The sequence below is a fragment of the Gymnoscopelus braueri genome, assembly GCF_963280865.1.
Source record: "Gymnoscopelus braueri genome assembly, chromosome: 3".
NCBI lineage: Eukaryota > Metazoa > Chordata > Actinopteri > Myctophiformes > Myctophidae > Gymnoscopelus > Gymnoscopelus braueri.
Genome location: NC_137612.1, coordinates 30,987,739 through 31,059,827, shown reverse-complemented (window position 1 = coordinate 31,059,827; position 72,089 = coordinate 30,987,739). Strand labels below are relative to the sequence as shown.

General features: G+C 40.9%; 1 protein-coding gene across 1 annotated transcript; it reads left to right on the top strand.

Annotated features, from left to right (window-relative positions):
• Positions 1-20,781: 20,781 nt before the first annotated feature.
• Positions 20,782-30,659, top strand: LOC308082878 (uncharacterized protein). Its single transcript, XM_080424946.1, has 12 exons — positions 20,782-20,815; positions 22,256-22,350; positions 22,595-22,642; positions 23,263-23,373; positions 25,821-25,954; positions 26,724-26,923; positions 27,048-27,153; positions 27,581-27,942; positions 28,108-28,298; positions 28,502-28,661; positions 29,643-29,810; positions 30,150-30,659. The coding sequence occupies exons 6-11, from the start codon at positions 26,737-26,739 to the stop codon at positions 29,804-29,806; spliced, it is 1,170 nt and encodes a 389-aa protein (XP_080281072.1). The 5' UTR covers positions 20,782-20,815; positions 22,256-22,350; positions 22,595-22,642; positions 23,263-23,373; positions 25,821-25,954; positions 26,724-26,736; the 3' UTR covers positions 29,807-29,810; positions 30,150-30,659.
• Positions 30,660-72,089: the final 41,430 nt, after the last annotated feature.

The following is a 72,089-nucleotide window of genomic DNA, read 5'->3' as shown; positions in this document are numbered from 1 at the left end:
AACCTAAGTAAAACGATGTCTAAACCAACCTTATTCCTAAACGTAACCTCAGTAAAACTATGCCTAAACCTAACCTTATTCCTAAACTTAACCTAAGTAAAACTATGTCTAAACTAAGGCTGAACGATTAATCGTTTTCAAACCGAAATCGCGATTTGAAACCACGCGATTAGCTAATCGCAAAGGCCGCGATTTTTTTATTTTTTATTTTATAATAAATCATTTTAATATTCATATTAATCCCAGAGCACCCGCGGGACTTGTCTCATTCTCTCCAGAGTGGCTGCCTGCATCTCTCAACAGGGAGCGAGAGGGCAGCGAATCCCCCCCCCTCTCTCTCTCTCTCTCTCTCGCTCTGTCCCTCTCATAGAGTTAGGTCTCCGTCGGCTACGAGTATTTAAAGTTTGTCGAACGGGCCGTGTTGCGCAAATCCCTGATGCCGCGCGTAGCGGTAAAACATTATTTTCGGTGCGACACAAGTAGTGTAGTAGTAGTGTTGCTCCGATCTATGTTTGTTATTGTAAGTGTAACTTATATTTTTCCCATCATTATTAAACGATTACTGTTGGATGCAATGTAAACAATACGATGGAAAGCACTTCCTGGTCAGTGACAGTGTTGCCAGGTTTTGTGAGAGAAATAAGCAACCCTGTCTATGAAAACAAGCCCAAAAGAAGCGACTATGAACTGTATCTTTGTCACTTCTGTTATGTACAGTGGTGGAAAAAGTACTCAAATGTTGTACTTAAGTAAAAGTATCAGTACTGCAATGTAGAAGTACTCTGTTACAAGTAAAAATTCAAAATGTACTTGAATAAAAGTACAAAAGTATCGGTATCAAAATGTACTTAAAGTACCAAAAGTAAAAGTACTAATGTTTGAAAATAGCAGATCTACAAGCTCACAACGCGTTGCATCACGGCGCGTTGTGAGCTTGTAGATCTGCTATTTTCAAATAACCTAGGTATAAAATAGGGCCAAAGTGGTTAATGTAGGTTTTACAATATTATAATTTATTATAATTATCTGAAAAGTAACTAGTCACTAAAGTTTTCAAATAATTGTAGTGGAGTAAAAGTACAATATTTGCCTCTGAGATGTAGTGGAGTAGAAGTTAAAGTATTGGAAATTAGAAATACTCAAGTAAAGTACAAATACAGTACTTAAGTAAATGTACTTAGTTACTTTCCACCACTGCGTTATGTATTCTGAGTTTTTCACTTCCAAGGAGTAGTAGTAATACAATGTACAGTAGGAGAGGACTTTGCCTTGTGAGACAAAAAAGTGTTACATTTTAGTTGAATGTTAATCTACATAAGCTAAATACTGGATATCAGTAAATATGCTTCTTTAGCCATAAGTGAAATACCTACTTATTTCACTGCTGTGAATTGTTTACACAAAAAGGTCATTATTTGTTTAATTTTAATTTTATTTATTGAACTTCATTTCAGAAAAAGCTTCTCTTCTTGAGCCATAAGTTAATGACTTAACAAGTTCAATGTTGGGTTGTTTACAAAAATAAGCTATTTCTATTCCAGCTAAATGTTTAAATATATACATGGGAAAAAAAGTACTTGGAAGATACATGTTGGAAGCAATGAAGCAATTCATATCTTTTAGTTCTCATCCTTATTTATTAGAATCTAGAACAGTAAATAAATGGTATGCCATTTGGTAATGTTCCATTACTTCCAATTACTTTTTAAATGTAGCCTACACAGTGAATACTAAACTGAAGCTTGACTTAAAAAAAAATGTTAAAGATTTTTTTTTTTTTAATTAAAAAATCGCAATCAAATCGCAATCGCAATATCAGTCAGAAAAATCGCAATTAGATTTTTTCCCAAAATCGTTCAGCCCTAGTCTAAACCTAAACTTATTCCTAACCTTAACCTCATTAAAACAAATACAAGATTACAAGAACCGCTGGGGGGGAGCGGTCTGTGCAAAAAATGGGAGCGAGTGTGTTTTGGGGCGAGCGTTCCGGTTACCTTCAAAGCCTGATCCCAACCCTACAACCCCTCCCGCTCACTCAGATCAGCTAACACAGGGAAGCTGTCAGAACTTTCCCTAAAACTTCCGGGACAATGCTCCATACGTCCTCTCCCTTCTGGCTTCTAAACTGTGGAACGAACTTCCCATATCCCACTCACTCCCAATCTTCTGCCGTAATCTGAAGACTCACTTCTTCAGACTCCACCTTAGCCTGTAGCACTTGCCCTAGCCTTGATGACCTTGCAGGCTTATGCAAATGTTAAAATGTAATTTAGATAGCATGTTATTTAGACAGATGCCAGGTTCATTTGTTGACCTGTCATCCTATAGTTTGGATAGCTTCAATGTACAGATTATAATTCTTTTGATATTATACTGTTTAGACTGATTGGTTTACCTATGATCCTAGATTACTATCTCTATGCATTTTATGTATTACCTTGTGTTTACCTTGCTTACTGTAAATCGCTATGGATTAAGAGTGTCTGCTAAATGCCTGAATTGTAAAGGAGTGGTGTTGGGTTTTTTATTTTTTTTATTTATTTTTTTTTGGGGGGGGGGGACTGTAATTATCAATGCATTTATTTAAGCACAGAGGGAGCAGTTTTGCCACAAATGTTGTGGTGGAAGGAAAGGCAACATCAGAATGGATGGAGAGGGACGCACTCTCCTCCCCTCCCCCTACTTACCAAGGATGTTTGTACTGCAAAAGGAGCAGTCACTTATTAGACAAGTGCACAAGGTTCAAAGGAAAATTGCACAAGGAGAATATTAACTTTCATAAAGGAGAAGGGACTCTGTTTCGGCTGCCTAAAGGAGGGACACAATAGAAACAACTGTGAGGAGCGGTTAAGTTGCAATTTGTGTAGCCAAAAGCACCCAGGAATTCTCCACATGGAACATCAGGATAAAGGAAAATCCTCAGAACAAATGGAACAGTCCAAGGAACCAGCAGAACTCCTGCACCTCAGACATGTGGTCATATTGGGTCCGATTGTGAGGACGATTGTATCTTTTCTATTGTACCAGTCCAGGTTAAGTCCAAAAAAGGTGATAAAATATGACGTAAACCTATGCATTTTTGGATCCTGGTACTTCTGGTACATTTTGCACAGATAGACTAGCACAACCGTTGACCGTGAAGAAACATAGAACTAACATTCTGTTGCGCACCATGGGGCAGTTCAAGACAATTGCTAGCCATCAAGTGTCTGGACTGGAAGTGTCTGGAGTGGACAATGATGATTTTATTGACTTGCCTGGTGTTTTTACCCACAGCAGCATGCCTGTATCCAAGGGAAACATTTCCAGGCAAGAGGATGTGGATCAATGGCCATATTTGCGTGGTATCAAACTACAACAAATTGAGTCTTACATAGATCTTCTCATTGGAACTAATGCTCCTCATAAAACCATGGCAAGTCATTAATAGTCAGGGAGATGGGCCCTATGCGGTAACAAGTAGAGCGGGTGGGTTCTTAGTGGTCCTCGTCAAGGTGGAACTGACAACAGGAGCAAGTATGTCTGCTCCACCATTACCACCAACATAATCTCTATCATGCATACAGAGGAAATCATTGTTCAGCACCAGCATGACTTTATCGAGGTGACTTCAGAGGAGCAAGCTGAAATGTCAAAACGACGTACGCCTCAACCTGAAGAGAAAGCTTCAAGAAGAATGCACATCTTTTCTCACTGACTTCTCAGGAAGCAATCAAGGCTTTGCTGCAGTTGTGCCAGAGAAAAGGGACATACACATAGACTTTAATTGAATTGAAAAGACCTGTCATCAAGCTCTGTTGGCTATTCGAGGCCACAGACTAAAGGTCCTTACACACCGGGGCGAATTCTTCATGCGAATAAATACGTTTTTTTTAAAAACCTTATAAAGTCAATGCAAGCGTCCACATCAGTTTCGCGAAGCGAAAAAGCGTCTTTTAATTATTCGGAACGAGTCCGAATTTTGCGTATATTCGCATATTCGCCGGTGTGTAAGGACCTTAAGACTGTTAGAAAGAATACTTTGACTTTTCTTTTTCTCCATCTTTCTTTCTTCTTTCTCTTTTCTGACACATACCACATACCATTGATTAATGTTTTTCTTGTGCTTATGGCTTCATTAGAAATGTATTTTTATTCATTGTGTTTATATTTTTGCACAATTAGGGGCCGGAGTGTAGAAGCCATTTCACTGTTTTTGTTTATTTAATTATCATTATTATTATTATTATTATTATTATTATTATAATTATTATCATTATTATTGTTGTTATTATTTGGTATTATTATTTGTATTCGTTTTGATGGATTATTGGTTCATTAGATTATTTGTGGGCACCAAGGGCATGCATCTTAAGGGCATATCTAGGCGTGGTTGATTGGATAATGCATGCACCTGGGTAGACAGATGGTTTTTATCAGCGCCAGAGAACAATGCCATAATGCTGTTTGTACATACTTGCTCACTTGGATCAGTAAATATGCAAAAATGAAATTCAACGTGTGGACAATGTTTGCTTTTGCCTGCGTACAACTTAAGCCTTTAGGTGCGTCAGTGGGTTTTATTGATTTGTTTGGAGGAATTGAGTCGAGCTGACGAAACACCACCTTTTTGGCGATGCTGAAAAAGTCAGTAGGAGACCACTGTATGTATTGAGTAACACTAAAACAATATACTTTATATATTTTACTTTAACAATATACAAAGAAAACCTTGCTCTTCTACAGTAAGTGTATTTTTTCAGAGTAGTTAGTAGTAGTAATAGCCTGCCCTAGATTGCATTGTCCCCCGTTGGCTCGATGTCCCCACTGAATATCCCCTTGCTTCATGGAGAGTAATTCCAATGAATAGGGAATCTCTCACACTCCGTAAATTTGTGATGTTATTTCTGACTGCGCTCCCTTAAGTTGCTTTGGCAGCTTTGCTGTGAAATCCCATGAGAGTTGTTTCTTCTAGGGTCGCAGGCTCTTAATTATGTCGGGTGTAAATGAGAGGACGGAGTAGGGAGCTGGCATGGCGAGCTCGCAATGTGAGGGTGACAAAGCTTGCTGCAGCACAACTTGCACTTACAGCCTCGGGACGTGCACAAGATGAAAAAGAGGACGAGGGAAAAGGGGAGAACAGAAGGCCCTATGCTAATTTGTCAACTCAGTAAGCTGGCACGAGGATGAAGAGAGCAACTACATCTCTGGCATTGCGACACAAAGCTGGGATAGGATATACTGCATGTTTTTTTCTTTATACTGATATGAACTCTTCCCTCTGATTTAAAAATGTTTTAACTCTGAGTTACCAATACTTTAACCACTTAAACCCCAGGATCCGTATTCTGCGGAAAACATTAGCAGAAAACAGCAGGTCTACAAGCTCACAACGCATTGCAATGCGACACGTTGCGAGCTTGTAGATACTGTAGGCTATTTTCAGCTAAGATATTTAATCTAGAGCGAAAACACTGGGCACTGGCACAAAATACGAATACTTTTTGGGGCCAGTGCCCCTATCCAATATCCAGGTCCCTTACCGCCCCCCCCCCCCCCCCCCCACACCCAATTCAAATGTAAGCTCTATTTATTGTGTGTTGTGTTGCTGTTATTTAGAAAACATCTCAGATCAGATTTTACATTTAACTGGACTGTTAGTACAGCATGTAATTATGTAATTATTAGCCTACTTCCCAGGGAGAAAAAAAAAGTTACAATTATAAATAATTGTATATGGATATCAGGCCCTGTCACATCAGGCCGCTCTCACAGCACTGAATGGCAGGGCTGTCTTGGCCCTGTCACAAGCCCTGGCATGTTATCATGGTACCATTTTACCAAGGTAACATTAGCAGTTACCAGCCCAGTCACAGGGATCTCTGGCCCTGTCACAAAGTGCTGCGAGAGGGGCCTGATGTGACGGGGCCTGTGACATCCCTGTGACAGGGCTTTGACATGGCCTGCCATTTATGAATAATACAATTAAGGAAGGCTCCCTAATATAAATTATTGTATTGATTAATCCTACGGTATATAGTATGCCATATAAGTGGCCATATTGCCCTTGTGGCACAGCATAACAATGATGTTTCTCTGTGAGTATAGATTATCCTTTATGTTGTATGAGGTTGCCATGCTGAGTTCTTTCCACAGTGGTCGCTCGTGACAGACAGTTCAGAGCGCGGTTCCACAGCACTGATTGGTCAGATTGGTCAGCTACTGCTTATACACCATATCAGCCTCTCTGTCCAACACTCCGCTCACTCGGCAAGTAAAAGATGGGTTGGTATGTGAAACATATTTACCATAGAAGGCATTTTTTGTCATCAATGGCATGTGTTAAATGAATATTTCCTGTTGCTTTAAGTACATCTCATGATCATAAAGGGTTAGGCTAAAGGAATACTGTATGAGTACACACCCATATAAAAACATAATTCCATTCTGGTTTGTAATAACTGTCATTATTAGATCTCAGAGGAAATAACAGAACACACACACTCATATGCTTCAATGATACATTTATTGACCATATTTCGAGCTTTGGATCTTCATCAGGTGAAACTGTTTTGTTTGATTTGCTGACAGCCACCAATTCAATTCAGTTTAATTCAAACTCTGGTTTTACCTGACGAAGGGCCTAGGCTTTAAACAATAAATGTATCACTAGAGCGTATGAGCGTGTGGGTTCTTTTCGTTCCATTATGATCATACCCTAACCCAGCATGGCAGCAAGTGATGTGTATTACTTCAGCTTTTCATTAATCTCAGAGGGAAACTGTTATACTACACAACTGTGTGCCTCAAAAGTATTTTGAATTAGGCGCACCAGTGAGTGATTGCCCTTTTCTCTTTCTAGCTCAGCTTCCTGTCTCTCTACACTGTCATAATCTAAAGAAATATAAAGAACAAAAACACATTTCTATTTTGAGTAGTCCCCCACCCCCCATGTACTGTGTTACTGTGATACAGTTACTACTTTATGAATAAAACCAAATCCTTCCTTGTAAACAACATCAAATATTTTAAAAGTCTACTAGGCGTTGTCTTCATTTGGTGCCTGTTCATTGGCTGGTGCACCAGGGCACTCGCCCAATATCTTCTATGGATAATCTGGCCCTGTATGTGACTCAGCAGATGAAATAAAGTACCAAACATGTTAGCATTGGCGGAGGAATTCCAGCACTAGAACATTCTAAAGACATGACATGTGTGAGATGTAATATATGCTGAGTGTGTTTTTCACCCCCTCAGTTTACTTCTGTAGGTGAAGCTTCAGATCTCTCAAGGGCCTTCTACAGGAACAACACAGAGACTGTACAAACCAGAGCTGTCAATCCACAGCTTGTTAATTTCTTCAGATCAGTGTAGGACTCGAGGTTTTATTTTCAGAGAGAGAGAGAGAGAGAGAGAGAGAGAGAGAGAGAGAGAGAGAGAGAGAGAGAGAGAGAGAGAGAGAGAGAGAGAGAGAGAGAGAGAGAGAGAGAGAGAGAGAGAGAGAGAGAGAGAGAGAGAGAGAGAGAGAGAGAGAGAGAGAGAGAGAGAGAGAGAGAGAGAGAATTGGTGTGGTTGAGCAATTTAATAGAAGGAGATAAAGTACATGTGTGGAAGCGAGAGAGGAAGATATAGACATAGTTAGACATGGGGGAAGAGAAAAGGAGCGAAAGAGAGAGAGAGACCAAGTGGGAGAGAGCTGGGGAGAGTGAAACAGATAGAGGAGAGAGAAAAATGGAGAAAGAGAAGTTGAGAGAAAATGTGATTTGGTCTGGCTGTTTTGAGCTCCATGCTCGATTTGCCCCCTCTGACAGAGAGGCAGAGTGACAGCCATTGGCAGGAATTGAATCAGTAGATTAAACACCCCCTTCCCCTCTCTCCACTCTTCCCATCTCCTTTCCTCTCACCTCCTCCCTCCTTCCTCCCCCAACCCTCTCTCCTCTCCACTTCTCCTGCACAGCTGTATTGAGGAGGGAGATGTGAGTGAGATTGCAGGGAGAGGAGATGTTAAGGAGCCTTTGTCACAGGTAAGATTGATAGGGTGATTAAATACCGGGCAGCAGAGCATTAGTGGCTATAGTCCTCACCATTACTGCCAGGCAGAAGCAGAGATGCATTAACAAACTAACTGTCTGTCTGTCTGTCTGTCTGTCTGTCTGTCTGTCTGTCTGTCTGTCTGTCTGTGGAATGCAAGGTTCAGGTTAACACTTATTAACACAGTTATTCAGGTGTCCTACTCTGTAATGACGTAACTTAATATCACTCTCTGTAATAGTAATGATTGTAAGGAAATGAGATGGAAACAGAAATTAAATAAGAATTGCACTTAACTTGACATAGCCAGTGCAGGACATACATAGGCTACAGTAAATCAATGTAACATCTAGGATGTATGTTATGCATGCATGTCTGGTGTATCGTATACAATGATAATGTATTTGAATAATAGACTGTATAATAGCAAGAATGTTCACGGTCATGACCAAGTAGTGTTTATTGTAATTTCGGTAACACTTTCATTATAAACATTTATAACAAGTGTTATAATGCCTTATACGTGCATTATAATGCATTATAAATGTGGTTATAACTATCGTAAATGTATCTTATACATAGGTTGATAACCATGTGGATAGCCACTGTATCTAGACTAGAGCTATACCATGGCCATGGACAATTGTTGTTTCCATTAGGCTGTCAGCCAGGTGTCCATAATGTCAGATGATCAAAAATAACTGAATGAAATGATGAGTTTGGTTGTTTTGAATTAGACCAGAAATGGAGTTAGCAACCCATATTTAGTTATCTCTGAATTGAAACCTAACAGTTCCAGCTGGCTTTGAACTCCTTCTCCCCTACTGCCTCTTTCTGTAACCAGACAGATGTTTCCATTGGTTGCCATGACAACAACTCTGAGATGTTGTGAAACAACAGCAACTTTGGTGACGTGCCACGATTCTACAAACTACAAGAACTGACTTACCAAGATTCCCATCTCTTGGTGTAGACTCCACTGTTACCAGAAAGTAAAGCTTCTGGTGAACTTTTTGATAGTTTGTTTTTGGATTGAATGCAAAGAGGTAGAAACAATAAAATGACTAGTTTTCTTGTTTCCTTGTTTCTGCCACTGTCTAAACATAAAATGGAAATATTGTAGATTTTTTTTTCTTTTCTGCCTCAACAAACTATCAAAACGTACCTGACATTGGTGGTACAGTACCTGTCACACCAGCACCAAGGTTATTATAGTTTTGCATTTTACATTTTTCAATTTCAGTTTAGTTTTTACAAGGAGTATTCGTCTAGTCGTCACTTTCTCGTCACTTTTTCCTCATTGGCTGGCCTTGGTAAAGGCCCAGCCAATGAGGGCTTAATGTCCTCTCAGAATATGGCATCTAAACCCCTACGCAGCATGATGCGATACTGTGTTCGGCCACTGTATATATTTCTATGGTAAATTTGTGGCACTGTTCCTTACTCGGCCAGCGAAAACCTCTGTGGATTTCTTTCCGTCTAAATGTGTTAAAGCCACAGTAGCAATCCGGTAATACCAGGCTACATTTCACTTAAATGTCAGAGCTTAAATCGGCATGTAAATATGACATAAATGCATGAATGTGTCAGTGAAATCAAACATCTGTCCTCTGTAGCCGACTTCACTTTCATAAAAGCTAAACTGTGAATTAATAGCAGCATATTTTATGCAAATGAAACCAAATGGACCCATTTGGGTCCATTTGGTTCCACTTGTAGAGTTACTCCAGTACTAAAGTACAGTTTTAGGTACTGTTACTTTATTTCTTGTAGATTAGCTATTTTTGAGTTTAACATTCTTACACATTTTAGTATGTTTTACTTTGGTACAGCAAGGTCAGTAATTTTGATGCCAATACATTTTGTACTCTTACTCAAGAAAAATGTAGATTTATGACATACTGTACATACTGTAGGAGTTAACCTATGTATGTAACCTACAGTATGTAACTTTTGAAACTCCCAGCCACCCGCCTCTGAACCCCAACCCCATTTGAGCCCATTGTAGGACAGCTGCCAGCGTTGCCAAGTCTCATAAGAGAAATAAGCCAACCGACCTCCAAAAACAAGCCAAAAACAAGCCAAATCTTGCTAGAGAAGTAAGCCACATCTCAACTGCACAACCAATATGTCAATTTGTAGCTATGATTCCCTGATTTCATATGACATAGAGTGAACACCTCCAAACAGGCCCATTGAGGGACAAGTGAACCCCTTTTGCGGGACATCGTGGGACACATGCGCGCGCGTGCATGTGACCCGCCCGTGCGCGAACATTTTCGGTTATTGGGCAGATTTTGTTATTTTTTTCCCGATTTTTGGTTTCTTTAGGTTTTAGGATTAGGGTTAGGTTAGGGTTGTTATTTAATTCTTATTTTTGCCTGATTTTACAGATTTATTATCAAAAATAAATAAATCAATAAAACATTTTTTTTCCCGCAAAAAGTGGGGGGTATGAAATCACACAGATCTGTGAGATTGAGGGTGTCGCGTCGTACGCACAGTGAATGGCCGTGATGCCAAGTTCTCACTATAAACCCCTTTATTTCAGAGGATAGACAATAGCAAATACAGTATACTGCAGCTGAGAAACTTTGGTCAACTTCATTATGTACTTGCATAATACATGGTCTTTTGGTCGCAAAAAAATACCTAGTTTGGATCTGATGGATAGGGTTCTGTGCAGACTGCAGTCCATTTGGAAACACTTGGTTGGACCCTACCTGGTCGTAGCGTCACTGTTGCCTGGTCCATTGCTCCATAACATTATCAGAATGGCAGCTGCTAAATCCTTTGATCTCTGATGACCGTAACATTCTACGTTGCATGTCCTCCTCTTCAATACCTTCGGTTTTGGTCAAACTACCCCCCAACTTGGAAGCACCAGGAGGTTGTTTGTTTATAATTATTCACAACGAATCTTTGGATTTGATGATAACAAACGCTAGTTTGAGTCGTGGTGGGGGTCTATCACTTTCTGTTTCTTTTTCCTCTGTAGCTTTCACTGTTTTAAAATACTTGCTTAAATATGCACACTTTGCAGCTAGCACAGATAGCTCTTGTATCCTCTCATTATGTTGTTGAGCTACTGATTATTTTCTTTCCCCAAATTCGACTTGTAAACAAGCCGGTGAATGAAATCACATGTTGCTGGTGGTGGCCAGGATGGAATTGAAGAACGGAGAACGCTCGTCCCAAAACACACTCGCCCCGGGTATATCCGGCGGCCTCGGTCGGCGGAAAAAATAGGGGCGAGTGTGTTTTGGGGCGAGTGTGTTTTGGGGCTGCGTTTCTCGTCAATGAGTATTGCGGAAATAATATGAATACTATTATGGAGATATGATATAATCCTATAGCCTACGCTAATATATTGGAAATTACAAAATAAATATAATAGTTTATAAAAAAAATGTTCTCTCTCGAATCTTTGATTCGCGGGACATTGTTCCGTTTGTGCGGGACAGGCGGTCCAATTTCGGGACTGTCCCGCGAGATTCGGGACGGGTGGTCACCCTAATATGCCATGAAAAAACAACAATGAAAAAAGCCTCAACAACTGGGTCCCGGCCATAACCATGGTTATGGGACGTTTTTTGGACGTCTGTGCCACAAGATCCACAGCTATCTTTGCGAACCAAGGCCTACCTTGACAGCCAAACCACTTCTAACTGGACCTCATTAAAAGGAAAATGACAAAATGACCCCAACCCCAGATCCATGTCAGTTCCAACAGTTCAGTTCCAACAGTTCAGCTCTGTAAATTCAGCTCATGTCCAAGGCATTAGATGATTTATTGAGTTAGGATTAGTGTATCAAAAGTATTTTCTTGCCCTTTCACCTCCTCCTTTTTCAATCCTCTCATCTCCTGTCGTTTCAGGTTCAATATTGGTCCGTTCCACCACACGTGCAGTGCTCCCCTCACTGCATTGACCGTGAAAGACTATACTTGGTTTATGATTACAAGCATTCGTCAATGGTTTATTGCATTGTCCTCCTCATTTAATTCATTCTTGAGTGTTAAACCTTTCATGCATTGATTATATTGCATCCCATTGTATATCCTATATTAAAATTGCCTAGAGGGTGGGCGGGCGGACGGATGGTGGGTGGGCGGACGGATGGTGGGTGGACGTCACAAACGTAACATGTGGACCTGCGAGGCGCACCGTTGCACCGATCCGCACCGATCCGCACCAAACTTGGCACCAACACTGGTGAGGGGTCTGCCATCGGAATAGCCTCACCAGGGACCACATGTGTCAGGGCAGGGGCCACCCAGTGGCCCCTGGGTGCCACAGGCGCACCATTGCTCCGCCCCCTCTGTGTTCCTATTGGCTGGGGTTTAAACAATCATAACTCCAGTTCCCAGCATGCTAACAGCCCCAAACGTTAAACAGCCACACTCTCTCTGAGGGGTGTGGAGTTTAATGGTGTAACCTGGAATTACTGGTATGACAGTGAACCTTGCTGCAAGTGCATCACTGCTCGGCAGCAGTGTTATACTGTAGCACTGTTTAACACTTCAAATGGCCATACTTCGGTTACCATTGCTCTTATCAGCGCAACATAGGACTAGGTCTGAAAATCTAGTTCATTACATGTTCATATTTTAGTGTGATCATTTAAATGGAATTGTTTGATAAATTAAATATTGAAATGTGTTGTGTATCTCTATTAATGTATCAGTCTGACAGCCCTGACTCAATAATGAATCTCACTTCCTACAGTAGGTTATGAGGGGTTTATTAATGACCAGAAATTTAAGTTAATAATAGCGCCATAACATTTTCATACTAGGCCTACAATGATCTGACTACAACCTATCTGTGTAGTTTGTTTTCTGGACAGATACATGGACTCCGACATTAAATATTTACTATATTACAAACGTGTTTAACCACTTCAGCTCTATATACTATAAAATAGCCTATCTACAAGGTTGCAACGCATAACATTGCTACGTGGTGAGTTTGTAGATCAGCTATTCTATTGGCTGTTTTCGCCAATATAGCGCCGTTATTTACAATAGTGTCTTTTTTGTTTGTTCTTTTGGCCGGGGGTTTGTTGCCCCCTGGAGCTTGGTACCCCGGGCTGCAGCCTGTGCGTTAAGTTGGGCCTGTTGATTGCAGCCCATTCTTTCTTTGATTTGGGCACAGTATGCTGTCATACTCATTATAATCTTTCAAACTCATTCAAACCATCATTCCAACTAGGCTTCCTCTCCACAAATTAAAGCGTTGCATTCAATCAGAGATGCAACAGACCATCCTTTCATCTGGGATTAAATGCCTTTTTTTTTTTTTCTCTTCTTTTTGCTCACATTCATCATTAACTGTATACAAGGCTATATTATAGTGTATGCTCTAATTCTGGACTAAGTGGAGGGGGATGGGGATAAATTGAACAACATTTTGGATGCTGGCCCATTGCTTCCACCCATTGGCCCTCTGATATCAGCACATGATCTCTGTCCCCGTGAGGTGGGGATGGAGAGTTCAGATAGCCCACAATGGCTGGAAATCGATGGAGTAAGGCTGGAGGGGATCATGGCACAAACTCCTCTTTTCTCCTGTCTCCATGCACCAGACCTGAAGGTTGTGTGTGTGTGTGTGTGTGTGTGTGTGTGTGTGTGTGTGTGTGTGTGTGTGTGTGTGTGTGTGTGTGTGTGTGTGTGTGTGTGTGTGTGTGTGTGTGTGTGTGTGTGTGTGTGTGTGTGTGTGTGTGTAACCTTGTTCCCAATTTTGAATGTTTTTTGAACATCTGTTAGATATGTTGAACAGTGACGACCATGTGAGAAAGCTTGCTCGATCTTCTCTATTCTTGGACCTAAAAAGACACAAGGTCCCCATGGCGTGTGGTTTGGACCCTAGCTTCTTAGGCTTCAAGAGGAAACCGAGTGGAAAGCTGCAGTCGATCCCCTGGCTTCTGTGTGTGGTCGGACTGGCCGGACTTAAATGATTTGTGCTGCTAGGCTGAAGTTACCTTGGAGTTAGTCTGGGAGACTTCGCCTCAGAGCCTGGATAGCAGGGGCGCGGCCACTGCGTTCTGACTCAAATCAACAGCCAATGAAGAAAAGGGGGCGGGATCCACATGCAGTGGGTGTTGCATGTAAATAGGAGCGACGGGAAGCAATTTCTCCTTGAGAAATTGCGGCCGCCATTGTTGTGTACTGCTGTTTGCCTCTCGTCGGACTGTTTAGACGAGTTGCACAGCTCTCAGACCGGTAAGAGGCGTGTCCGCTCAGATTCTGAGCGTAAGTTACATCCCGTCCACAAATACCAGGGCTATGGCCCAGAAGTTTCCTCGCCCCTCCCGTTTGTATGCGAGAGCTGGCGAAAACTACTGGGAACTCAGATTACCTTGGAGTGGGTAGGGTCTAACTCTGAGGCGGTGGGTGTTTCAGTCAGAGGATGCTATATCTGACCCCAGTATCTCTGTCAGAGCAACTATGACTGTCTGTGGAACAGAACATCAACTTCCACTGACTAATGCCCAAGGTCGCCTCCTGTGCGCACAACAACAAAGGCAGCGGCAACAATGGACTGAGTTGAGAGTATAAGGGAAGGCTGCATGCCTCCCTGCTGCGGACCATTCTGTCTCTTACTCTGTTTAAAGAAAAATTGCCATAGAAGAGCGCATTGTTGTCTTTACTTTGAAACCGAGATTACAGGTTTTACCATCTAAACTTAATCTCTCCATCTAGTTTCCAGGAAATCATGCTCCTCTCTAGCATGGTCATGAACAAATAGCTGAAACCCTGTCCCACATCTTAAATGGTTGCCATGTATACAGAGGCCTCTACATAAGTAGGCATGACAGAATAGTGGATTTGATATCAAAAGATATCTCTTCTATTTTCAGGTCCTCCATCATGATGTAAAAGCATTCTACTGTGAAGCCGAGAATGTTTAGCCTGTGTAATGATGATTCTGTGTTCTCTAACATCACAGCTAACACCCCTGATGTCGTTGTAAATAAAAACCATACAGAGGTGTTCATTCTCGAGGTCGGCTGTACTTTTGATTACAGCTTGGAGGAAGCCTTTCTAACCAAAGCGCTGAAATATCAACAGCTACAGCAGACCATCTCACAGCTAGGCTACAGATGAAAACTTTTAGTTTTTATCTTTGGTAGCCTATAGGGCACGTGCACAAGTTGGTTGTGAGGGGCTTACAAATGGCCGGCCTCTCCAAAAGGAGGGCCAAGCAAAGTATTGCTCAGTATCAGCTATTATAGGAAGCCGCTCGATTTGGAAGAGGCGTTGTTTCCTTTATCCATGATTTAAGTCTGCTGTGTCTGACAAGTATGTCAACTATATTGTATGTAACAATGTACTGCAGTCTATGCCCTTTGAAACTGGCTGTTTTCCTATTCTGTCTGACTGCACTTGCAGTGTTTATGTCCTTTGTACAAGGCATTCTTCTTCTGTTCATGTGGACATAAATAAACATTTCAAATGTCTGTGTGCAGCCACAAACTGTTCACACCCCTATTAAGACCCATCAGACTGTTATTATTATCGCTGCCAAGGCCGAAAAGCCTCATAAAGAGTGTTGCGTCATTAACGCTATGATATGGAAATATAGCAGAAGAGTTATTACAAATCCATGATGACCAATTGGCTGAATTATGAATTATGTCTCTCTAACGTTGTACAACTTATATGGAATAATTGATAACAACATGTACAAATAATATATTTTTTAGTTGTGCCATAGCATTTGAGTAATGGGTGGTAACAAAAAGTTAGTAATGTCTAATCTCAAGATTAGCCCTAATCTCACAAAACAGATTCTACTAACAGCATAATCTGTCAGCACCACTGCTCTAACTATGAAATGTTGTTGTTAGTAGGAATAAACGCAGAAGCACCCGGGAGGAAGTGGACTAAGAAAGGGGAGGAGCCAAACCGAGTTCCTGTTTCTACACAAAAAAGGAGGTGGTGCCCCCCGAGGCCAAATGAAAACGAATGAGTTTCCAGATTGGATTAGCCCAAATATAAATAATTCAGCTACATTAAGACCATGCCATGCCATGACATTATTTGCACCAAATTCACTGTTTTGGTTGATGATGCCAGACAACTATTCCACAATCTTCAAATGCTATATAGTCTGTAACTACGCCTCCTGGAAGTTGAGAACGGAAGGCGTCCTCGGAACGGAAAGCATACGTTTGACTAAAACCTTTTTATCGCAGCAGGATTTTGGGGTAGATGCATGGGGAGCAAGACTTAGCCACTACAACCAAAGACTTCTTCTATTGGACTGAGCAGCCATTTCCCTGGGGGGAAAGTTGGGTCAAGTGCCTTGCTCAAGAGTAGTTAGTCAGTAGTTACCAAGGGTGAGCAGAGCACTTCAACATTGATTTTTCCCCTCCTAGATTTTAGCAGCCAGGCCAGACATCTGATCCCATGAACCTTTGTTTACAAGGCTGGTTGATTAACCTTAAGGCTAACACCACCTTTAGCATTCCCAACACAAACAAGGGCATAATCTGCCTTTTCTTCTGTTCTCTCTTAATCCTCGACTCTCTCTGTCTCTCCTCTTCTTTCTCTCTCTCTCTGTGTGTGTGTGTGTGTGTGTGTGTGTGTGTGTGTGTGTGTGTGTGTGTGTGTGTGTGTGTGTGTGTGTGTGTGTGTGTGTGTGTGTGTGTGTGTGTGTGTGTGTGTGTGTGTGTGTGTGTGTGTGTGTGTGTGTGTGTGTGTGTGTGTGTGTGTGTGTGTGTGTGTGTGTGTGTGTGTGTGTGTGTGTGCACGCACATACTGTTTAAGTATTGCAATCTGCTGTTTGTGTGTTGTTTGACCAAAATAACAATGGAAGGAACTTGGTGGGAATGATTACCTTCTTACCTTCCTGTCATATCTCGGGAAATTAGAGATGTAGAAAGATGCGTCGGATCTTTTGTGGAAATGTATATCAATTGATGTAATCCTTTGCCATCTGTCATCTCACTAAATACAAAGTCCCTCTGTGAACAGAATAATTCGAGCGGCTTGTATTTAAACATGGTGGGAATTATTAGCAGGCTTCCTGGTACAGATGTGTATCTTTAAAATCAAACGGTTCAAACGTCAAGGTCACAATTAATTATATCTCAGGAATGGAGAGACAGAACAAGAGATGTTGGTGCAGGCAGGGCATCGTATTTGCATCGTATCCGCTGTATCATTGCTGCTAAAAGGTTTGAAAAACTGTCTCTCCATATGATGCCAATATCTCTTTCCCTGTGTCTTGTTCTCCATGCAGTGAGTGCTACTGATGGCTTGCTTCGATTCTGTGCGGTATATCAGTAGGAAAACACCCACTGAGATGAAACGGTCAGTGAGAGTAAACACACAGGTCTGCAGTTTGAATACTACACACATTACACATCACATACTTTATTTGCCCTGACTGAAGGGGTGGCAAAAGTACAGATAGGATGATAAGCTTATGCTGATAGGTAAGCTGCAATATCTTCCCTGAGGATAATATAGTAGGTAACCAATCAGTGCAAGCTAAAGTGCCACCTTGTGCTGCGAGCGACCACGCTATTTAAGAAACTCACCGTGTCAACATGGACAAAACTTACTTCCAAACACGGTTCATAGTTTCACAGCCGAGGAGACATTGTTTAAGGCCAACTGCGAAAAGTCTTTGAACAGTACATTAACCTAAAATGATTTTAGTCAGTCATGCACTTCCCTGGACAATATGGCAAACGGTCATATTTAGAAGAATAGAGCTCTATTGTTACACAACTTAGTCAATCACGGCATTCTGCGGTCTATTCTGCTATGAATAACTGACCATTGCTATGGATCGATTTCTAATCAATAGACTGAGCATCTGGATCCATCAATCTACAGAAAAAAGTCAGTTAAATTTGTTGCTTTAATAATCGGTTCCTTCACTCTACCTGTGCCAACTTAGAATCACAGACTATTTTCTTTAGCAGAAGCAATTATTTTAATCAATACATCATTTGTGTCATGTTCTGTGTCACATTATTGATATCTTTATGTCTTGTAATAGTGGGATAATGAATGGCGAAGCACTCATAATTGACAAAAAAATACCTTCAGGATGATTCAATAATGACCGCCTCGCTGCTCATTATCTTTTACTTGTAAGTTAATGACGTGAAGACATGGAATTGTGCAAAAAAAAAGTAATGGCTCAGCCAACATTTCTTGGCGCATCCAAAACTGAAACCAGGCATACAGTATCATATTATTCCTGAGGCTGCACATTGACGGTAAATAATCTATACTTTCTGTATATTTACTTGAAAAATAATGCAGCTAATTTCAGATAGTAAGTAATCACCTCTATTGCCATTATATTGTAGGCGTCACATAATGTTTGTCTTCCAAAGTATATAGCCGTGTTGAATTATCATTGTCAGCAAAGTGGGTTTTAGTTTTTTTGTTTTTCATCACTGGAATTTGCATCAATGCAGATTGCAATTTGAATTCAGGTTGCCATATTCTGAACCAGCAAGTTTCAGAAAGGAAAGGTCATGCTATCTCATCCAGCCAAGCTAGTGAGGAAGTTGATTGAAGTTGACTCAAACCCGGGTGTGGTAATACCTGTCCCATTTGCCAGGTAGATAAGTCTCTCCCCTCAATATGCCATCTGCTAGATATCGGCGACCCCTGGATGCTCCATACTGACCTTTACTTTGATGTGGTTGCGCTGACCTGGAAATTCCATGGTCTTGATTGGTTTAAGGGCTGCAGATGCAATCCGGAGATGAATACTGAAAAGGTCAAGCCTGCAGCCTCTCCAAAGAACAGTCACTCTGTTGGGTATAACATGATGTCTAAAACACATCTGATAGTTTATTTTTTTCTCCGTCTTTCCATCTATATGTAAACAGCATATTTCCTGTGTATTTACCAGCTGCTCTGGAACTTGTGGAATTATTCACACATATGTAACACATATCCTCTGAAAGCGCAGTGTCACATTAATAACATACAAAACCAGTTGATTTGTATAGTATATTTAATACACAAAGGCAATTCAAAGTGCTTTACATAAGGCATAAAACGACAATGCATAACTATGGCATATTACGGCAATGTTTTCTGAACTAGGACTCACTAACTTAATGGTTTAATCTATTGACACAAATTCCCATTGAAAATGCTTATTCCTTATGTTTTATAGTCTATAACTGCTTTTTTCTCCGCCAGAACAAAGGAAGATTATATTTTTGACCGTGTGTGTGTCTGTCTGTCTGTCTGTCTGTCTGTCTGCAGCTGAGCTTGCAAACTTTTACACCAATCACCATATATATTTTTTAAATCAGCCTCACGGTGGCGATATAACAGCCCACTTTACATTTTGGCCTACTGTATAACTCTTGAACCGCAGGTCAGAGACTAAAAATTATGATTCATGATGCAACTCCATATATAGGCCATGCCCATTTGCGCCTAACAGATATTACATAAAAAAAAATCTTAAACACACATTTTGATAGTCCTCCAGTTTTCATCATCAAGTCTACATGGTCCACATTATGCCATCACCAGGAGACAATGCGTGAGTAGACTATTGTTGAAAGCTTATATCAAGCAACTTCACATCCTTGCATTAAGTTTCCTAGACATAAGATAATTACAGTATGTAAATGACATTTACATTTAAATTTGGCATTTTACAGCTCAACTATCTACGTTGTCTTTGTTTAACAATGTTTACTCATGGAAGAGTCAAGGTGTGTGAGTGAGGGTAGAACAGGACTCAAGCTCAGGACAACATAGCAGGCAGAGCAGTGAAACTCAAAACTTTGTTTTATTTTGTTTTGTAACTAAGTTACTCTTCAAATAGGGTAGGCCTAATAAGCCCCGGCTTCAGCCTACACCTTTTCGGTGCCACCTCTGTATTTGTAAACCAAACTGTAGTATATATTCATGTTATGGTAAAGCACCGGAATAAATTATTAATTCATTCACTCATTCATGTCACTCAAAAATGTCTTTAATAAACTAAAGGTTCCAAACGCAAACTCACACCAACAGGATTACCGACTACCAAAACATTGGGAAACATAGGGGTATATATAGACAGGGACCTAGACAGGTGAACCCAAAGTACAATCAACACAAGGATTGGCTGTGGCAAACAGGACACAGGTGCTACATATGAACCATAATCACAGGGTAGGTGAGATCAGAGCCTATAACCCAGGTAGCCAGCCGACTCGGCCCGATTCCGGCTGAGTTATGGCAGTTCTGGCTGACTGTCGGCTTCGGTTTGCCATAAGTGAACCAGATCTGGGCCAGATCTGTTTGCCAGATTTGGCCCAGTTTTGGATGTGTGCAATCGGCCCGATTTTGGTCAACTTCTGGCAGATTGGCACATAAAAATAATAGATTTAAATAGACTTGATTTCCATTCTCTGTATTAACTAATTGATATTTCCTTCAATATGTGATATTTATTTTAAAATGGGACAACATAAAAATAAACTGTATATTAGTAAACTATTTATATTTTTGATGTGCAAAATAAAATATATTTTTTAAACATACTCTCAATTTATTATAATCAACATCATTATTGTTTATCATTTATTCATATTATTATATATTGTTCATACTACTATTATCGTTATTATAATCATTATTGTTATGAGTATGATTGTGATAATCATCATTATCACACACACACACACACACACACACACACACACACACACACAGGCGGGATTTGTATCGTATCCATGCGTCATGACGTCAGAGCGTGTCAGCCCAGAGCGCGCATTCTGTGTTGGTTGGTTGCTGCTAAGAAGACGGACGGACATTCGCACGGTAATAATGACTATAATTCATATCACTCACACAACTTCTAAGAATTAAACTGAACTGTGGCCGCAGCGTCGGATATCTTATATGCATGCCCCAGTATTTACTGAAGTTTTTGCAAAGTATTTTAAGGTTCACTTGTTTGAAATTTACAGCTGCGTGGATGATGCTAACGCTAGCATTGGCTAGCATAGCTGGTCGCATAGGTAGCTCGAATCACAGAATTTCTGTCTGTAGCACGGCACGGTGCGTGTTGTGAATGAGAACTTGTGTATTACATTGGTTTAGTGGTGTAGACGTGAGTTGGCTCGTAACTTGTGTGTTGTGATAGTTTTGTTTGTTTAATAGTTTAGTTCGCTGTACAAAGTATTGTAAACGGGGCCTATTTGGTTATTTCCTGTCTAGTATCGGAAACGGAAATAGAATGTGTTCGTGCGTGTATGTGTATGTGAAAATGGGGCCGGATACAGTTCTTGATTACGCGGGCTTTAGACCGGATAGGACGCATTAAAAGTTGAATAGACACAAGGCTTTTCACCAACACAAACCACGTTGTTTGACGAGCTCGCAAATCGGCTCTTTTAGCCCCATATATGTAAGTGTTTCTCCTCTTTATATTAATACACTCAGTGTTTATGGTTTAAACCTAATGGCATAATTTGGTGTTATAGCCTACAATGTCAAACTATCAGAGTGTGTGAGCTTGTAGATGGCTATTTCTTGCGTTTTTTGTTTTCTTTTAATAGCAGATTTACAGTGCTTTGTGAGGTTACTATTTGTCATGAAGTGTGTAGGACTTAAATTTAACTCCTGCTTTTGGTAGTGACAAACGATTGAATGTTGAACAGAGTTGCAACACCAACCATTGACAGCCCATACATCCAAACAGAAAAGTCCTATCTTATTGTATTAAACAACATTGTAGCTGTATGAAAGCTTAAATGGTCCTCTTTCTATCTGCAAAGTGTTTCGATTAAAAGAAAAAGAAAAAAATGAGCTACTTTCTATGAAATGCTGTGCATGTGATTTTGTTTGGAAGTGATTAGTTTGGAAGTGTCCTGTGTACCACCTGTTTCTAAATTGCATATAATGCTGGAGGTAGCAGGTTGCAGCAGCCAGGCTGATTGCTGCTGTGTTCATTGTGAAGTCACCATAATATGGTGACTTCACAATGATGACTTCAGATGTTTACAGATGGTATACTTTGAATGTCATAGAATCAATTCTATTTTATTGATGGCAGATCTACAGTGTGCTAGTGAGTGTTGTGAGCTTGTAGATGCTTGCTAGGTATTTGGGGGGCGTGTTATAGAGACGTCATGTGAAGCACATGGTCCTCAGATAAAACCACTCCAGCTGGCAGTAAGGAAAAAATGCCTCTAAATGAGGTTTGACTTCTGTGATTTTGTGATATCACTAACACTAATTTAATTTGCCTGCTTCCAGCGCCACCCTACCAAGTGACTGTGGAAAACCTTGCCCGCTTACAGCGCCACCCTACCAAGTGACTGTGGAAAACCTTGTTAACCTGCTGAATCCAGGTTCGCAAGTTCATACTCTTTTATTAACCACAGACCTTATTTTATGCATTTAAGCAAAAAGGCCATGTTAAATCCCATAGGCGACATTTTCAAATGCGAGCCAACATGGCAAAATTTACTTTACCCAATGATATGCAACAGTTCAGTAATTCACTAAAATACATTTGCAAAATCATGTTAATTTGGTTTTCTGTCTGTTTAATCAATGTTAACCTAGCTTGTTCTAATCTCTCCCTCTTTCCAGGTCCACTTCTGGTGGGGACTGCACCTGATCCTGGGCCCATTTTGGCTGGTATGTATGTACACATTTAGATTTCAATGTACCCTTTGATCCTAGGTTTAGATTTTTCTTGCAGTGAAGTGAGAAGGGTCTATGGATTTTATCTGATTTGCACTGTTCATACTAGCGGTGACTGCATGGGGCAGCATCTGTGTGCCAATGGGCCGTGGTGCCGACAGTCTGCAGTGCCGATGGCTCGCTACCTTGGGCAGACTAACCCCTCATCCTAAACCTAACCTCCCAGGTGGCAGAGCCTCACCTCTAACCCCTACCCTCAGCCTAAACCTAACTTCACAGGCAGCGGTCTTGAGTGGATCCTAACCCTGCATCACAGGCTCTCTAAGCGGACCCCATCGGCATTGTGAACCGTCGGCACCGCAGGCTGTCGGTACAGCAGGTGGACCCCGACTGCACATGTCGCAGCCATCTTGTGCTAGTCTACAATTCACCCCAGTGGGACTGGTTTCACAAAGATTTTAAACTGGTCTGTATGAGGGGGTGTTTTCGAAGCATGGAAATGGTGATCACACTGGCCAGTTTGAATGCCTAAAAAAAAGCCATTGTTACCTACTTGTGGTGTATTTGAATGTTTTCATTGCAACGTATGTCAGTCAATTTTTCCATGTTTACAGTGTTTTCCCGGGAGTGGTGATCTGAGGGACTTCTGCAGATTTTCGGGGTCTTAAATTCGGGGTCTGTTCTGTACCTGTCGGCCATAATGACTGAGCGTTACTCGGAGTACAGTAAGTCATCAAATCGGAGAAAAAAGGCGAGATCTGCAGTCAATTCACGTCTACAACCACATTCTGCAAATATTCACACCTCTATAGATGAACCGGCTGAATGTGCTGATCCTGTGGAAAGTGGTCATCAACTTCCTAATTTAGTTGAACAAGGTGCTGAGTGTGGTGATCAAGTTGAAAATGGGGATCACAGTGGTCAGGATTCAGAGGAAGTGGATTTTATGGACACTGAATGCACAGCAGAGGTTTATCCTGAGACAGTGGGGGACTTTGAAAATGGGGTTGAGAGCGATGATGATGATGAAATTCAACAGCCGACTCTAGCTACTAGCTTGATGAACTGGGCCGTGGAATATAGTATCACTCTGGTTGCATTGACTGCCTTGTTGTCAGTGTTGAGGCATCACCACCCATCCCTTCCTAAGGATGCTAAAACACTCCTCCGTACCAGCAGGAATTATGTGATCAAACAAGTTGCGGGTGGTACCTACTTTTACTTTGGGATTGTAAATGCTCTGTCATGTTTCTTGAACAAGACTTGGTCGAAAATTCCAGATCGGCACACAATCAAACTACAACTAAATTTTGATGGGCTCCCTCTTTTTAAGAGTTCAAGTATCCAGTTATGGCCAATTTTGGGGTTAGTGCAGGGATTTGGTGTAAAAAAACCTTGCTTGATTGGCTTGTTTAGTGGAAGATCAAAACCACATCCTCTGAGAGAATACTTGAGAGATCTAGTGACAGAGATACAAATCGTAGCAGCCGGCTTTACATTTAAAGGAAAAACACTGTTCATAAAAATTGCATCAGTAATGTGTGATGCTCCTGCACGAGCATATATAAAAGCTATAAAATCTCATACTGGATATGCAGGCTGTGACAAGTGCACAATACATGGGCTTCATGTAGATGGCAGAATGACTTTTCCAGACACCAAAAGCTCTGCTAGAACAGATGAAAGTTTCAGACTTCAATTGGATGAGGAACATCACAGAGGCATCTCCCCACTTACAGAGACTGGCATCGGAATGGTTTCTATGTTTCCCCATGATTATATGCATCTTGTCTGCCTCGGAGTCACAAGAAAGCTCTTAGAGCTGTGGGCAGGCAGCAAGGGCCGTCTTAGTTACCGCTTGCCATCCGTGAAAGTAAATCTGTTGTCAGAAAGACTTTTGTCTTTCAAATGTCACATGCCCAATGAATTTGCTCGAAAGCCCAGATCTGTTGAAGAGAGACATAGATGGAAGGCAACTGAATACAGACAATTTCTATTGTATACTGGGCCAGTTGCACTACTTGATGTCGTTAGCACACCAGTCTACAACAATTTCATGTTGTTATATGTTGCCATATCGCTATTGGCATGTCCAAAGCTGTGTGTGCTCTTCAGTGATTTTGCTCAAACTTTGCTTGTGTCTTTTGCAGAACACTTTGGACAGCTTTATGGCAGGGAAAATCTTGTGTACAATGTGCACGGCCTTACACATCTCAGCGATGATGTAAAAGAGCATGGAGAATGTTTGGACAACATATCCGGGTTTCCCTTTGAGAATTATCTTGGTCAAATAAAGAAAATGGTCCGCAGCCCCCAGTTCCCAGTTGCGCAAGTTGTGAGGCGAATGTCAGAGTCTGACAATGCAGTTTGTTATTCAGATAAAAATGAAAGCAAATTCAGAAAGCCACACAGTGAGGGTCCGCTGCCATCGCACATCACATGTGCAGCCATGCAGTACAAAGAGATTCGTCTTCCACAATTTTGTGTCAAGGTATTCACGGGTGATAACTGCATATGTTCTAACGGTACAGTTGGCATCGTCCGGAATATCTTTGTGGTTGATGAGGATCCATATTTGGTGTATAATGAGTTTACCCATTGTTCAAGCTTCTTTGACTACCCGATAAATTCATGCCAACTGGGAGTGTTCCTTCTTGCAGACCTGTCTCAGGAACTAAAATGCATTAGGATGGATGAGACTGTGACAAAGTATGTACTCCTTCCATTCAGAAACAAATTTGTGGGCATGCCATTTCTCCATTTGTCATAACATATTAATTTGAGCACGTCCTCAATCCTTTTGGGCCATATGAAATCTGAAAAATGTGTAAATATATTTCTGTCAAGTGCTAGCATAGTCTGGCTGCCAATGACTACAGCTGGTGAGACTAATTCACAGAGACACTGAGCCAACATGGTACAGCTGCCATGAACTAATGCAGATGCCTGGACGATGAATACACTGGATTATATGTAACACGTGTGGAGCTGTTAGAAAGCGAAGAGGCACCTAACCTTTTTCCTGGATATTGCTAGGTGGACAATGCTAGTTACTAGTTACAAGCCCACAGTGAACATTTAGACCTGGACTCTGATGGATTTTCCATAACAAGATATCAGACCTTATTATCATCACTGAAAATGGGAGTCGTGCATATCCTTTGAACTGCAGAATCAGAACCTGGACCAAGCTTGAAGTGTTCCAAGCCGAAAGCCACGCTACAGAACTGAGTGGAGCGAGTGTCCCATATCTCAGCTTGAACGCCCACGCCAAGCAGCGGGAGGTTAACAAGAAGACAAGTAACTGTGAGTTACCTGTCATGAAGAGTCAGGTGAAATGGCAGGACACATAGATAATGTTTCAAAAGGTTTAATCCGACACCAGCAGTATAAAACGGATGTTTCAGCCTTCTGCTTAAATGTTAAAGCCTTAAAACTGCAGTAGGCGATTTTTAGGATTTTATATGTGTTACAATAAGTGTTAAATGGCTCTATATTCTCGTAGAGACTCAAGGGTGTCTGCGTTGCATTCAGGGTGAAGAAAATATATAGTCCTTTATAGGTATCATGATCTGACCTTTAGTTTCCCAGAAAATGTCAATGTCAGGGCTGTGGAAATTTTGGCTGATACCGATAACCGATATTAACGATGCAGCACCAATGCTAAAATGACTGACATCGGCTAGGGGTGTCACGATTCTCCAAATTCAATTTGACTTTACATTTTAAGGTCACTGCGATTCTCGATTATCGATTATCTATCTATTCGTGTTTGTTTGGAATATATATATAGAAGTGTTTGTTTGGATTTCGGCTTCATGTAAGTGGGGTGGAAAGGCAGAAATAACACTGGTCTGGGAGAATCGCGATCCTGTTTTTAAGTACAACGTTCGAAATCGAATGCTCCTTTCGAACGAATTTCGATTGAGAATCTAAATCGTGACACCCCCCAGCATGGGCTGATACAATATGGTTGTCGATATAGCCCTAGTTCCCAGTATATACAATAATACTGTCAAAATGTGTTTTCTGTAAACGTTAAATTTCTGTATTTTTTATCCCTTTCAATTTGAAGATAATATTCCACAATGTGGTACATTGTGGAATTCCTGGACGAGGGAGGGACGGAGGTTGTGCCAGCCTCATGGGTGCAAGATGGAAAAAGCTTTTGGCCTCCCTACGATTCCAGGGACAGATGCGACCGGGCCATAGTGAGAGAAGACCCTCCAGAGGAATCTTGGACAGCTTACAGGGTCAGGATCAGGGCGTCAAAAGGTATGCTTTAATTATAATTTCATGGTTGGCAACCACAAATCACATTCAATTTATGGGTAACCATAAACAGAGAAAAGTATTGATTTCAGCGTTTAGTAAATTAAATGTTAACTTTTATTTTCAGATACATATAACGAGGCACGGCTGCTGCTCCCAAGGGCCCTTCTTACTTCGGATCTCACTGACGATGAGCACGACGATCGCCCAGCCCATAAAAAAAGGAAGCGAAGGTAATCTAACTTTGTCAGAATCAATGTTTTGTTTGGATATTGTTTATTGCAAGCACAACCGAATGAGTGGGAGAAGTAGAACAGATCTTTTTTTCAGCAGGGAATACATTTGCAGGAACACCGCACTTTGAAAAAAGACAACTTCCGGAGAAATTCACACGGCGGAAGCCCCACCTCTCTAGCCACTCTCTGCCTTAGGTCGTGACCAGGCTTTTCTCTTTGCAGATGAGTAAGCCAGGCTACGTGAGGTTAAGTAGAGGATGGGTCAAATGCAGAGGATGATTTTCCCTGTGGGGATAAATAACGGATAACTTAACTTAGAATTTGTGCACTTCTGTGTATTGGATAAAACATTTCTGAAGTAGAGACTTGTCTTAGTACTGCTTGCTTGTATAGCTAGTAATGAAAACACTATTTTTGTTAATAGACCTAGAATCCTTGACTCGAGTAGTGAAGAAGAGCAACCCAGCAGTCATGAGCAACCCAGAGGGAGAGCTACCAGAGGTCAATCTCCTTTGGCACCTGCACCAGTCATTGCTGCTCCAGTCGCCATCAGACAAGCCATCCCTGCTCTGGCCACCACCCGTGTGTCTACTCCGGCTGCCACCGTGACCAGACCCTTCCATCAGTCTGACATTTCTCCAGGTTTCCGCAGACCTAACCCGGGGATGACTGTGCCTAGCCGTCCTAACCCGGGGATGACAACTCCTCGCCGTCCTAACCTGGGGATGACTACGCCTAGCCGTCCTAACTCTGCCATGCCAACCGCTACCCCGCCTGTGTGTGATCGTAAGTGTCTGACAGCAATTATGACCATTATTTCTGTCTGTGACCAAATACCTCCAGCCTTAACTTTGTGTTTAGTGCTTTGTAGGCTTTTTTATTGTAGTGATGTCACTGTGTTTCCACATCTCAGATATTAACTTGATAAGTGTGTCGTGTTGTATTTTACAGCAGTTCTACGTGAGGTTTTAACGTCCCTTGAGATTATAAAGCAAAACCAGCAAATGATTTTGCAACATTTACAACGGTCTTCTAATCAGCCAACCGAGGTGCCAGAGGTTTTTGGCATTCCTTTGAAATCACTGGATGATCTGAGGAACCTTGAGGAGAGCATTGCTACACAGGAAAACAAAGAGAGACTGGTAGGCGAAATTGTCGCACAATGTCACTTCTTTTTTTTTTTACTATTTCACTAAAGATGTCATATGGATGCCTGTAAAAAGTATTGACCTCCCTTATGGCTCAGGGGTAGAGTTGCCGTCATCAGAACATGGAGGGTTCCCGAAAGGTTCCCGGTTCGACATTTGCAATAGTGACATTTGCGATGAACAATTTTGTCTTTCAGATCACGTTTTTGGGGCTGGCTGGCGGTTTGACCGTAAAGGAAACCGTGTGGAGAATAATGGCAAAACTATTGACCACTGACCTGGCCAAGACTATGAACTGGAGAGGGATCAATGGGAAGAGTGGCTTTGAGCCACTTGCCATCAAGGATGTTGTCCTGAGTAAGTTGTTTTAGTATATAATATAGTAATATAGTTTATTAATTTTCTAAAGCATTTGCTTTCTTAATAATATAAATAAATAAAAATAAATTGTATAGCACCTTTCATGACATGAAAATGCAGCGCAAAGTGCTTTACAGAGCAGAAAAAGAAAAACATGAAAACATTAAAAACATTTAAAACCTCACCATGAAAACGACCAAAAAAAGGCGTAGGTGTAATGGGAGTTTATTCCAAGCCGTCGGTCCGTAGAAGCAGAATGCTGCTTCACCATATTTTTTATGTCATTGTAGGCACATTGAGCAGGTCAGCACTAGAAGACCTGAGGGTGCGGTTTGGAACAAATCTAGACAGACAGTCATAGAGATACGAAGGTGCTAGACCATTGAGAGCTTTATAAACAAGTAAAATAATTTTAAAATCAATCCTAAAAACAACTCGGAGCCAGTGTAGTGAAGCTAAGCTGGAGTAATGTGTTCTCTCATCTTAGTTGTAGTTAAAAAGAGAAGACAAATGCGTGGATCAGCGTGTTTGCATCTTTCAGCGACAGATAGTCTCTCATTTGCGCAATATTTCTAAGGTGGAAGAAGGCAATCTTGGTGACATGATTAATGTGTGTATTAATATTCAATTCAGAATCAATTATCACCCCAAGGTTCTTGACTGAGGTGTTACTTTCTTCAGCCAGGTTACCGAGTCTACTTATTATTGATTCTCTCTGCTCACTAGAACCGATTATGAGAACCTCTGTCTTATTCTCATTTAGTTTGAGAAAGTTCTCACTCATCCAGCATGGGAGTTACGGTGCCAACAGGAAACGTATCCGATGCAGTGCATCATGGAAGCGTCAGATGTTTTGATCTGCGCCGGTCACAAATTGACTTCATCCCTGGCTGCACACAAACGCTCGCAGCGATAAGATTAGGATTTTCTTGAGAATTGCCATAACCTGCCTATTCTTTTGTGTGTGTGTTCTTTAAGGAGCTGTGCGCCGCAATACAAGCACCGCAGATGCATCTGATGGCCAAATCGAGGGGTATGTCAAAAGGTGGCTGCAGCTTGCACCAGACCGAGACGGTGGAAGGAGTCGCCGGGCCGAGAGACAAGCCGAGAGACGAGCCGAGAGACAAGCCGAGAGACGCTAATTAAGTAAGTCGTGTTCCAAAAGTGCTTGTCTGAAGTGCCCGTCTGTCTATGTGACGGTCTGTCAATCTGACTATGTATCTGTCGGACCGTCTAAAGCTGATACACTAAAAGATAATTCCCCTGATTTTAGCTGGGATACCCAGTTGGACAGAGTCTGTCCTAGTCTACACTAGTCCACAGTAGTTGTGCGCAGTTGGGCACGATATTGGTTTATTCATGACGATACGATTCAATCATTTAAAATCGATATAGTAACTATTTAGCAAAGAAATTAAATCTGTGAGTCTGTGGGTATAGACCAAATTCAAATAACTGACGAGTTGTACCTGTCTTATTTCACAGGACACTATTGGAGGGGGGTTCGTGCCACACAGGCATTCGTTGGTGAAACAGCTGCAACAGCAAGGAGGAGCATGGAGGATATTGGAGCCCTCAACTGAACTTTATTTTTTTTTCTGAAGCTGTCTTCATTTGACATTTGAGACAATATGACCTTTATTTGTCTAAGCTTAAATCCGGGGTTTAAAGTGATGTTTGATGCGGTACAGCTCCCAGACCTTCCCCGCTCTCCCCCACCCTCCCGGATCTTGCACTGTGACTGACGAGAAAGAAAAAGCCAGACGAGGAGGCTGTGTTGAAGGACTTGCAAAGTCGACTGTGGTACAATTCACTTTGTAATTGTTCGCTTTAAAGGGCAAGACCACTTTGGTAGAGGTTTGGGTTGTGTAGTTACCTTGCCATGATGTAACTCCAAAGGTGGGCAAGAAAAAAAAAATTGCTCCATTGATTAGAAATTGATAATTCAAAATATGCTCCCCATTGACTTACATTGTATGGTAAAACAGCTCTCAAAGTCACTATTTTAGCATGTAAACAAACGCAAACAAAGTTGATTCAGACAATATAGAACATCACCAAACCCAGTACTGTTTTCTTTTATATAAAAATGTCAACTTCCTGTTGATTTTACCATTTTTAATAAGTAGAAAACCTGGACTGGATCCGCGGATCCGGATCCAGATCTTCAAATAGTAAAATCAACAGGAAGTTGACATTTTTATTAAAAAAACAAACAGTACTGGGTTTGGTGATGCTCTATATTGTCTGAATCAGCTTTGTTTGTGTTCATTTATGTGCTAAAAGAGTGACTTTGAGAGCTGTTTTACCGTACAATGTAAGTCAATGAGGAGCATATTTTTGAATTATCAATTTCTAATCAATGGAGCAATTATTTTTGATTTCTTGCCCACCTTTGGAGTTACATCATGGCAAGGTAACTACACAACCCAAACCTCTACCAAAGTGGTCTTACCCTTTAAGTGTTTCATGCACATTCATTCATGTTTTCTGGGCGGGTGGAACTGAGTTTCTGGTTCTTGTTAAATGTTACACATTTGTTTGGTTACACATTTGTTTGGTTATGTGACATGTGTTTTGGCAGGCATTAATACCAAGTATTAATAATGTTACAGTATCTGTATAGTAACAGCATGAATATCAATGCTGTGAAAGCCTCGTTTTGGCAGGCGTCATTTGAAAAGTTTATTTGTAATAAACTGATACTAAATGTTATAGTTGAGTGTCACTTGTTTTATTGATGTTTGAGTTTACTTCAATATTTGCCTATGGCAGAGCTTGGAACAAGCTTATCCATAGGCAGATATTGGAGTAGCTCTGGCTTACATATGGGCTAGTTATGGCAAAAATTGCACGGCCCAGTTCTGGCAATATTATTGGGGTGATTCCGGCCCAATGCTGGCAATGCTGGTTCAGTTTCGGCAGCCGGACTCGGCCCAGTGTACTTGGGCCGATTCTGGGGAGTCATTCCAAACAGGTCTGGCCCAAGTCCGGCAACCGGACCCGGGCCGAGTGATTTCTTCCGGCCTGCCGGATCTGGGCCGGAATTGGGCCAAACAATTTTGGCTACCTGGGAAGAGAGTTATGATACTAGCGTTGACTCGAATTGTAAGAATGGACTGCGAAATTGCTCTGTCTATCTCAATGAGATAGTTCCAATGTTTGGAACTATAGCCCATAGCAGCCCGCTTTGCGGCGAGATCAAAGCGTGACGTTACTCTCCCTTCTACACTCTGGGTGAGACAATAACAGACAAGACAGGTAACAACTACAGTGGAAGACGGGAAACACAAGACCATTACTTCAAAATAAGATACAAGAACACACTTCAAAATAAGGTACAACAATGCATCATTAGTCTCTCGAGACAGACTGACAGAAATTTTCATATGCCTCTGCCTAACAGTCTGTACAACGCAAACTGCACAGAAACTACAGCAGATATCCAGCCTTCCCAAACTTCTTCTTTGCAGTCTCGTAATTACATCCTACTGTAAATCAAATTAGTCGATGAATATCTAAGTTGCTGCTTAGCAGAAATGGAAATTCATAAAAATATATTTGAATATGAAAAGAAAAAATAATTAAACAAAGGACAAACAGAGGACGGCTTCCATTCTCAACTTCCAGGAGGCGTAGTTACAGACTATATAGCATTAGAAGGTTGTGGAATAGTTGTCTGGCATCATCAACCTCAAACAGTGAATTTGACAATGCAAGTCTGCAAATAATGGCATGGTCTTAATGTAGCTGAATTATTTATATTTGGACTAAACCTATTCGGTTTGTTTTGGCCTCTGGGGCACCACCTCCTTTTTTGTGTAGAAACAGGAACTTGGTTTAGCTCCTCCCCTTTCTTAGTCCACTTCCTCCCTTGTGCTTCTGTGTTTATTCCGAACAACTTTACTTCACTAATAACAACGTTTCATGTTTAGGGTAGCGGTGCTGACAGATTCTGCTGTTAGCAGAATCTGTCTTGAGAGATTAGGGCTAATCTTGAATTGTCATACCTCTATTCCATCAATTTGTATTTCTATTCCTTCAACTTTATGCTTCTACTCCATCTCTCTGTTTTCAGTACAATTTCCCTGAAGGCAGGGGAGATATTGCTTCCCATTTGGACTATGTAATGTTGATATATCTCACTCAGGGCCTAAATGTCAGTCCAGGGAAGTCGAGCCCTTTTTGGTAATGGCACACGGTTGCAAATGTCACGAAAAGCATGAGGCTGATGAGTGGCTGTGGTCTTGTATCCCATGCAGCGCTGATGCAGTCAGGCAGGATGTGTCCGCACCCTAACATTTCTTTGATATGAGAAAATGCCAAATCCCTTGTGTGAACGTAAAACATGGCAAGTTTGAATCAAACTGATGATGAGACGATATGTTCTCTGTCTTCTACATTGACTTTGTCTTCCACGAAGTGTTTCATGAAACCTTTCTGGGATGAGATGGATTGAACTGGATATGTAGGGATGTTAATTTTTGGACAAACCCTAACATGAGATGAATGGCATATGCATTCCTCAAAAAAATGGATGATGAGAATGATTATACAAGACATTTTTCACATTATACTAACTGTATATTACCTGCTCTACTGAAATTATTCTGATAGAATAGATAGATATTTGAATTATGTGAGAGGTTGCTTTCTGAGCACCAATATGTTGTTGTCTAAATATGTAGTGTGAAATGTAAAATTACTGACAGTCACAGATAGTTACAGTCACAGATAAACAGTTGTGGCATGATTTATATTTCCAATTTGTAGGTGCTATACATGTTGATGGAAGCATATAAACCATGCGAATACCCTTGACAAACTTGTTAGCTCTGATAAGTCTCTGCTAATATCCCCTTCAGAGCTAATGTAGATCTTATACCTTCAGAGCTATTTGTATACTAATTATAATATACCAATTTCAATTACTTAAATAACTTTGTTTTATTTTGCTCTGACAAAAATCAACCCTGTGAAACAATTCGTTTTTTTCCCCTCTAGGCTCAAGAAACATATGACAGGTTGTGTAAATGAGAGACTAGCCAGAAGAATCTCCAACATACAAAACATTCATACACTCAGCATTCATGTTGAGGATTTTCTTCTTCTTTTCTTTTTTTTTTAGCTCTGTGTTTGTGTTGGTATGACTGCTGCCTGTCAGGAGTAAGGCCTCTGCCTTGGTGCATCTGTTCTTTACCTGAACTCTTATTGCTGGAGATGAGCAGGTGATTCATCTTGCAGAAACTCCTGTGAGGATTATTGCACCATCTTATTTTGATTCTCACTTCCCTAAGCCCTAACACCAGACAAACGTAATGCTGCCCAATCCCCCTGACAGATATTGAAGTGTCACCCCACTCGTTTCACTCACACCTCAAGTCTTGGTTTCTGTCCTGCCGATGAGCAAAATCATATAGTATCCAAGCCTTCTATCTATCTGTATGTGCAGGAGGGAGGTTCTCTTTTTGTTTTTCTCTCCCTCTCCCTCTCCAGCACTCAGCTTGAGTTTCAGGGCCTGAGAAATAATTCTGACTTCAGAGGGATTTCTCCCCTTCACATCCGTGGCTTGCTCCCTGCCAATGCAGAGTTAGCCTTTCCTTTTATGCCGTGCCCCTGGGATTATCATATCAATCTACGTGACCTGATTACCGTAGCCGCGGTTGGCTGCAAGAGCAGCGGATCATGCAATCCCCACCACTGCTGCTGCCTAATTAACACTAGCATGTCATCTATACCCCCCCTCCACACTCCTTCCATCGAATCCTCCTCAAAAGTTAGTTTGGCAGCTTCTTACAGTACATGCTGCTGGGAGGAGAAGAGGGCTTGACAGCTCAGTATTTGCCAGATTGCAATAGACATACTGTATATTGGACTGGTGTGACAGGTGAAGTAAGATTAACATTGTAATTTATAGATCCTGCAGGGGGGAAGTCATTACCACAGGGTACATAAAGTTTAATACATATAGGTCCATCAAATCTGATTATCAAGCACGAGTCACTACAAATGACAACAAACCGTATGTACTAGTGATAACATCATGTCAAGAGGGAGCGTAAAGACTTTCTAAAGTTATTGGTTCAGAGGCACTATTTTCATGTTAGAATGAATTTTCAATCCTCATGCAAATTTCTGCGACACATTGTGAGCTTGTGTATCGGCTATTTTCAGCGCGCTACACCAGCGCACAACGAATTATAAATCAAGCCAAAGGCACAGGCTTTCCGGAACTGTAGCCCACAGTCCCCAGTTACCAGGGCCCCCCAGAAAGTATCAGGGGGAATGCCCAGGTGATGCCCCTTAATCTCTCAATCAATGGAGTGTGCAGTATGTGGATGTGTTTGTGTGTGGATCCACTTGCTAACGGCAAGTGGACATGATGCTCAGGTATCTGATGTGGGCCTCCAATACAAAGTTAATTGCAATTTTCCTTTGGTTTTAATAAACCAATCAAATCAATGGCAGCGTTTGTGTCACAATTTGGGGCGACTGTGCAGTACTGTATGTTACTTTTCACTTTTCTTCATGGTGGATGGAAATGATGACAGCGGAGGCCAGTGCAAAAAAAAGGTACTTCATGGCTCTCCAAAATCTCCAAACTCAGAGGATTTTTTTTCAGACCTGTGACTGTTGATACTGAAGCTTCCACAAGCTGTGCTGGTGATGAAGCCGCCAACACGACTGTCTAGAAGACAGCAACTAGCTATGGCAGCGCCAATGCCCTCACCACTGTCTGAAGCTGCAGTGAACCCTGCCACAAACACCAAGCTCCGCAAGCAGACATAAGGGCCTATTCACTGGGAACAGCCTCATATACAGCCAATCAGAATTATGTATTTTTTTTTATTGACTCAAAATGATAAATTCCTACAGCAGTGACCCTTTTTTTTTGTTCAATCATGCCTGCTGTAGTTCTCACCAAGAAACAGTGATCGCAGACGCAGACTCACCAGTATGTTTTCATCACGAGACGTAGCATCCGCAGCATCACCACATGACGAGACACTGTACCACACCTTCATATAAAGCCCAGATGGATATTAGAGGTAAGCGTTCCAGCAGTTCTGTCATTAACAGGTGTGTAATTAATTCCCCATGATGGGCTGCTTTGACATTAATGCAGGCTGACTGTGTGGTGGCCCAGCTCTGTGGGACTTAAAATGAAGGCAGTCGACCAGACGTGTCCTTGTCATCCTTGTGTCTGTGTGGCCTCATTACTGTTTTGGCCGGGGCTGCATCTCCAACAAACCCCCCCCCCCCACATGCACACACACACACACACACACACACACACACACACACACACACACACACACACACACACACACACACACACACACCTACCTCTCTCTTCTGCCTCCTATTTTGCTGCATTCATCGTACTCCTCTGCTTTGGCATATTGCACCCATCTCACTGCTGCTTAGCTCTGAGTCCCTGTGGTGGAGGTACGTAGGTAGGTGGAGGTATTTGTGGCGGTGGTGGGTTGGAAATAAGATCTTCAGGCTGAAGGTCTGAGGATGGAGCTGAATGTTGTCGTCTTGTACATACTGTACATCAGGAGGGGCCGGGTCTTTATTCACCAAGTGCAGCGAGAATTTGACTCGATGACCCCACGTTTAGACCTAACATTTGAGAGAGACAGTGTGAAAGAACAGCGCAATATACAGTAACAGATTGCATCTTCAATTCAATGTGCGTATACAGCAAAATCATATCATTCATAATTCATGATTGGTCAATCTGTTTTTAACGCATCCAACATAATAATAATCATGTGAATCTTAGGATCCACTACCTGTGATGTCAGTCATCTATAGATGTCAGTGAGTGAAATATTTCATTATCAAAAACGTATGGAAAATAATTTAGTGATCACATAAATTAGTGATCACAGGGTCACGTTTTTAAACATGTTGCACAAAATCGTGATTTGCATCTTTGCATTATATTGTCAACAATCGTAAATAAGTATATAGGGCTTAAGCATATAGTTAAAAATAATAGAGAGGGCACCGGATATCCCCTCCCATCCACTTGCATTGAATTGCTCACCCAGCGCATGGGCCGAAATCACCCCTTCTTCCAGGTTGGGAAATGTGATGGGCGAGGCCTATTTGGGGTTTCTGCGACGCGTTTGGCGTCACCTCGGTGCGCAGCCCCGTGCGCAAGCTCGTGAGTCGAGCCCATTGGTCGAAACCATTTTCGCTCTTTCATATACAGTGGCCCCAGCTGCAGTACCTATGAATGGCCAGCATGTTCAATGCAACCACTGGGTTCTGGGGGCTTGGGCTTAAGAGGTTAATATGTTTGAAAAACACAAGAGCGTCTGTGTGTGAGTGCGTACGCACACACACACGCACACACACACGCGTGTGCGCGCGTGTGTGCTTATACACACTTGGCTTGTGTCAGATGTAATAAGGGGGGCTCCAAGGAAAAAAGGTTGGAAACCAATGCATTAGGTTGTGTACAGGTTATGCATTGTATTGAGGACAGCATCGTTTGAGCCGTCTACCCACGCCCAATCAATACTTGAATTATTCATAACAAATGGAGAAATTCATAATGTTCCCCGATTAGCATTTTGGCATAATTGATTTTCAAGAAAAGATGGAATAATAAATCACTGCCCAGCCTGCCTTTTTAAGATCCCCCTACATTATATGCACATCCACTCTCCCCCTTACCACTTCCCAATTCTTTTTTCATCTTGCATTTGTATGCTTTTCATTACCTATCTGCTCCCTCATGACATACTGGTAATAGCCTTGGAGGCATGCTGGTAAACAGTTTTGACAAATTAAAATCGGCCAGCTCAAGTGAAGAGACTGAAGCTTAATTTATGCTCCCTTGCACGACTGTGTCGCTTGCTGAAATGAACTGATCTTCATGATAACAACATGTCGCATCAGCTCTCTTCGGAAAGCAAATCTTGCACTACGGCGTATAGATTAGGCTTAAAGCTGCAAACAAGAGGAATGTGGACTACACACTACAGTCAAATCTGAAGTATTTATTTATCTCTGAGTGTGTTAGAAATGGACCAGCAAGGGTCCACGCCAGGTCAAGTGCACACACTCACTGTGCACGATGTGTCTGCTCACTAAACTGCAATTAAGCAGTTACACATCTCACTAGAAGTTACATTTCGTGGAGCTGAGACAACTTGCATAGTCACCTAGATGAAGTCATGAAAATTGAAAAAAGTTTAAAACTAGAACGGTGCACTCAGTAGAGCTCAAATCTCATGCCCTTAATAATGATAGCTGATTGTATGCAGTGGAATTTTTACATACCGCCATGAAAGTAGAAGCGGCATGTGATTACCAGTTGTAAATCATCTCCAGTGTCTGCCTCCCTGTCTCTCTCATACACACATTGTCCACCTTCCTCCACCTTTCTCTCAAATAATTCATAAGTCTACCTGTGTAATCTGCAACGTCTGATTGTTTGTTTTTTCTCAATTTCTTAAACACACTCACTCAAATTCTCCTTCTACAGCACTGCCACCCAGGATTGGAATAGTCTAACTCCATCCCTCAAAAAATGCAGTTCGCTGGGCTCATTTAAAAGAGCCTTACAAAAATCACATTTCAGGTGGCCAAAGGAGGAGGTAGTACCATTTTCCCGTTAGACAGCAGACCCCCCCCCCCTGTTCTTGTACATATCTTTTTCCCCCTCTTTGAATTTTTTTGTTGTACATAGTGATATTTTTTGTGCTGTTTTTTTTGTAATGATATTCGAACTGTGGTGCCACTATATATGTATATGAATTGAATACCAAGGCCCTCATTGAAAACAAGTCCGCAAGGACTTTTATGAACGGACCTGTTAGACAAAATATTTTAAATGTAACTGTGCTGTTTTAATTTTTTTGCCTAATAAAATATTCAATCAATCAATCAATGAGCATAAAACACAAAATGAGCCTCAATGTGCAATCCAGTACGTGAAAAATAATGCAGACAACAGGACACTGTAGGTCTACATGTATCCCCCAAATACAAATATAGAGGTCTGTAATGTATCCAAACTCCAGGCAATTCCTCACTGCTCAAAGCAACCAATCACATACACTGTAGGTGTAGGCTGTCCATTTTATGTGCAGTTTAGCAACAGGTGCAATTCTGCAAATTAGATCAGAACACATATGCTGCTAACCTACTAGTGCATCTGTTCTGATTTTACTCCAGCAATTATATTTAGTCAAATTTGTGAATACATATTTTGTGTGGCATTATCTTTTGACTGCAACAGTATTTACCTTTATCTTTAGGTACCTTTACCTGAAGATAAAGGAATATGCATTCAGGGTTCATGTGTCATTTTGACAAAGATACTTAGTATACCGGCATACATATATTGTGTGGAAAATATTCAGAAATTGAGGTTCTTGACCTGCTGGCAGAATGCACAGACAGGCACGCACGCACGCACGCACAGTCGCACACACACAGACAGACAGACAGACAGACGCACACACACACACAGACAGACACAGACAGGGCCGAATGCAAGAATCTCCTGGAGTGTGGAGATTAATGAAAACATAGAAAATTGTTTTAATAAGTGATTTGACAGTGTTCCACTGTGTTGAGTCCTCCAATGCAGTAATGAAGATTAGCGTCTCTTATTTTCCAGGGCATTTATTGTGTGCTAGAAACATGGATGACAATGACAAGCGTGTAACACTTTGTGAGAGGGAATAATCCATTAATTACTAGAAACATTATTAATCCTGTGAATATCAACATCATGTTTGTGACAGACATATTTAAACCATGGCAAGCGTATTAATATCCACACCATTCACCATCCATGACGGCTTCCCCCCCACACTTTCTTTTCTCTCAGTCTCACAAATACCTTGAAATGTTATCAATCTCTTACTGTAGTTGTTAAGGCTGGATTGTTGGATATTCATTTGACAGCGTATTTCTGTTTTCTCCACTGCCATTAACCACGTTCAACCTGGTGTCCCTATTTTTGGCAAGTCATTGTAGGTGAAAATGTTTCAACAATTTTCTAAACGTTTCAAAAACAGCGGGGAAAAAAACAGATCTACAAGCTCACACAGCATATGGCAAAGATCTGCAGATCTGCTACTTTAACCATGCAACACCGTCGTATGGCAAAGTATAAAATAGAGCTCAAGTGGTTAAAGGATGTTGTACAAACAAGGAAAACAGTAAAGAAACACATTTCTGACTTTTGATATTCAAAATGAAAAAGCTGTAACAATGTCAGGGTTTTCCCTGTATGACTTTTAATGCAATATTCCCTAAACTAATAAAGTCATTTTAACCACATCCTTGTGTGCCTGAAGCAGGTCCAAGGGCTTCTCCTTTTTCAAAATAGAAGTATTTGATTTTCAAATAATAAAATAAAAAGAACAGTTACCTAGTCAGTGAACTCTTAATGTCCTCCGTGTGCACCTCAACATGCTGCACCACAGGCGGTAATTGTGTGAGATTATCAGGACAAAAATGTTCTTAACTTCCTGCTTGAACGGAATCAGTTCCCATCTAAGACACTATCCATCTTCATTCCCTATCATGGCCGGCTGACAGGGGTTTCCATCATGTGTCATTATTGGTGCATGAGGTAACTCAGCGGAACAATCCGCCACTCTGGGAAATGCATCAATCACCGACTCCTTGTCCCACCGTGACAGCCCAGAGCTCGAAGACAGCAAAGAGCCGTGTCCCACCATAAGGATGCACTTGAACCCAAGACGGAGAGGCCAGGGGAGGCGGGCAGAGGTTACAGGTAATTAAGATTAGGGAATTGAATACACGACTGCAGCAGTACATACCTAAGTAGCTGTCAGGCTTTGTGTCATTGCTTGACAATGCTGACAGACAGGACAAGAGAGGTCTTTCTCAGTTAGTGGAAAATTACTAAGTACATTTACTCACGTACTGTACTTACTGTAAGTACAATTTTGAAGTATGTTTACTCAGTGGTGTAAAGTAACTAAGTACATTTACTTAAGTACAATTTTGAGGTATTTTGTACTTTACTTGAGTATTTCCAATTTCCAATACTTTTACTTCTACTACATCTCAGAGGCAAATATTGTACTTTTACTCCACTACAATTATTTGAAGACTTTAGTTACTTGTTACTTTTCAGATATAAATGATGATATTGTAAAACATACATGAACCACTTTAGCCCTATTTTATACCTAGGCTATTTGAAAATAGCTCACAACGCTCAATACACAAATGTATGCGGCTCCATTATGCCACAGCCAGTGATGTCAAATGGACCATCAAGCAACCAGACAGAAAGTTGCCAAGCTTTTATAACAGACAAAACAGCTTACGGTTTGTTTTCCCAAAGATGTCAGTAAAATATTTAATTAGTCCCCCTAGGACCCCTTAACTATACCCTGTTGCCTCCATAAATCTTATTTAAGTAATATGTTACAGTAATTGAGGGTATAAGCCAGTTGATTGTGAATGGGTGTAGATGGTCAATATCGTATAATCTTACTAGATGCTAACATAAAATGCATCCATTTTTGATTCACGCGTTGTCCCGCTGCCACCACCACAGTATCCATTCCCAACATGTAATGAGTATTAAGTACGCCAATTGTCTGTTACAGTTTCCATTGTTCAGCAGCAGCCACTGTAGGCTTTCCAAGTTTGACTTGTTTTTCAACATGTATGTAACCCCTAGGTGGGGTTGGCGAAAGGGCCTTTCTGTGTGGAGTTTGCATGTTCTCCCCGTGTCCCCTAGGGTAGTTACCCTCACAAAAAAACATGTTGTAATCCTGGTCTCTATACTGCCTCCCCCTGGTCAGCCGGGGCGCCTGATGGAGGTGAAAGAAACTGGTTGGAATAACGTGTTCCTTCCATGCGCTACGTCCAACCGAGGAAACTCCCCCCTGTCAGGTGATAAGAAGTCTTGTTCGGTTTGGGCTCTCCCTAGGCTGGCAGAGGGAGTGTAGCGCCCAGGATTACAATTGGCACTGGGTGAAAACAATGGGGTTGCAAAATCTTGGGATAAAAATGTGATAAAAAAAAAAGTATGTATTATGCCAGAGGTCTTCAACAGGGGGTCCGCGACCCCTAGGGGGTCCGCGGAGGTACTGCAGGGGGTCCGCGAAATTGTTGTTTGATTAAACAATATTTTGGTTAAAAAAAAAAAAAAATCCCCCAAAATGTCAAATTGTCTTTAAACATAACATGAATCCATAGCAAACAGATAAATGGAGGCACAATGCACAATAACATGGTATGTTTATACATATTTTGTAGAGAATATTTATTTTGCACACCTACTGGGGCAGGTGCGTATAGGAGCAGGCAATATAAAACACAATTGTATACATAAATATACAATATATGTGGTATCCCCCCCCCTACCCTACGAGGTAGGGGGTCCCTGCTCCATCTCCCCATCAGTTTGGGGGTCCCTGGCCTGAAAAGGTTGAAGACCCCTGTATTATGCTATGCATTCATTTTTGATGTTCATTACAAAAGCAATCAACGAATGTAACTTCAGCCACATCGTCATCATGGAGTTTCACACCAACAAGCGAGATCACGGATGGGCTGTAGCTTCAGGGACACGGCCCGGGGATGACATTCAAACTAATTTCATGGTCATTGTGTACATAGAAAAAAAGAAAGAACTAAAGTAGGGGAGGTGACATACTGATAAAAAAGGAAGACTGAAAAATTGAGTGTTGCTTGGGTCATCTTTTAGATCTAAGATGTTGTGACTTGGTTTGACTTCAATTAAATCCTGGGGGAGGCTCCCCAGTCAATCTGTGATCTTTATCAAGGCGCTGTCTCTTAGATCACTATCTATCGCACTGCCACCCATGGGGAAATGGAGACGAGTTTCATGACAATAGGCTGGACTCCATGCTATTTCTGGCTGGCTCCACTCCCCCTCTCTCCTCCCTAACAATGCTGTGACACTATTGACAACCTCAACCTTGAGTACGAGTCCCAGGACTGTCTTTTACTATTTTCTTTTTCCTTTTCTCGGTTATGCTTTTTTCAAAACCTTGTGAATATTGGATGTTGAATTGATATTTTCTCTCGGAGTGGGAATGAGTCACTAATTTCTCTGCTCACCTGGGAAATGTATAGGGATGCCATAGTGTTGATGACTCATGCCTGGAAAGAACACACTTGATGGATTTATACCTTGACATTAGACGTCTCTCTTGTCTATATCTTGTCTATGTCTCTCGCATAGCAAAACTCTGAAGAACCCATAATGAGTCAGTATGTGCCACACAGCGCCTTCTTTCTGGCCTGAAGTCCCAGCCCCTCCTCCCTCTCCCTCTTCCCGTCCATCTTAATTTCAGCCTCTCCTCCCTCTCTGCAAAACGTCCCCTGATGGTTAATTACACGCTTTGATCTATGTTTTGTTTCATCTGTACGATGCTGAACGTGCTGTAATTATGCAAAATATTCACAGGTGTGTGTGTTATCTCCTGCCTCCGAGTCAAAGCTTCTCCGAGAGCCTGTCTGCGTCTAGGCATCTCAGACTAAGTAGACTGGAGTGTCGGTTGTTTGGGCTCCAATTTGGGAAGTGGAAAAGGTGATACAGCAGAATTCTCTGAGTGTCTTTACAGTGTGGCTACAGTTCAGGTGTGGCATGTCTTCTGTCTGGAGTCTTCCAAGCCTAAATTCTCTCAAGCAATTTCCTACAACTTCACATCGACTCTTTCAACTTGAAGCAAGAATACTGGTGAAAATGTAAAAAAAAAAAGTAGCCCCCCCCCTAAAAAAAAGAAAATACATTTCCAGAATTTCCCAAAAATAGCTAAAGATGGGCCATTTCCGCAATTCGTCGTATGTCAATCATGAGAGTATGAGAGAAATATAACATTTTTCATAATGACATATTGCATAGGATACCACTGGCGCCTGAAGCATTGAGCACCAGAGAGCATATGCTCCCCCACGCTACCATTGCCCGTTGCCTGGCTCCCCCCCCCCCCCCCCCGCCGCACCTTTTTCCTTATAGTGATAGACCCAAAATCTGATCCTAGTTTTCACTCCAGTAGTTTTGTATCATACTATTCGAGGTTAAGATTAAATCGCTGAATGACTGATGACTGTACAGTGTTCCTATGTAGAGATTTATCTCATGGGAACCACTTGTACCATCCTGTGATATAAATCAGAGTTCAGTACTTCAGTGCCATTGAAGCAGTACAACAACAAATAAATCAGGCTAAATGGTCCCTAATGAGAGTGATTATGATGACAATTACAAAGACGTTCCTCCGTGTTATTTCCAGTCATTTGAATGCAACGTTCATGTGCAAGGCTGCTCTTACAAGAGCTGACAGAATGACGACCCGACTTGATAAAGCTTTTGTTTGTACATTCCAGAAGGAATAGAGTTTTGACTTATGGGTTGTCTTAATGGCGAAATGCTTATATTCACAACCGTATTCTGCAGGGCACAGTCTTCTAATATCCTAGAATGAATTGAAAAAGAAGAAGAAGAAAAAAATACAACAATCTCGAGATAGGTGCTTTAACACAGACATTTATCAGGTGCTTTGCTTTTCCTTTTCAGGGAGTCAAAAAGCGTGAGTCATTGGGCTGGAGGAAACAAGCAGCATTAATCCATTAAGAACGGGAACGCATCTGTGTCAATTTAAGATTTCTTTGGCAATTTTTTTTTTTTATCGTAGAAAATGTGTGCAAATCTTTGAATATACTTATTTTTTTTAAAGAGAATATTTGTCACTCAAATCTTTGCTTCTGGGGAGTCTCCAAATGTCTTCTAAATCAAAAGTTTTTTTAAAAGAACATATGTTGCTATATTAGTGGTTCTCAAACTCTTTCATGTCAAGGACCCCCCAACATTATTATGTTTTTGGCCGCGGACCCCCATCTCAAGAAGCAAAGATTTGAGTTACAAATGTTCGCTTTAGAAAATATATATTCAAAGATTTGCACAAATGTTCACGATTTTTCAAAAATACCAGATCTACAAGCTCCTAGCACGGCACTTGGTGACGCGCTATGAGCTTGTAGATCTGTTATTTTTGGATAGCCAAAGAAATAAAAAAATTACACTGATGCGTTTCCGGACTGAATGGGTTAATTAATTATTCCTTCTGAAATTGTGTCATGAGCTCTGAAATGCCAGATCAGTCACGCACTGTTACTTGGGGGACAGTGGCTCCTCTCTATCAATGCTCCGTACGTAGGTGGCACATGATGGATTTCAGAGCGGCTCTCATTCCATCTCCCGACTTGCACAGATTGCCTGGGGATGCTGGCGGGTCCCTGACAAGCAGAGGCCTCCTCCATGCCTCACCTTGATCAACATTCAGTGTCGTCCCCTGAATCCATCACTGACTGTGACAACATGCCCCATTTTGGGCTTTTTATATCATGGTAGATGATGTGGGTGGTAGAGGTGGTGGTGGTGTTGGGATTATGATAATGATAATGGTTAACTAGAGGGATAAGGACGGTCTCAATGATAATTATCGTGTTTGTTCTTTACACAGCACAAATGAAAATAAAACTAACACGAAAATAACTCGAAAGGTGTGCTCAGTAGACCGCAAATCTACACCAGGAGGCATGCACTCATTATAATGGGTATGTACGCTGTGTAATTATGACCTAGACTCTAGGCATTAAACAATAGAGCCGGATTTATACTCAATCACGACTTGTAGATTGGCTATTTCCGGTCCGCGACACCATGCCATGTGCAACATATCAAGGCTTTAGGGCGGTCTGTGATTAGTTGTACATCATCCCTACTGTCTTCTGCCCTCTCTCGGTCATCCGCATTCATTGTCTACATCCGTCTGTCAGATTGCTGTCATTCAAATTTGTCAGTAATGCGCTATAAGTCTGATTGTTAATGCCATGTGTCAATTATGTTTGTATCGCCAGTCAGTCAGAGGTTGCCATTTGAAATGTAAGTGTTGGGTTTTTGCTGGCCCACAATCACTTTGCGTGTCCTTCGGGGGAGAGGAATTAAGCGCTATCATTGACATTACGGCTCAACAAGTTGACAGTCAATTGTAATTGAGTGGGAAAAAAGGGTGGGATAGAAACGCTAGTTGGGGGGGCTTGTGTATGTAGTGTATGTAGTGAGCACATTAATTGGGGATAGGGTGCGATTGAAGCCTTGGTAGGTTCTCTCCCTGAGAGATCGGGGTAAGCCCCAGATTGATACAAAAAAAAAATCTGTTTATTGATTTAAAAAAAAAAAATACTCACAGGTCATATAGGCATGTACTGAAGCAAATAAACAAGGTATCTCAAAACGGTCAAGAAAATGACTGGGTAACAGGATAAACAAATATTAAGAGTGAGAAAAAAGATAAATTGAACGGATAGTTAAGAAGGAACAAGTGATGGTTACAGAGTTGATGATAATGATTTTGATGGTGAATATTATGGCCATTATTATAATACTGATACATACTGATACACTTATTATAATACTGGTAATTGTGATGACAGATAAGAATGATTTGAATGGTGATGACAGTATTGATGACGATTATTATGATGATCCTGCGAAGGCCTTATTGTGCAATTCTTGAAAAGGCAAATAAGCTTTTAACTGGATTTCAGTGTGTGATTTTTGGATGAGAAATGAATCAATTCGCTCAGCATTCTAATCCTTTCCTGGATTGTACAGTAGCTGAGCATGTGATGCATTATGCATGACCATACAATGTCCTGCAGGTTCAAGCGCAGCAAGCTGGCCTTCTTTAATTTACAAACTGTTAGTCAACTCTGAGGAGAAATCATTTTGAGATGGATACTAAAGGGAGTTGTCCCACACTATCTCATGATATCATTTCTGTCCCTCGCTGAGAAAGACACAATGCTCTCAATGCCCCTTTCAAATCAAATTTTTAAATTTTTAAATGTATTTGTCTTTCATTGCAGATGCCCCACATTGTGCTGAGGCACAGACGGCAGTAGAGAAAGCAAGCAAAGAGTTTACAGTAATAACACTCATAAAGCCATAATAGAGCACATTAAAGACAAATGTAAGTACAGTACAGAATAGAAAATGTAACAGAACTGGCAACATCATAGAATCTGTGTGTGTGTGTGTGTGTGTGTGTGTGTGTGTGTGTGTGTGTGTGTCTTAGAGAGTTCACGTGTCAAGGGTCACAGTCCATTTGTGAATAGTCTATAAATGACCAAGGTCCACACAATGTTCCAAATGGTTACAAGGGAGCAATCTGATGCCATTATGTGGTCTATGGATTCAGAACTAGATATAAAAAGAGTGATATTTCTTTAATGATCGCTTGTTTGAACTGACACAATTATCGATTACAATCTGCATCATTTGCATATACTTGTGTAAATGTTTTTGTACAGATTAGCCATCATGGTGTGCCTCATTAAGCTTGCAGTGTCAAAAAACTTTGCCATCAGTTATACGCTTGGGGGTGAAAGTGTGTGTGTGTGTGTGTGTGTGTGTGTGTGTGTGTGTGTGTGTGTGTGTGTGTGTGTGTGTGTGTGTGTGTGTGTGTGTGTGTGTGTGTGTTGGGGGGGGGGGGGTGGCTGGCAGATGATTAAATGCAAATATACATCATGCTAATATTATTCATAATTATGATTGTGCATAAAAAATCATATTTGATCATATCCCCCACAGATTTGAAGGACTGTAATGGTATAGGTACAGTTTGCAGAGTTCATCTGACTGCTCATTAGTCAAACACTAATTTGCAAGAACAATTTATCAGTTATAGTTATTTCATCAGGGTGCTACAGAACGTAGAACACATACCACGCCAAAACCCCCAATAGGCTTTACACAGCACCTGCATGGTGGAAAAACAATGTGGTTGAAATTAATCTACACAGCACATTATCATTTGTTTATATGTCGTTGTGTATATATATATATATATATATATATATATATATATATATATATATATATATATACATATATACATATGCAACAGGATAGGTATGCATTTCGATCTGCGTGGATAATGCAAATGGAAACATTTCGCTCCAAAACCAGATGTAAAAAATGTGACACCTGAATAAATGATGGCTGGCATCATAGAAGCAACAGCTTGTATTTTCTATATGAAAACAAACACCATGTAGCCATTTATTATTATTCTTTTTAAAATTGTATATTTTTTGAGAAGAATGAATATCTAATTCTTTGGAGCGCTGTGTTCTTTTTTGTTTTTTTTGGGGGGACAAATGCACAGAAGAAAATGGGATGGAATGGAAATAACCTGATATTCTCCACTGTAAATATGATCGACTTCAAAGACAAATTTCATTGCGACTGTGTTTCTGCTGCTCCCTCACTGCAATGTCGGCACCATTTCCCTCAAGAAGACTGCTTTTATTTGATATCAAACTAATGAGATTTCATTCTCAGAGCATATCCTTTCTCGCTCTCTAGTCATAGAGAAGATCCCATTCATGTATAAATATCCCCTGAATGATATTTGTTTTGCATATTTACATAAAACATATCCGGCCTATCTATATGTTTCCCAAATGTCAATGTTTTATTCATATATGGCTTTATCATTTGCTTTTCATATCCTCCACCACTTAAACCACATAAAGTGTCAAAAAGAGTGATATGTTTTATCAGGACAACGGAAATTTAATTCACTTTGCGGTGTATGTGGGAGAAAACATATTTGGCTCAATATTCAGACTCTCAATCATAAGGAATGATTCTAATTACTATTTCTTGAGTGGAAATGATTGAAAACCACATAAGTAGTTTGGTTTAAGTCAATGTCTTTTCAGGATGACTGTAATATTTTGCATTTGCACAGAAGGCCCCTGAAGTAAAACAATGATATTACACTGCATTATAAGGCAATAATATTGCCAAAAGTCGTTTGGTAATAGGACAATTCCAAGTATATCTCCAATCAACTTCACAGTCTAAAACATGCACGTGCACGCACATGCACGCACGCGCACGCACACACACACACACACACACACAGTACTCTGATATGAATATATAGGATGTTCTGTTGGAATATGTCCAGCATATACTCCCTCTCTCTTATAACCCACCCATACGCACATACCCCTGTGCACACCCACACACATGCACACACACTACCGCTGAATTATAGATGAACCCGCTGGCACAGCGATCATACATTTGTCACTTCTATACAAAATCATTCTTTAAAGGGTTGTCCCTCTTTATACCGCCTGGAGTTCACACTTTGTCACTTGACATTTATGGAGACACTTATGATGGCCCCAAGCATTGACGTCTCAATACTACTGACACCAAAGGCACAATACATGGACACAGACAGGACTCCGGGCTCTGAAGTGGTGCATAATGATAAAAAGCTTCATATATGACCACACACATTTGGACCACAGAGGTACAATTGAAGAGATTCATTTCAAAATGAGGACTACACCATTTACCAACACCTACTTAGCCAAAATAGGTGGCTGTACCAAAGTAAAATTATTGTTGTGTTTATTAAAATGCAGCAGGTGTTATATGGACAATGGCACAAAAGTCAAACTTATATTGCACGCTATATTTTTGTTTATTTATTAGATTTATTTTGACAGAAACTTTTGTCTCTCAAAATTGCCACTTTGATCCACTATTATGGCATTATTTGAATACTTGAAGGTGAGATTAAATGAAGAAAATACATTTTAGAAACCATTTAGAACAGTGGTTTTCAACCTTTTTCATATCAAGGTCCATTATTTATTCGGCATTTGAGCCACGGACCACCATTTGTTGATTTGATGATTTTGTCAAAATAACAATTCTTTATCTCCGCCAGGCCGAAAGGCATGGCAGAAAGGCATGGCGAGAGAGTATGTTTTACTCCCTGTCCGTCCGTCCGTCCGTCCGTCCGACTGTCAAAACACATGTTTTGACAGTACTCCTACAGATTTTGTCCAAACATCACGCAAATCGGTACACAGTATCTCTGTAGTCATTAAGCAAAACTTGTATTTCAGATTTTTCATATTCCATCCTGATTGGCAAAAAATGGCTTCCAAAGTTTGCAGGAGTGCTCCGTTTTGAACAAAATGCCTCAAATCATGATCACTGCATGCAATTTCCCTGAAATGAAAAAAAAAAATCTAATCAGCCTCATGGTGGCGCTATAACAGGCCGATTCGTGTGTTTACCTATAACTGCACCGATCTGTATAAAACTTTGCATACGCACTCCCTAGAAGCCAAGGAAAAACCTTTGCCCTGCATTTTTCACATCTGCCTTTTATAGTGCCACCAAGAGGCCGACTTATGTAAAACACATTTTTTTATATTACTCCTTCACATTTTATCCAAATTTCACGCAAATCGGTACACATGATCTCTATAGTCATGTGATCAAGACGGATCTGTTTGATTTTTCATATTCCATCCTGAGTGGCTAAGATTAACATCTAAAGTTTGCAGTAGTGGCTTGTTTTGAACAAAATGCTGCAAATCATGAACAGCGTCTGATTGCGGTGAAACTTTCCACGCACATTCACACTATGTTGAGGAACAAATGCCACCCTTTTAATATTGGCCTGTTATGGCGCCTGTGTCCCCTTTATTCCCATATATGGAGATCCCATATATGGAGATCTTTGTATCTGTCTATCTGCCTGTGTCCCTTTTATGCCCATTTGGAGATCCCTGATGTCATCAGTATATGTCCAAAATATATTGGCATGCCCATATATGGGCATATTGGTTGGATCGTCAGTTCTTAACTCTCTGCCTGCCAACGACGAGATTTCTCGTCAAATTCTGCCAAGGCGCAGCCTGCAAACGACGAGAATGACGAGATATTGTGTTTGTGTTTGTGTTATTGTGTTGCTTCTCAAAAGGCAACAAAGGAATGAACTAATTGCTTTCAGTTTCACTAAAACTGAAACTGGAATATACCATCTACGAGGGAATTAAATAAGACAAAGCAATCACAAGGTGGCGTAGGAATAACAATCAAAGAGGTCAGGGGCGAGCACAATAAGTATATAACAAATTCAACACTAGCCTGGACCGGGATGGTTTACCAGGCTAAAGGCCTTTGCAGACAGGGTGCGATTAGTCAATCAGTTTTTACCGCATGCGAAAAGACGCACGAATCGAACTGGGTTCGATTGAAAAAAAAACGCATCGCCGCATCGCATCGCCGCACGGTAAATTCGGAGCCGGTGTGCATGAGGTCATTGAGAACCATGTGTTCATTTAAAAAATGATATTGTCAGTTTTTTCTGTGCGAAAAATCGCACCCTGCCTGAAAGGCCTTAAGTGTGTGCAAGGTATGTTAACATTCCATTTTAAAGCATAAATGTATTTGAAAAGTCTAGCATAGAAATATAGTCTGTGGATTAAAGATGGATTTACGAAAGAAACATCAATAATGTTTAACCAACACTGAGTTGTTCATTCAGGTAAGTTTAGTATTGTTTTTGTTGATTTGGATTGATGATTAAATAGAATTAACAGTAAATTGGTTTGTTTGCAGTGTGTATATAGATGGCCGAAGCTGGGAATAGACAATGACATGTATTGATGCTGGTATTGTCCTTTAAATATTTATGGTACTATTGTTGGTGCATTTTTAAAACCCATAACAATTCTTCAAAATCACTGTGGTATTGTTGAATTGAATATGGTAGAGCGAGATATTCATGAGCCAAACACTCTGGCAAATCTGGCTGATGGAAAAATCCCTCATTATGTGGCAGCAGGGTTTCAAATAGGGGTGGCTAAGGCAGCCCACAAACCTCGAAATGTGGCTTGAGGCCTGTTTTCTGGACTTTATGCTCTGTAAATGTTTGCATTTAAAAAAGGTTCCCTTCATTTTGGCAAACAGGGCCAGGCTTCCATGTCTCCTGGCTCGCACAGATTTGACAGTGTGGCTCCCGACTGGCTCAGCGTAGAGAGGCGTTGATTCAAATGAATTTCCATTACAGAAAACTGGCTGGCTCGAATAAATCATAATAAAAATGGAACTTGTGGCCTGTCATCTCTCAAAGATCTGCCACCTTGGGACAGTGCTGAAACCTCTCCCATCATATGCCCCAGTGAAGCAGAGACGATGGGAAAGAGCAGGCAGAGGATTTTTGTGCCAGGGGGAATGTTTTTCAAAAGAGATTAGAATACGGTACTTTTAAAGAAATGCCCACCACATATGCCATGTACTGTATATATACTGTACTGTACATGGATGTGCGCAGTACTTTACGCATATTTCTGTTGTATTGATTTAAAGGAACTGAAATAAGGTTGTCAGCTGTACAACTGTTTTGTAAGACATTTGCAACTGCTGAGGCTCTCTGCATGCTACTTTTTGCTTTACTACTGTGACCATCACATCTGAATTAGCCCAATAAATCATCCCCATTGTATATGGGAAGGGCAGCATTGCTGGAGGCTTTGGAGGGTTGTTTTGTTGTTGGTCCTCACAGGGGCGAAGCCATAGCCTTGTCATACACCATTATTTGGAAGCAGAATAAGGGAGCATGCCCTACCGAAATGCTTATCAATTAGATGGGAGGGGAGAAATGTCAGGCAGTGAGAGTGTAGGTCCCCTGGAGCACCTCTGTGTGTATTGTTTGTCACTTCTCAGAGACATTAAGTATGTCAGCGTGGCACTTTGCACCCCCTCCGGTTCTTTCAAATTGGCCCTCTGGGAATTGGCGTGCGCACTTTGGTCTTTTTTTTTTCTTCGCCCAAATGTCAAGATACTCTTTGTGGACAAACTTCATCAGAAAATAATATCCATCTTCCTTGACGCGACTTTTTGCATCTCAGAAATAGACCCAGGAATTGAATTCTGTGTCACTGACATGAAAAATTGTTCCAGTCGTTTTGTGAAATGCCATACTGGTTTAGAATAACAAAGTGCATGGTCCAAACAATATAACTAAAAGATATGTGTGAAATGAAGACTAGATTCAACTTTATTACATTTAGTGTGGAACACCCAGAGCTGCCCACAAAAGGTACAAATTACATTCAGATAAATTGTAAAGGCTACAAATAGAAATATGTCTCTTTGCAATACAATATTAATGTATGAATGATACGAATAAATGGTAGGAATGAATGTGTATTATGAATGTGTATTATCCACATTAATGGTATGTACTTTACTGTAATGAATGTTCTGTTTCATAACAGCTAGCAAAATACATACATTAAACAAAAATGGTAAATGTTAAATTGTTATTTACCATTGCATAGCAACTGTTATGCTCATAATTTGAAAAATAAGTTTATAGTAATCATTACTTCAACCCCAAATATAAAGTTCTTATTTTTTTGTAATTTGCAGTGTCTAAGATGAGTCTAAGAAAGTACAAAATCTAGTGATGCATAATATCTGTAATTGTCAACTGAAATGATCCTGTCGTAAGACTTTGGGGCGCTTATACAGTATCAAGCAACAGTATATTGTAAGTTAACATATCTAAGCAATTTGTGCTCAGAAAGAAAACTGCACAGAAAAACTGCACAGAACAACTCATCTCAGATGTTAAAACTCCATGCAAAATAAAATTACTTGTGCATAATGATTGTTTTTTCCCTGCACGTTTGCTATTTCCATTTGCTTACATTGTTTATCAGTGGAGAAGAGAGTTCAGCTGAGGGCAAGGCAGCAAGCAGTCAGCCACAGTCTTGCTAGAGTCAGCAGATGCAAAAGCTGTGTGCCAGTATTCCAGTTGAAGAGAAGAGACCCTATTGATGTTAAGCTCATCGAAATATTAAGATTCACTGCTGGTCCTCTGTTTAGCCATCAACATTCCAACTGCATCACTGAGTGAATGCTTTCAGGCAATGTTGAGATGTATTTTGAGCTGATTATGTTGAGCTTTAGAGATCTTAAACTGTGGCAGCATGACAGTTTTTATATTGCCTTTACACCCGCTGCTACAGTAGGCCTATTTGTAAACGTATTCACTAATATTGAGACAGGATTAGGGAGGTCAGGTAATTTCAGAAATGAATCACACCTGGATCGGCCAGGTCAGTTTTTCACACACTGCATTGGTGAGAGTTACATGATGTATGTACAGTAGCAAATCACATGAGTGTGAGTGTAGCAGGACACAAAACAGAGTGCCTGTAGGCCTACATAGATTATCGTTCATGTGTCCTCGCACAAGGTAGGATAGCAAGTCAATAGTCAATAATAATAATACAAAAAATATAAAACATTTAATAATTATACAAATAGATGAATTACATTCAGTCTTTGTAAAAACAGACACTCAGTTAGTTGCCCTCAGCTCAGACTGAGCTGAAAGCAATAGAGAAGAGGTGGGTCTTTAGGTTGGATTTAAAATATTCAGTGATGGGGAGCAACAGAAAAGGCCTGGTCACCTTTCGTTAAGGCATGTTTGGGGATCTAAAAGGAGCTTTTGGGGGCAGGAGGTGAGGTAAGCAGATCAGAAATGTATTGTGGAGCTAGGCCATTTAGGTCTTTAATAACAAAAAGTACATTTTTCAAATCTATTGAATATTTCACTGGTAGCCAGTGCAGTTCAGTCAAAACGGGGGTAATGTGCTCTCGTTTCTCATTTCAAGTTAAAGTCTAGCAGCTGAATTGAGAGAGTGGACTGAGTCGGCCCCAGATACAGGAAGTTACAATAATCCAGCCGAGAGTTAATACAAGCATAGATGACTATTTCCAGGTCCAAAACTGGCTTCAATTTTGCTATGGTGCTTAACTGATAAACTGCAAAATTTACTTAACAACTTTTACTTGTAGTTGAGTAATATTTGACCTGGATTATTTATATACTTAAAGGGGTAGTTCACCCCCAAAATAACTTTTTTTCTATTGATTACTGACCATCTGGAGCCTTGAATTCATAGATATTTTTTTTGTTTTTGTCACATTCCTAAGCCAATAATTTGATTATAATAAATGTGTCCCCATTGATTCCGGTAGGAGACACAAATGCATTTGTGTCTCCTACCGGAATCAATGGGGCTAAATTTATTATAATCAAATAATAAAGGAAGGAATGCGACAAAAACAAAAAAATATCCATGAATTCAAGGCTCCATGGGGTGAGTAATCAATAGAAAAAAAGTTATTTGGGGGGTGAACTACCCCTTTAAGACCCGGATATATTTGTACTTGCAAAAAAAAAAAAAAAACCTTTCAGATGGTCTTGTAGGAGTATTTTGAAGAGGAAAATATAATGTTTTTAAAAAATATATGTTTTGGTAAGTTTTTATGCAAATGTTGACATTTAGCAACGTTGGGTCTATCAGATAGCAAAATTTCCTATAGGCCAATTTTATGTATAACATGGCAAATGTGTAATTACTTCACTAAAACAACTTAATGATTCATTTATATGGTTTATTATTTGGCCTCAGATCAATTATGAATAATATTTGGCCTCAGATCAGTATACATTATGAATAATAACACCAATAAGCCATATTTTTTAATCAATTTTATTAAATCACGGCGATGAGCGGGTTTGGTCAGTTGGGGCAGCTGAATGTCTGCTGGGCGGTCAGTGGGTTCACTGGGTGGTTCGGGTGGTTGGTTTTCTTTGGACCCCACGCCACAGTCCTCTTCATCTGACTCTTCATCAGTCTCATTGATGTCTATGTCAACATCACTCTCTCCGTTCATCACGATATCCATAACATCCCTTGCTGTGAAGCGAGGCCCTTTCTGTTGTTGTGGCATTCTGAAATGAAATAAAGACATACCATTAGTACATTTAGTAGTGCTTACAAGTTCTTACACATCACTGCTCACAACATTTCACAAGTCATACAATACTGTCTGGCCAACCTATTGTTTGATGATGATTGCCCCTAAGTGGTCATCATCATTACATTGCCCCTAAGTACCCACCACCCCTCGAATGAATAATGAACAACCCCCACAACCCCCCAAAAATTACCACATTGGTCCCACTGTCCTTGTAGTATTGAAAGAAAATTCAAGGTGAACATTAGGCCTACCCTTGTATTTTTTGCAACCAAGAGGGCCCAACGTTGACCAAAAGCAACAAGTATAAATCATGCTATAATTTAAATTTGGGACATATATTTCACAATAATAACATATGTACATGTTCTAGACATTGTAATGTTCACCAAAACAAATATTACAGGCATATTACTTACGTTTTTGTGAGGAATATCTTCCAGGGAAAAAAGAGATCTGTTCCAACAGAGATTTTTCAAGTTGTGATGATTCCTGGCTCTGTGGGGGGTATTTATATGCAAATATCCTGGCCAATGGCATTGTAAGACTAAACAATAGGACCCAATGAGGATTTAGAGGTGAAAAAATTACAGAAAAACAAATTATTTAAACTCCTTTCTTTATAAAATATAATTGTTGCTCTAAAGCATCGCTGGGTCTTAGAGGGTTGTACTTTGTCCACCACTGGGTTGGGTGAGAACACAGCAGGTGCTGCCGACAGGCCTCATCCTGGTTAGTATATAATTATTCTGTGTTGCTTTCCACTCTCTTGTTTCGGTTCCTTTGAGCCTAGAAAAAAAAAGTCCAGTGTATCCTCAATCGTCAATTTCACCACATCATCTACAGAGTTGACTGAAAGCACTGTGTGAGAATGGCCCATTTAGCGGCAAAAATGTAATCTAAGTAAGATTCTTTATGCTTCTTCACACTATAGTACAACATAAATATCATTAGCAATTGCAAAAGCAGATCACACATCTCTGTTAGACTGTTACACACTTCTTTCAAAGTGTTGCAGCTCTTTTCTGCTCCGTATTTGGTTCCTTCGCAAAGATTTTACCACATCTTAAACAGCAGCAGTTTTTGGCATCCATGTTAAGTCCATGTTTGACAAGGTCATTTCGCAGTGAGATCGCTCAAGGTGACAGTTCAGCATACGGTAGCACATGAGCCCTATAGGGCTGATAACAGTTACCACTCGATACCTGTCCTGACTGCATCATACTGTACAGACATTTCTCATCACAAATATTAATTTTTTACTGCTATTGGATAGCCAAACATCTAAACCTCTAGCTTAACATGGAATCCCCCCTTGGCCGGGGGAGATATTAGGTCTTTGGTCGTCAGGCAGAGGCTCTGAGCTCTTCATAGTAAATCACCCTCTCTGTCATTTTATCATCCCCTCACTCGTAATTAAACGAGAGATAAAATACAATATTTCACAGCCATGAGTGTATTATTGCTTTTATAACATGGTTGCCCACAATTAGCAGCAAGATTCAGGGCAATGCACAGACTTTTAATAGGGGCTGATCTTCAACTATTAAATAAAAAAGATTGTCAGCTGCGGCAGTCGATCTTTCATCACTATTCATTCTCCGCTCCGTGAATATACCTGGTTGCGTTTGTCAAGTTGTCCAATTTAGTTTGCCTACCTGGAGGGGCTTGGGAATCCTGTATAGGCTACAGAGACGGTGGATTGTTAACTTTTTGAAATCCAGAGATTCTAATATTGTATTTAAACACACCTCAGTCTCTGCTCTTCCTCCTGCTATCAGTGTCCCTGGACTGTTGGCATGCGCCTGTTTGCTCCCACCACCACCACCACCCCAGCACCACTGGGGTCTGTTCCCCATGGGAGTTGTATCTTCCTGCTCTTGATATAATGGTTAATGATGGTTGTCTATATGTGCTGAGGAGGGAGAAAAATGTAGCAGAGCCTGAACACCAAGATAAAATATAATATTGACACTTGTACTTACACTTTATAAATGAAATATTGGTTTCATATATTCGTGAGTTGTCTGATTGAAGTGTACATCAAGTGTACTCCAGGACTGACCCATTTCTGATCTTGAATTCTCCACTCCCTGTGTCTAGCTGTCCTCTCCACCACTAATAAAATTTGAATAAGTGCAGTTTAAGTGCTATGATGTGGCTGACATCCCAGTTGTAGAAGTAATCATTTGAGGTTAAAAAGTTTCTAGTGTTGAAGACTGTCTTTTCAATGATTTTACTTATGAAGGGTAGATTTGATATACTAGGTCTGCTTCTAGGCCAGGAGTGGGCAGTAGTTTCTTTACAATGACAAGATTACTTACATTAAACAATCCACTTCAATGCCAACTTTTAAATGAGCCAACGATGCTGCCTCTGGCCGTATATTGACCATGTGTGTTCTAGGCTATACTTTTGGCTTACAGATGGTGGAACTGTTCGTGTTTGTGGCGCCGCCTATTGGCAGAAGTGAAAGTGGAATTGGCTAAAATATTACGAAATTAGTGTGGTTTTCCAATGAGGGAAATAAATATAGAAAAAAAATAATACAAATATTCAGGAGAGGTAAGCGCTTCACTTCCTGCAAATTCTCACACTGGTGCTGCTTGCAATTCCCTTGTCGACAAAACAACTTACAGCCCCCTGGGAGGTTAGACAAAGAGAGAGAGATAGCTAGACAGCTTAGTTATTCTGTTTTTTCTGCTACTCGGTTCGAATCCAGGACACGACACAAATGGGTTTGATTATCCTCTGGGAAGATCAAGGTTTTCTTATTGAACTCATCTGTGAAAGTCTCGATCTTCTATTTATAAAGAATGCAAAGGAGAGAGACACTACTTGTAAACAGACAGACTGTGCTTCTGCTACTAGAGGTACCCTTCTTCAGAAGCTAAAAACACTGATACAAAGTTAAGTAGGCTAATAGAATTGTCAAAATGTAGATTTGAAGACTAAAACAGAATGCTCAGTTGTCTGGCCATGGTACCAGTTATCCAACCAATACAATAAAATAAAATAAATCTGCATTTCTCTCTACACTCTTTACCCTGTCCTTTCTAAATTGATCAAAAACTACAAAACAAATCAATAAATAGTGTCCGGCCTTTGGCTGTCCGGAAATGTCAGACCTTCAGCTGTCTTTTCATTTGGCCTTTCGGCCTGGCGGAGAGAATGAACCAAACAATTTGTTGAGGAGGCCAGCTGCCATTATTGAGCAATCAGCACCATGGACAGTGGCCCCTCCCTTAGCATAGAGACCACTGGGACAGGTAGCAGAGGGCTTTTACTAACTGAGATATACTGATGAAGATGTATTGCCCTGGGGGAATCAAACAAAATCTCTTTGATTTTGGAAACTGCTGACCGCCGCTCTGCTATCACAAACAAACAATACAACATGGAGTTACTCTAAATTAGTCTGAGAAATGGCACATAACTGTCTTGCGACCGTCTTGGTACTGGCCATACAGTGTAACAAAATGGATGATGTTATTATCTTAATAGCCATAATTTCATGCATAGCTGGGTACTAATTCTGTTGTTTGTAATAATTGTTGAGCTGATAAGGCCCTGCGAACCCTGAATTGTCTGACCAGCTATAGCAGTTTGTTTATTTAAGGGAGATGCCTCCAAAAGCTGTTGAGTTTGTTGAATTATAATACAACAATCTAATATGTTATTTAGAAAGTGCTTAAACTCAATTACACAATTCCCAACACAAGACAAAGGGGAATGGAAGGTGGCTTTCACAAAGGGCTGCTGACCACTGTGTCTTTGGCTGAGATGTAGGCTATCATTCAGTTGCATCATGGATAATTGAACAACAAAATTGTAATTTCAGGGACCAGTGCTTCACATCCACAGTGTTCTCTATTTGAAAGTGGACAGCTGATTATACACATCTGCTGTGGTAGGAGTTCTTTCAGATTACTGTCTGGCTCATTGTTAAGTTTCCAACTAGTTTTGAACACCACAGGAAACAAATACAGATCAATGGTCACGGTTGAATAAAAAATTCAAGCATTGAGGTTAATGAGGTTGAGTATGGCTCAGGAAGATTCAGGCATGGAGTAAATTGCTTTGTAATATGGCTCATCCTGCTCTTTTGTCTCTACAACAACAAACCATCACAAATGCCCTATACGAATAAAAGTCCACAGGAAAAACATTCATAGCAACAATTCATTTGTCAGTTGTTTTTTTCAATATACCATCATAATCACAAGTGCCACACAGCGACTATCATACTATGTTGCAAAGCAAAGAAGCAAGGTGTGAGCAGAATGGGTTGAAGATGCAACAGCCCGCAAAATACATTTTGTATTGTTATTTTAACTCAGAAGAGTGTAAAAATGGAACCAAATGGGCCCGTACGTAGCACTGAAAAGAGTATTTTGTATACTCTTCAGAGTTAAATTAACACAGAGGATTTGACTGTGCAACAACAAGTCTCATTCTGGACCGTGATAGCTCAACAATGAAGACAGATTTCCACTCAAAGCCAAGTTTGAGCCCAGCCGGCTAGGGATCCCTTTGATATGAGAGCAGGGCTAATCCCTGCAGTTCTGGTTGTTGCCATGTCTTCATCCTCCCAACCAGGTGCCCTTTCATTAACCTTTGACTTGCACTGGCTCCGTGTTTGAAGAGGCCGGTATTAAACTGGCTTATCCCAGATCGCTGCTTCTTCCGTTGCAGTCAGAGCAGAGAAGCTGCTCTCTTTTCTCACAGGTCTCTGAAGGTGCTACCAAGTGCAATGGTAAAATTATATAACCCTTAGTTTGCTATAGGGCATAGCAGTGGCGGTCATTTTGTGGTTCCACAGATAGAAACCCCATACATTTTTTCCATAGAGATTTCAGAAAATATTTATATTAATTATTTTACGCTTGGAACCAAGCCATAAAGGCTCCTGACAAATCATGACCATAAAACATTTGATTCTGTGTCAATAAATATTTGAAAACGGAAAAAAAGGGTATTTATTAAATATAGAATATAATTAAATATCAAAAAAAGGTACAAGCACACCATTTTGTATATAGCTGAGCATGTTGAAGTTTGAATCAGAGTAAAAAAAAGTGCCCAAAAAAAGTGTACGGAATAAAGAAATATATAAAGCGGGAAGTGTGGTTGTTCTGCAGCGAGCCCACAATTATTCAGCCTTATTTCCGGTCCTTCATCAATGTTATCTAATAAAATATTGCACTTTATTGTATCTAATGGTCTCCGAAGACCACATTGCTGATGAACGAGTTAAGCTATTGATTTCACGATTTGCACACTGGTAAACCCAAAAGCAGAGGCAAACACAAGGAGCAAGTCAAGGGGAGAACGGGGGAGGTGGCGTGGAAACGAGGCCAGTGTGTGAGGGTGAGGTGGGCACGCAAGGCAGGCAGCAGACAAAAAGCAGGCAGTGGAACAGGTGAGCTGCATTCGAGGAGGGCTGTGCAGCGATTTGGCAGTGAGTAGAGAAAAGACCAGGATTTAAATACTGTGAGGTTGGATGAGTTGATGGCTGGCAGGTGCGTCAACTGAGGGAGATGAGGTAACCATAGACAGCTGTGCCAAAGCTGGGAGCTGGGAGGCAAGCCTACGCCCACACAGAGACGCAGACAACAGACACAAAGACAGACACAAAGAGCGACAGACTGTGACAATTGAGTTGCCTATGAACACATTCACAAGCAAGCTATTGAAGCAATAGGCTATGCAGGTATACATGTATGACATACATGTATGACATAGCATGCTTTTCAATTCATGTCTCCTTTTTCTGTCCACATGCAGTACAGTAACTGCAGCTTCATCACACTGTCTTAGAGTTCATAAGGCATTCATCCATATCAGAGTCAACCCTCTCGGAGATTACATACATACATACATACATACATACGTGTGTGTGTGTGTGTGTGTGTGTGTGTGTGTGTGTGTGTGTGTGTGTGTCAACTGACAACGAATGTGGTGTGTGTGTGTGTGTGTAGACTGGAGGGAATTGTTGTGGCAAAGATGGATCTGCTGCTCTGTAGCCATCTTTATAAATTGGATACGGCAGCATAATACGGAGCTGCTTAAACACTTCGCAGACACTCCCTGTGGTCCCACTCTGTGACAGCTTTTCTCCAATGTGCTCTTTAGAGATAGGTTTTACTGGAAATTCATGAAAGAAAATTCAAATGTCCTGGTCAGCTCTTAATGGTTTTGCAGCAAGAAATCAAGATTTGTCTTTTGTGTTCTGTGTCTATGGTGTTATTGTTGTTATAGTTGTGAAACAGGGATAATAATGTTGAATTTGTGTCCTGTACAAGGACCTCAATGGAAACAAGCCCTGGGCTTATTGGGTCATCCTTTTGGGCTATTCTTTTGTAAATCTGTGCCACCGTGCCTTTTTTTGCAAACCGTTAATAAAGTATTCAATCAATCAATCAATCAATATGGTGTTATTGTTGTTGTGAAACAGGGATAATAATGTTGAAAAGTCACTTCAAAGTGTTCCTGTTTGACATACCTTGTGAAATGTTTTAGCCTTATTCTTCATATTCCTCTCTCTCTCTCTCTCTCTCTCTCTCTCTCTTGTTTTGGCTATTCAGGTCACACTTAAAATAGTAACAGTGGTTTTCAAACTGTGGGGCACGACCAACAAGTGGGTCACAGCAGGGGACCAGATGAAAATAAATGCATTTTTTTATGTAGAGATAAAACGCATGAATACCATTTGACCAATTTTAAGGCAAGCAATGTTCTATCCTTCTATAAAAGCATGGAACCTGTGTGTGTGTGTGTGTGTGTGCGTGCGTGCGTGCGTGCGTGCGTGTCTTTCCCCCGCATATCTCAAGAACTGTCAGAATTATCAACTTCAAACTTGGCCTGTGTGTCACCAAGGATCCGAGGGAGTGCAGTCCCAAGTGGGAAGTCAGTCGGATCTGCAGTTGTCCAGAAATATACATGAATCCAGATCCACACATTTCTGTATGTCTATGTCACTTTCATGCCCATATAGAGAGATCTCTGTATCTGCCTGTCTGTCTGTGTCCCTTTTATGCCTATATAATATGGAAATCCATGATGTCATCATCAATACTGTTGACGTCACAGTACTGACAACATAGACTGGCCTCCAAGTACTGATATGGGTACTGCGATGGGTACTCTATTACACAATGAGTATTGCTTAACCGGAGGGGCATGCGTTCCCAACAGAAATATGAAAATGTATGTCTAATCTCATATACAATGTGTTGATACTCTTTTGCACCTTAACTCTATAAACGCCATTGACTCGAAAACGCGTCAATTACTACTTAATCCACCCACGCCATTGACGCGTTGGAATCGCGTTCATTGTTTAATCTCTGATCGCGCTATGCTGCTTAAAATTCAATGTTATTATCGAGTTCCACTTACTTCACCGACATCTGCATCCGGTTTCATGACCTGGGTTCCGTTTCCGGTTTTAGATTTTTTTCCCCGGTCATTTTCGTCAAGAATAGGTAAACAAACGGGTTTTCACACGGTATGACAGACAAACGGACAGGTTCTCTTCTATAATCTATGGTCTGGGTGACGATCAGTCATCGCCGTCGTGTATCACATCGTAATTTTGAGCGATCAGACGATGTGTGACGACGTCACATCCGTTTTCATGTTTTTCCCTGTCTAATCGCTCAAGAAGGGTAACAGTGACCCAAGGAGCTGATCAAACTGTCATGTGCTGCTCTCTAGTGGCGGATTTGTGCTGCGTCTTTAAAAAACAGTCTGATAAATTATTAGTACTTTATGAAAATACTCTGGCAGTCAAAGAGTTAATGTTTAACCTCATGTACATGAGGTACCTGCTGGTTTATGCATATTATGTAGCTATATATCTTAGATGTTTGCCTCTCCTTGACATGTTTTTCTGTATGGCTTTATTTTCTCCCGGCTCCTGTCTGCTCCCCCTTTCTTTTCGTTTCTCTTTCTGAAAACAACAAAAACTAGAAAAAGTGCTCCTCGGAGCACAGGTCTCCGCCAGGTCAGGTACGTTATTGTGGCCTCCTGGTGGCGCTATAATAGGCCAATGTGAAAAGGGTGCCATTTCTTCTTAGGTCGTTCACGGCAATCGGACACTGCATTCATGATTTGAGGCATTTTGTTCCAAAAATGTGTTTTGCTAAATTAGACCTGCTGGTGGCGCTATAACAGGCCAATGTGAAAAAGGGTGGCATTTCTTCCTTGGCCTAGTGGGAATGTGTTTGTGAAATTTAACGGAAATCGCAAACTGCGTTCATAATTTGAGGCATTTTGTTCAAAACGGACCAATCCTGCAAATTTTGGAAGCGAACCTTAGCCAATGAGGATGGAAATATGGGAAATCGGACAGATCCGTGTTGATCACATGACTATAGAGATACTGTGTGCCGATTTGCATGACGTTTGGATAAAATCTGTAGGAGTAATGTAAAAAGATGGGTTTTGCACAAATTGGCCTCCAGGTGGCGCTATAACAGGCCCATGTGAAACATTTGAGGCAGAGGTTCTGAATTGGCATCCAGGGAGTGTGTGTGCACAGTTTCGCAGCGACCGGGCCAGCGGTGCCGGAGATTAGCTGGTAACACACGGACAGGACGGACGGACGGACGGACGGAGGGTAAAACATACTCTCTCGCCATGCCTTTCGGCCTGGCGGAGACAATTACGGAGCTTGCACAAAAGCTAATTTAACTTTACACCTGTAAACCTGTGATGTGACAATAAAGTTGGTTCTGATTCTGATTTCTTTAACTACACATAACTGCAGACTACAGTACTTAAACAATTAATTCACAATTGGGCACCATACAGATTATACAGATTGCACAATTCTAATGAAATAAGCAGACACTGACAATAAGCCGTCTGCCATCAATACGCAGCGATACAAGCAGACAGATGGTCTTAAAACACAGAGGCGTGTCTTTCATTTCGGCATAGCCGAGGGAGGTCATTTGACTGTCTCTGTGGAGTGTGGTGTGACAAAGATGCAGTCGCAAACTATGTGATGATGTTCCTGCTCTCGCCAGCCTGCCCACACATGCCAATGGGAAGGTTGTGGTGACAGCCCACTGCAACAGAAAAAGTTGTTTTTAAGTAACATTGCTATGCAGATCGACTCACCCTTGTTTCTATTTGATGTTGAACCTAGACATTTTGTTTCAGTGATTATGGTGATTTCCTTACAGGGCAATCTGGGTAGCATCTCTGGAGAAATAAAAGATGATAGGGAATTAGGAATGTGTGACACTAATTTTCTAAGCTTGACCGGTGCTTTTCCATGTTCCCTTGAAACTCCTTTTGCATGGTCATCTTTAATACAGGGTTTCAAAGCCATCACTATATGCCTGTGTAATGAGGGGGATGCTAATCACCTCATAGTGTAGTATAGCCTTAGAAGTCTCATTGGGGAGTTAATCCTCTCAGCTCTTCAAAGCACTTCTCTTCTTAACACCCCTTCAACCTTTTTTTATTTTTACGGAAAATTATCCAGGCAAGGTGTCCCCAAGTTTTCATGCGCTGTGGCAGCCTCCTTCATGTACTTCTCTTGCAATTATGCTCCACTGCAGAAATGTTGCTCTGAACCTCACACCCAGTGCTGACGTATGTTTAGAAAAAAGAGAGAGAAAAAAGATTAGCCAATTAAAGAATGTTTTAATTAGGAAATGTGTTGGAGACAGACAACACGTCCTGGTGAGAGCTTGTTAGTCCGGTTGAAAGCATTAGTACTTTTAATATATGTACTCTAACAGTGAAGTATGGTTTGCCTGAGACAGAGTGCAGAAGTACACTTGCCAGAATTGTTAATATGCCTAGTCATAGGCAAAGCAACAGAAGTAGCTATGTGTCATGCATGATTCAGCTGTCTTTCTATTCTCAATCTGAGCCTCTGCCTCCTGGCCATTACTTCCAAATGACACTAGCTAATCTGCCAAATTAAATCTTAACCATTTAAGAGTGTTACCAAAGTGACAGGACTACAGTACATGTGGGAGGGGGGAATATTGGGAATTGCCGACTAAATAGGGAGAAAGGGGGGAAATAAAACAAAAATAAATAAATATGACGAGCCACAAGAATTCAAAGTAGATGAATGGTGGCTTTCCTCCATTTCAGAATCAATCAGAATCAGAATCAGTTTTATTGTCACATCACAGGTTTACAAGGTAAAAAAAGTGGGTGAAATTCTTTTTTGTACATCGTTCCCATCGCAACGTTAGTTTCCATAGAAAGAAGAGGGGGGGGGGGGGGAGAAGAAGAGGGTGGGGGGCAGGTGGGAAGGAGATCAAAACAAGAGAGCAACAGAAGGCCAGACAAGTTATCTACATATTTACAAATTACCTGAGATAATAAAAAAAACTAAAAAACTAAACTAAGGTGCCTGAGCATAGCAGCAATGTATTGTATACTGTGCATGTTATACTTATACTGTGCATGATAGACAAAGGACGTTAAGGTGCTTAGAGGAAAAGGAGCACAATAAAAAGACCCAAAAAAAGTCAGTGCGTTATACAAGGGATTAAGGTGCAAAAGGTCAGTGCGTGTCCACCTAGAGTGGACTGACCCTAGTATAATCCGCATGTAGCTCCATGAGGGAGTGCAACAAAAGTCATTTGTACCTGGTGTAGTCCACAGGTGTGTCCGAGGGGGGGGCTAAAGTCCAAGTAATTGTCCCTGGTATAATCCACAGGTGTGTTCAGGAAGAGCCAGAAAAGTCTGCGCCGCCTGACTTCAGACTTCAGCCTGACTTCAGTCTTCAGCCACTGATTCGGACACCTGGTTGAGTGGTAGGACTGAATTATGACTTATCCTTTCACAGTATTTCACTGCAATATACAGTTGGATGGTTTTGTGTGTTTTTTTTTTCTTTGATTATATTTATGAAGGTATGGTACCATTTCATTGTATTCTCATGGTAAATACAATTCGTATATCACTGCTCCTTTGAACCTGTAGTAGCATGGTCTTGATGAAAACTGTCAATAATAAACTGTCAGTGTTACAATCACGTTGATTGATGTTGGGTTGATTTGAAATGTCAAAGTTTCGCTCGTGAGAGCATAGGTGTTGAGCAGAGAGAGAGCCTTTATTTTAGTGTGGTTAAGGTTATATTATGAGCCTATGAGAGGAGTGATACAAATGAGTTTGGTGAAAAGAGTTGTTGATGCACCCCATGCATCTCAATGACATCCTTGAGTGCAAATCACTGCGTTCTGCATGTCCTACCTGTCTGCCTTAGTGCCTTCATATTTGGTGCATTCTCTCCTTGTATAATAATTAGAAATTCGGGCCGCTACGCGCCACTGCCGATGTGACAGATATGGCCATATGGAGATGTGTGTGTCTATCATTCCTTGTCCCTTTTATGGCCATTATGGAGATCTCTATATTTGTCAGTAGGCTTCTTGTATTTTTTATTCCCATGTATGGAGATCCGTGATGTCATGAGTATATGCCACATTACCCATATATGGGCAATTTGGCATTTACTGTGAGAGTGTAGCATACTAATGGAACCAAATGGGCCGTTACAGGTCTGTAACTTCGAGAAAGTACAAACTGAACCAAATGGACCATGCTTCAATTCAGCTGTAATGTTACTGAGGTGCCTCAAGGGGTGCTGTGGACTAGTTTTCGCTAGACAGTGACTTCAGTGACGCATCCTTGGTATGTTAACAGTGACATGACGGACATGGCGGTTGCCATGTCTGCTTATTATAAGCCAGTAAAGCCACTTTGGATTAGCAAGAGCGGAGCTGATTTTCATAGACCTGGTTGCTTGTTTCTTTCGCTAAACCTGGCACCCAGTGTTGCCATGTCCACTTTTTATAAGTGACTTTGGCCTCGCAAGACTGGAGGCAGTTTTCATCGACCGGATTGCTTGTTTCTCGCGCGAGGTGAGGCAACCCTGTACAACCCTGTACAACCCTGTACAACCCTGTACAACCCTGTACAACCCTGTAAAACGCAGAAGACCATCGTCTTCTGTTGTTTTAAACCGAGTCATTATAACAGTGTAACGTGGTGAATAGAGTTTGCTTTGGGATGTGTAGGACACGAACATCAGAGACATATTAACGTGACTGGGGTGGCAATAGGGACATGACCGGGTGGCTCCAAAGACATATAGTAAGTGGCAGATGTTTAAGTACTATTAGCTGTTTTGGCTAAGTGTTGCTAGTGTTCTTTCCGGTGTGTTACTGGGCCGAAATATTGTTGAAAGAAAATAGATATGTTCCAAAGAGCCAAATGTATATTGTACAATGAAAAGTAGACGAAACAAAGCCTAAACAAACAAACAACATTTAGGTCAACGTTTTATTGAAATTTTACATGTTCTTCTTGTATAACATAGCTAAACAATCTAATAGGGAAGTTGATAACAGTTATGCCAGGAAACTCAGATTTTTGCGCATTGTATAATTAGATGTCCTCTCTCTAGCTCTCTTTTTCTATCTGTCCAGGTTGTATACTATACTTAATTCTGCATGATGGTGTCACAGAAAATATGTAGAAGCTAACAAGCTGTTAGCTTGTAGATCTGTTATTTTAGAAAAGCAACACCGTAATGAGATTGAGTATATACATTAGGTTTAAAAAGACATGTATCACAATAGTTATTGCCAGTAGCCTATTTAAGCCCATATACAGTAGGAATAGCGTCAAATAGCAAATCCTGCATTTTTTAAACTACTTCAAATACTGTACTTTGTTGACCGGGGTCCCCCAGCGGTCTTGGCCCCATCCTTTTTTCCCCTGTACACCACATCTCTTCGGCCAAAATGGGTGATCTTGAAACTCACAATGCGTCGAGACTCACGCTGCGAAACATTGTGAGCTTGTAGAACGGCTATTTTTGGTTAATGGTCACCTATATATGACATGCTCAGAATGGGGACACCACGGTCCAATGATTAAAATTGATGAGTCAGCGCACTGGATCATGCTCCCATGGATATTTATTAACTTACAAACAATAAAGTGACACTACAAGCGTCTATCTCTTCCTCAGACCTCAGACCAGATCGTCTGAGGAAGAGCTAGATGCTCATAACGTCATCTGGGTGGTAATATAATAACTATCCATGGGAGTATGATACCATGCATGTGATGTGAAGACTATACATTTTTCAGTTTTCATGTGTTTTCACATTCTTCTGTCCAGCGCCTTTTTACCAAATACAATACGCTCCCAACACGATGTGTCACATTGCTGTACATACACACATACACATATTTTAGCTATTTTAAAACGAGGAAAACATTAAAACCAGGAAAAGACAACACTTATGCCATATAATATTATGATATCCCAAGTGATATCTCATATCACAATATCGATATAATATCCATGTATTGCCCACCCCTAGGCACACCTATCCTGTTCATCTTGCCAAAGTGTGCTTAGGCTTTTCTTTTTTGAGCTGTGTGCCAAAACTTGCTCTGATAACTACTTGACAGCTTGAGGTATAGACAGTTTCTCACTGACCCCCTACAGTATGTGGAGGGCTGGATGAAGGAGAGGTATTAGCCCCATAGATCATGTAAAATTAGCAGCAGGAATCCCTGTCAGCTCAGACGTTGGCACTTAATCTTGGACTTTTGGCAGACTGTTGCCTTAACAGGTCAAATGATATCTATAAATCAAGAATCCCCTGGTGGAGAGGGAGGGGGCGCATGGGTGCCAGCGTCAAAATTCCAAGGGGAATTAAAGCCTCAGCCATAAAGCCTAACCCAGAAATAATCCAGTCTATTTCATAAAGGATTAAAACCCTTAAAGAAGATTGATCGCCTCTTTCTCCTTTTCTACCTGATGTAATCTTAGATTATGGAGACCACTTGGGGTTAGATTTTAAAGAAATCTGCGCAGGATTAATGATGGGGGTGGGAGCTACATTTTGCTGCTATGGCGAAATAAGCCTTTTTGGGGTTATTGTCCTTTCTATCGTCCCTGAATGATTTTGATGGGACTTTAACCACTTTAAGTCCTATTTTATACTCGTATTTATAGTCGTACAATGGTGTTTCAAAAATAAAATGGCAGATCTGTAAGCTCACAACACGTCATGATGCAACACACTATGAGCTTGTAGATCAGCAATCTTTGCTATTTTTGAAAATGTATGAATAATTGTGAAAATCTTCACCTATAATGACATGGACACCAGGGTGAAAGTGGTTATAAGAAGAAAAGTATTTCCTTTGCCTCATGTTTTTCAGAAAAGACAGACAGACAGACAGACAGACAGACAGACACATTCATGTTGTCACTGGTATGCAGGCAAGTCAGTGAAAGGTAGCCTTGTGGGGGGTGTGGTGTTGGGTGCTGAGGGAATGGATGGAGTTGTGCAGGGGGAAGTGGGGTGGTGGCTGGGGGAGTCAACTGAAATGCTCTGCCACCCCTGGAACTAATTTAAAGTCCTCGTTTAGAGGCTGTCACACGGAGCGCTCTGACGACCACTGATCTCTGTGCATTTAACGGTAAAGGCAGGCTGTCACTGGGGCCTGACAGACAGGCCCCCACCACTGACTGATTGCGCGCGGGGCCGGAGTGAACTGTGATCTGGTGAACTTTATTTTCTCTGGCAGGCCCCAACGTGTGGTGCATGCCCCATCACCATGGCCATCACACAGAGGCTCTTGCCAGGCCCTGAGGTGGTGGAGCTGTCTCATCCCTTCCATTAACACCCTGAAAGAGACAAATAAGGTGGAGGGGGGGCGAGAGGGAGAGGGAGAGAGGATATCTACAGTACACACATGAATAATCCCTAAGACTGTATGTATTATTCAACTCGATGATGGAGATTCTATAACACCTTTGGGAATGAAAATGAAAAAGTAAACACCTTTTGAAGTGACAAAAGGAAGCTTTTTTTTCTTCTTTTTATAACCAACCCATCCATTCAAGGCATTGAGCTATATTAACTATAATATGAACGCTCATCAGGATTCGCAAGCACAGAATATTATCACCACCCCACCTGTTTTTTCCCCCACACAGTACGCATCTGCTATTCTGTGGTACAGAACTCAAAGTATTAAAGGGGATTCAATTTTCACCGAAATCATGTGTCAGGAAATGTTAAACGAAAGAGTTGTGCCAATCCCCACACCTGCTGCGATGCTGGCAGTGTTAGTGTGCAAGAAGGCTATTTTAAGGATACCCAGGCACAGATTTACTGGATGTAATAATCTCAACTCATTTCAAAATTAATCACTGATTACCTCATAACAGTATATTTCCCAGGTGACAACATTAGAGGATCCTCAAAAACCATCAGACCCATCAGAAAGAGGCACCAACTAACTAACTTACAATGAGATGGAAGTTTGGATGGCTAATTATGGTAATTAACATGATTTGCCTGTTTGTTTGTTGTTGTTGTTTTTCAATATGTATATATATATATATTATATATATATATATATATATATATATATATATATAATATATATACACACGCACACACACACACACACACACACACACACACACACACACACACACACACACACACACACACACACACACACACACACACACACACACACATATACTGCATAATATACTGCATATACAATATATATTTGGCTATACAGTATAATTGCTTCTGAGGATATTAGCTTCCAGCTTGTAGTTGTATGTCAATGCTCTTTTTGCATGAACGGTGGAAGAGTAATATGATTGTCAGAGAATATGGCTGTCATGCTCCACTGATACCCAAGGAATACCACACAAAGCTATTTGGGCTCAATATACATATTCACAGATCTTGAAAAACACTTTCCCGTAACTCCCACGCAAGCTCCGTAAAAGCCTTTGAGCGTGATGACACGTAAGTCTGCCATGTATTTACACTTGGGATAAAGAAAATAATAAACAAAAACACACAACATAGAGTGGTGTCGAAATGCTGTCACGGTGAGAGGCAGACAGCATTGCACTCTGTCTCTCTGGGTTGCCTGGAAAAGAAAGCCATCAAATAAGAAATTTCAGCCTGTCTACCTGCAAATCCACCCCTACCCATTCTGTGGATTAGACATAAGTCCTCAGAAATCTTGGGGTGGTGCTACATCAGAGGATGTGCAGCGCAGAGGAAGTTACGTAACTCATTAAGACCTCACTGCTCTCTCCTGGGCTGGTTCCTCATCCCTTCTAAACTTGCAGCCTTTGAGCAAATAAAGCCATATAAGAAGGTTGAACTAAAAGACCCCCACAAACTCTGCAAAAAGTTTCTGATCCAACGCGATCTTGTTTGAACCGCTTAATTAGGGTTCATTGTGTGCGTCATGTCCATTGTTCTGCTGTGCTTTCAATCAGTGGAGTTGTTTCTGGTCTTAAAATAAAAATAAAAGACTAATAAGTATATAATTATCATTATATATCATTTAAAACACATACACCTAGAGGTGCAAACAAACTCTGCCAGCCAGTAGTTATTTTGTTCACGATCACGTACATAGACAGACAACCCCCTGCCACGCATTGCTGTAGACAGGGGCACAAACTTCTGGACTTTTTTCCTTTTTCGGCCGAGAAACAGTTTTATTCCGAATTAGAGCATTGACATGGTAATCCTCCAAATATCAACATTAATTTTGAGTTGTCAGTCATTCATTGTAGCATTTCCTTTGTGGCAATCTGCAGCCATATGAGTATGACAACCTCTGATTTCCAATATCAACTTTGTCACAGCCTAAGG

Excerpts from the sequence above, each read along its gene's own strand:
- LOC308082878 (XM_080424946.1), top strand. The coding sequence starts at position 26,737 with ATGTGGTACATTGTGGAATTCCTGGACGAGGGAGGGACGGAGGTTGTG. Across the intron at positions 27,154-27,580 it reads CATAAAAAAAGGAAGCGAAG|ACCTAGAATCCTTGACTCGA; the intron begins GTAATCTAACTT and ends TTTTGTTAATAG. Across the intron at positions 27,943-28,107 it reads TACCCCGCCTGTGTGTGATC|CAGTTCTACGTGAGGTTTTA; the intron begins GTAAGTGTCTGA and ends TGTATTTTACAG.